General features: G+C 36.7%; 3 protein-coding genes and 2 long non-coding RNA genes across 7 annotated transcripts; 2 read left to right on the plus strand and 3 right to left on the minus strand.

The window, feature by feature from the left end:
* The first annotated feature begins 3518 nt into the window (after nucleotides 1–3518).
* Nucleotides 3519–9578, plus strand: LOC110793656 (uncharacterized). 3 transcript variants are annotated; one of them, XR_008919362.1, is made up of 9 exons: nucleotides 3519–4538; nucleotides 5121–5902; nucleotides 6005–6074; nucleotides 6152–6205; nucleotides 6557–6719; nucleotides 6839–6947; nucleotides 7243–7281; nucleotides 7380–7480; nucleotides 9168–9578. It is a non-coding gene; the product is annotated as an uncharacterized lncRNA (long non-coding RNA). The 3 variants fall into 3 exon arrangements; XR_008919363.1 differs by lacking the exon at nucleotides 6152–6205 and having other exon boundaries at nucleotides 3521–4534; XR_008919361.1 differs by lacking the exon at nucleotides 6152–6205 and having other exon boundaries at nucleotides 3523–4538.
* Nucleotides 9579–18508: 8930 nt separating this feature from the next.
* On the plus strand, nucleotides 18509–19176 carry LOC130460136 (uncharacterized). The gene is made up of 2 exons (XM_056827823.1): nucleotides 18509–18911; nucleotides 19001–19176. The coding sequence occupies exons 1-2, from the start codon at nucleotides 18530–18532 to the stop codon at nucleotides 19015–19017; spliced, it is 399 nt and encodes a 132-aa protein (XP_056683801.1). The 5' UTR covers nucleotides 18509–18529; the 3' UTR covers nucleotides 19018–19176.
* A 5079-nt stretch (nucleotides 19177–24255) lies between these two features.
* On the minus strand, nucleotides 24256–25025 carry LOC130460137 (protein DETOXIFICATION 45, chloroplastic-like). Its single transcript, XM_056827824.1, has 3 exons — nucleotides 24890–25025; nucleotides 24568–24703; nucleotides 24256–24406 (listed from the first exon to the last, which is right to left on the minus strand). The coding sequence occupies exons 1-3, from the start codon at nucleotides 24902–24904 to the stop codon at nucleotides 24291–24293; spliced, it is 267 nt and encodes an 88-aa protein (XP_056683802.1). The 5' UTR covers nucleotides 24905–25025; the 3' UTR covers nucleotides 24256–24290.
* A 123-nt stretch (nucleotides 25026–25148) lies between these two features.
* On the minus strand, nucleotides 25149–25943 carry LOC130460138 (uncharacterized). The gene is made up of 3 exons (XR_008920082.1): nucleotides 25811–25943; nucleotides 25351–25493; nucleotides 25149–25252 (listed from the first exon to the last, which is right to left on the minus strand). It is a non-coding gene; the product is annotated as an uncharacterized lncRNA (long non-coding RNA).
* Nucleotides 25944–33223: 7280 nt separating this feature from the next.
* On the minus strand, nucleotides 33224–45938 carry LOC110789747 (protein MALE DISCOVERER 2-like). Its single transcript, XM_056827666.1, has 13 exons — nucleotides 45183–45938; nucleotides 44968–45100; nucleotides 44774–44845; nucleotides 44371–44514; nucleotides 44016–44156; nucleotides 43723–43776; nucleotides 43561–43628; nucleotides 43076–43471; nucleotides 42332–42522; nucleotides 42045–42177; nucleotides 39932–40089; nucleotides 34422–34590; nucleotides 33224–33601 (listed from the first exon to the last, which is right to left on the minus strand). Exons 1-13 carry the CDS (start codon nucleotides 45280–45282, stop codon nucleotides 33345–33347), a joined length of 2016 nt encoding a protein of 671 aa, XP_056683644.1. The 5' UTR covers nucleotides 45283–45938; the 3' UTR covers nucleotides 33224–33344.
* Nucleotides 45939–72089: the final 26151 nt, after the last annotated feature.

Raw genomic sequence — 72089 nt, forward strand, 5'->3', positions numbered from 1 at the left:
GCTCCGTGGGCTTTGCGCGGGCATGGCCTGCGCATGCGGGTCATGCTCGTGTGAGTGTTTGTGCTTCCGTACGAAACCTAAATCGTGTAGGATTCGTTTAATGATTAAATTCCTATTCCTAATGGATAAATTAATTATTAGAGTTTTAATTAGATTCTAGTTAATTAATTCGTTTCCTAGTAGGATTCCAATAGCATTTCCATAGCCTATAAATATGTGATTAATGCTCACAATTTATAACGAGTTTTAAGTATTCAAAAAGAGATCATTTTGAGCAAAAATTCAGTCATCTATTTTTCCCCATATTGCCGAAAATTTGTAGTACCTTAAGGGCGATTCTAGTTAGTCAAGCTTAAGGCGGATCCGGACGTGCTGTGTACTTTCTACGGAGGGACGACACTTGGAGTCCTAAAGACTTGTTCTTGTTCGGTTCGGGCGCAGCAAGGGAGGGCACGCTACAAATAGTATGCATCCTAATTATGCTAATTGTTATGTGGCAATTAATTTGGATTCCTGGCTTTAATGGTTTTTCCGCATGATTTATATTCTGTTATATGTACCATAAACTAACACTTGTATCTTCTCCTTCTTTGTTTTCTGCCTTTTCATTGGAGACAATTTATCTTCCGAATCTTCAGAATTTGTTTGAATATATTCTTCATCTTCATCATTTCGTTTCTTTTTACCTGTACCAAATAAAGCCACGACATAATTAACTAAAGTAGATAATTAACTCTGAAAAGTTAATGCAACTATTTTAAAAGTAAGTGGATTTGATTTAAAGTAATTCACATAAACAAAATTTCAAGTTTCTTAAATGTAGATAAATAACTAAAAACAGTAAATGGAACTAATTTAAAAGTAAATCTAAAAAACAAAACCTCATTTTCATCTCATTTAAAAGTAATTTAAAAGTAAAGCTTATACACAAAATCTCAAGTTGCTTAAAAGTAGATAAAAGACTAAAAAATGTAAATGGAACTAATTTAAAATTAAAGCTTATAAACAAAAGCTACTGGATAGGGCGAGACACTCAACATGTGGGACTTTAAATCAAAATTCAAGGAAGCAAAATAGGAAAGTAAATTACTCGTCCCTATTAGGAAGATTATGTTAATTTATTTACTTTTACCTAGTTTTGATCTACTTTTAAAATAAGGGAAGGAATAGGCGGTATTGCATAACTGTGTTGTTGCCTTCCTATGGACTTCAAGCCATTACTAACATAAACACTATAGTACTATACAGCTGAGAACCAACGGACCAACACTGCCACTCAAAGCATACTGCTGTTGACTAAACTCCTAGGCCTGCAGTCATGCACCAGTCCTAACCCACAAACTTCAAGCCAAAAACGAAAATTCTAAGACTTACTACGCTATGCATCCACCCAACAAAAAAACCCATACCAAGAAGAACAAAACTGAACTGAAAAAAACAAGAGAAACTGCAAAACCAAAAAATATCCACTGCATACTAGTTGAACCCTCAGGCCTACATCCAAGGAAGTTACACAAACTCACTTAATTTATAACTGGTTAATCATCTTTATATATACTAGCTTTGAGAATTATTGAAGTGCGATCTATTCGTAACAGACTCTGAACTTTGAAGTTACTCTAACTGTAAACTCTCTGATAGCAGAGGAAGCAATAAAGGTAAAGGTAAAGGATTTCTTATCATTTTATAATAGTGTTGTTAAACCCTATAAATCACGCAAGTCAATGGTGTGTACACGTTTAATCATATTAATACGATCAAAGGAAATGAACCAGAGTAAGCAATATCTGTGCACACAAAAAAAAATGCAGTAATTATATACACAAACTAGATAGAACGTGGGTCAGTCATTCATCAAAATTAATCGATTCTCACATCCGATTGAGATACAATAGATACCAGATAATTTTGAAGTCACCAAGACAAGACAGCATTACACAAATGGGTAAACATGGATGATCAAACAATCACAAAACCACAACATCACTAAAATGTCTGGTTTCCATGCATCAGAAATTACTAAAGATACAAAAAGAAACTATAAGTCCCATAATAATTCACTAAGTCATTTTACAAATTTGACTTTTCCCTCCTTATCAGTCACCATCCTTACTTGGCCATCATCACTTTGACAAACTCCTTGTAATTGATTTGGCCATCACCATCGACATCAATTTGTGGTATAGGTAACAACTAATTTGATACCTTCCTATGGATTTGAAGCCATTATCATAAACACTATAGTACCACCACTCTAAGCATACTGCAGCTGACTCATCTCCTAGGCCTGCAGTCATGCACCAGTTCTAACCCATAAACTTCAAGCCAAAAACGAAAATTCTAAGACCTACTAAGCTATGCCTTCCACCCAACAAAAAAACCATACCAAGAAGAACAATACTGAACTGAACAAACAAGAGCAACTGCAAAACCAAAACTGAAGCTCAACTGCAACTTCCTGCGCAGGTTGCAGCAGCTAACAACCAAAACCGAAGCTCTAAACAACAGGCCATTCCTTCTAAACCAAACACAACTACTGCCAGATGCAAACCATCATACAAGATCTCCAATGCTTAGTAGAAAAATATTGCAAAGAAGTTAACATTTCCAGCAGGATTTTATCATTTCCAATTTACTTCTAAGTCTAATTAATTTACTTTAACCAAAAATCTATAAAATTTTTATAATTAGAGAAATAAATTACTAACACTAAATAAGCACCAAGGTTATGGCACTATCCAACTTACATGATTAGAGGAAGGAATTATGAATTACGGCTCTAAATCAAAGGGCACTTACAAAGTTAAAAGTAATTTAAAAGTAAAGTTTATAAGCAAAATCTCAAGTTGCTTAAAAGTAGATAAATAACTAAAAAAAGTATATGGAACTAATTTAAAAGTAAAGCTTATAAAAAAAAGTTGATGGACAGGGTGAGACATTAATAGAGAGAGAAGTTGCCGCGCACATTAATTCATCAAATGATCTCAGCCGTCTGTTTCATCATAATCCAACGGCTGCGAGAGGTTCTCACTATAACCTAGGTTCTCATCTTAAGCTAGGTTCTCACCATATATATATATATATATATATATATATATATATATATATATATATATATATATATATATATATATATATATATATATATATATATATAATTCCTCAATTCCGTAAATATCGCACCATTTAGTTTTTTACACTATTCACGAAAATTGTATTCATGTGTGGTCATTAAGATTTGTATCGATAAATATTTTCTAAATATCAATTTTTTATAAGTAAGAGTAAAACTAATGCATTATAGAAGTAAAAGTCAACCATAATGCGATATTTATGGAACGGATGAGGTATACATATGTATATATATTAGTCTTATATGCACGCGATGAGTGCGTAAGTATAAAACCAAAAGTTTTGTTATTACATCGGATAATAGGCAACAAAAAAATGTTTACAAAGTTTATCTAAACAAATACTTCGTATTATGCATCATCTATTCATCTATATTGAAAATATCTAAAGCGCAACTATGTAACCCACTCATGCCCTTACATGATAAAAAAAACATCTAAATTGTAAAGCAAAGTAAAGATATTGAACATAGTAGTGTTTTGATCACTTGTTTATTTCGCTTGCAATGTTGCGTAACCACGTGCATTCCTTCACCCTATCTCTTTGTAACAATTCACATTATAAGAATGTCCCGGATTAAAAGTTCAATTGTTGGAGCAACACCCACGAAAAAAATTGTGAAATTACTCTATCAAAAGGTTTTGCACGCATAAGATGTACAATAAATTTAGTCTACACTAAGATAACTTTTACCTACTTTTTTTTGTAAATTTTATGTAGTTTTTTGTACTTTTAATATGTTTTAAATAGCTTTTATATTAAGAATAAAAAAATGATAGATAAACATTTTAAAAGATAAAATGGTTAATTTTATTAGTAAGTTTAAGAAATAATTTTTATTAAAATGAAAAATCGATCACTAAAAAAGAGATAAGTTAAATTTGGTATATATATAAGAGTAACTTTTAAGAATTTCGAGTTAATCTTTATCCAGTGTACTTGTAAATAAGGATTTGCGTGTACTTAATATTTTTGACACGCAAATAAAACGTCATTAATTAATTACTCAGAAAATTCCAAATTTCTGGCAAATGTATTTACTTAGAACAATGACCCACTTCATTCCCACGTCAGAAAGCGCATGCGGCCACAAAGTAGTGAATCAAACCATTCTCTCTCTTTCTCTCCCCAACTCAGAACTCAGATGACTGGAGAAGAAGAAAACCCCTTCTTCTTCCTCCAGTTTTCTCAAAAAAAAATTAAAAATTAACAAATGGTAAACCACATAATAACAACAACAATTCAAGCCAAATCACAGCCAAAGTGACAGTCCCACCATAAATGAAAGCAATTCCAGGTTCAGTCAGAGGGATAGTAGAAGCCTCTTGTTTACAACCGATTGACGTCATCAAAACCCAATTACAACTTGATCTGGCGGAAAATTACAAAGGGATTCTTCATTGTGGGTAATTTCACGATTTTATAGATCCAAAAAGTGTTCGTACATACTGAAAGAGATAGATCCAAAAAGTGTTTGTACATAATTTCATGATATGATGTTCGAATTATGTTAACTATATATATTTTTTTGGACCTATTGAAAGAGATTGATTCCTTGCCATTATCATTGAATTCGGGGGATAATATACATCAATTTACATCATAACTTACGGCTATAATTTAGCAACTAATTACCAAATATTTTGCCTAATATTATGCATAACGTAAACTACCATAATTACAAAATATTCTATTTACTAAAATATTTTTGACTAAATATTTTACATATTCTATCACATACTTCTAGCGTAATTGGGGGTCTGTTTGCTGTGATTTTTGGCCTAAGCAGTAAATTATATTGTGATTAATGATTTTTTTTTAGGGAATATTGTGATTAATGATTTGATTGTACTTTTCCTTTTTTATCTTTTGGCATGCGGTTTAACTTTGGGTTGGATATCTACTTATTTCACTTTTATAATATTATAAACTAGTGTGTGGCCCGGGTGTTGCCCCGTGGTTTGACTTTTATTCGGATTTATTTGTAGTAAATATGTGCCCACATAAATGGTGTCGTCATAGAATTCTGGTGGTGACACAAGATTAGCGGTCGATTAGCAACATTCCCAAGCTGAAACCCCACATCCGAAATTCAAAACAAAGTCGGATCCTTTTCTTCATCATTCATCGTCTACCCAATTGTACTTTTATACCCATTGGTGGTCCCTATCACATTTTCTCCTCACATGTAAGGAGAAAATGTGAGAGAGTTCACGGTGCACCCGTGTGCATGTATATTGTTCTATAATTACTAACCGTCAATGTTTCTCCTCTTACCCCGAGCTTATTTTTTGTTTTTGAGGCTTAATCTAGGAAAATAATAATTGTATATTTATAAATGAAGTAATCATTCCCTTTTTTTGCATTCAATTTTATTCAATTTGTTATTTATTGTAAAATACACATATATGTTTATATAGAAAATATCTCTATTATATAAGCCAGCTCCTGAGGGCTTTTTAGTAAATTAACTTTTCGTGTCCCCCAATAAATTTACAATAACACCCTTCCCTGTTTAACGTGTATACCAGACCCTTCAAGTTTCTAACGCCCAAAACGTGATTAATGGCCCTAACCTTCCTTCCTTCCTTCCTCCCGTTTTCTCTCTCCTCCCTCGTGGATCTTCTTCCTCTAATCGTCTTCCACCAAACCCCATTTTCCATTCTAAACCCTAAATATTTCGTGTCTCTCTCACCGCAAACGAAGACTCTCTCTCATCCGCCTCTCGCCGTCGCCATCACCACCAGCATCTGATCTTCTGGAGATCCGGGTTAGATTTCAACAATTTGTTCAAATTTTCATTTTTTTCCAATTGATTCTGGATATTTTGTGGATTTGATGTTTTTTTTCCAATTGTTTTTTCAATTCTCAGTTCTTTCGATTTCAATTTTTTAAGATTTGGGGAAGAAATGGAGTTCCATATCACGCTCTTTCTCTCTCAGGTAAATCACTCGGTTCCTTTCATTTCTTAATTATTTCGATTTCAAATTTGTAATATTTGGGGTTTAATTTGTTCCAGCTCCATTGATTGAAGATCGATTTCAAATTTGTAAGATTTGGGGTTTAATCTTGCGTAAGTTGTTTTTAATGACTAATTACGGTTTTTGATGCCATTGTATCACATTATGTTTGTGGAAAGTCCATTTCTTTTGGGTTTGTGATATGGAATTTAATTGAATTGGTTTGTGAACGAAATTTCTGGAAACTGCTTGATTTGAGTTTCTCTTGAAATGGTTGCTTTTGATGTGCGGAAGTTTAATTGACCTAAAAATTCAAAAGGGTTTTAGTCTTCTGTTGTTGTTATTCATTGGATTGTTTAATAGAGTGAATAATTATATTATACAGATGTTGACTTTGGTGATTAATTTGTGAAACTTTGATGATTGGAAAGTTAAACTTTTGAGATTTTTTCCATATTTTGCAGAAAGAATTGTCCAGTCTCAAAGATTTGGAAAATGGTTGCTTGAATTGATTGGAAATAATGCCATAATTGTCATGGATGATGCTGACACTAAGCTGGTTCGTTCTGTTGTCTTTGCGGCTGTTGGTGTACAGCTGGTCAGCGCTGTACAACCTGTCGTAGGCTGGTAATTACATAGTACTCCGTATCTGTTTATTGAATGACAGGTTTCAGTTCACAAGAGTAGTATGTAAGAGACACTCACGCACGCTCCTCTGTTTTTCTTTTCCTTTTCTATTTTCTTAGCTGCTTCATGAAAGCGTATATGTGAAGGTGATTGAGCAATTGCTTGATGTCTACGAACAACTGAAGATAGGGGAAGAAGGGAATTGAGGCGATATGATCGTCAACTTCGGTACTATTTCTTCTGAATTTCGTTGAATTAACTGATAACTTAGTAGTAATTAACTCATGCTTAACTGATTTGTGCTTACTGGTTCGAGATTAACGCTGCATGTTGTTCGTGTTGAATTATTTTATTTTCTTGGAATTTTGTGTTTGTTTTTATCATAATCACAGTCTATTTAGATTTTTGGTGCTATAAATTGTTGAATTTCTTACATTTTTGGGTTTTTATGATAATCACACCAAGATGGAAGACTAATCCTGATTGATATCTTATTGACTATTGATTTTGACCATGGAATCAGTCAGGTCATGGGTCGTTCAACACAAGCTTCGTGTCGTCGGTAATTTTCATAATTCATCTAAATTTAAATTATACTCCGTAATTGATTTTGCCCTGATTTGGTTTTCTCTCAAAATTACTGGGTGCGAAATGATGCAGCGACCGAGCTCGAGTATTCCGGCAATAATTTGAAATGGCAAGCAGAAGGATCTCTTCTTTCTTATCTCGCTTACTTTCAACTTATCTCACCTCTCCTGTTGGTAATTTTCAATAATCTCCCATTTCTATTCCCCAATTTTGATTAACTTTTTTGTTAATAATATTTGTTTCTTTGATCTTCTATTTGTTTTTCGTGGGTTTGTTATTTTTTTCTTTCACAATTTTGTTTAGTTATTTATAGTAAATTCCCCAGTTTTTTTCCTCTTCAGAAGCTGGCAATATGGAAATTTTTTTCAATTTTGCTCCTTTTATGTTAATGATGTGTTTGTTAGTCAATCTGATTTGTTGGGTTTGTTGATCACTCTGCTGACTATTCTCATCTGTTCTTGGATTTTGAATTGGACCCATAATTCTGGGTTTTTAGGGAAATGATATACCCTTTGAGTATGGCCATTTTAAGACAGTTAACACCTGATTAATTTGCAGCACCATATTTTTTTGTGTGTAGTTTCAATTGGTTTTAAAGTATTGCATGAAGCTAGACTAGAAAACATATTTTTGCTGTCAATTAAACTGTGAAGCTATATTTGTTGGACAATATGATTTCCCTTTGTTAAATGAATGAGACTCCCAAGTTCCTAATCGCGATTATCACACTAGGCGTATATATGTAATTATGTACTCGATCCCTTCGTCTGATAATGTTCAATTTGTAATTTATTTACATTACCTTTTTCCTACAAAAGTTGCGAAATTTCCCTCAAAACCTCTGCCCCCATCTCAAGCTGGTGAAGTTTTGATTGATTTTATTGCTATTTTTTTTTTGTATGAGGGTTTCTGGTAAATTGGTGGTTTTAATTTAGGTTTGAGCATCTGGGTTGTTATTTGGATTGTCTATGTTGTTTCTGGTGTCTGATGACTGTTATGGTTTGATTTGAGCAAGTGGGTTGTTGTTAGTTTGGAGATTGAAGTGTTATTTTTGTGTGTTTGCTTTGAATTTATGTGTGGGTTAGATCCTACTTTGTATTACCTTGGGTTGTTTTGTATGCTTGATTTGTTCTCCTGCTTGCAATTGTAGTCAGAGCCTTAAAAGTGGCGTACTTGCTTGAGTTATAGACACCAAACATGTTTTTCAACGCTAAGAAACATTCATGTTCAATGAAAAGTTGGTTTACATGTCAGGTTGAATTGTTGTAAGCAATCTTGACCTTAAAAATCGTAACTTGGATATCTATTAGGATTTAATGTGGTACATTTTTAATTTAATGCATAATGAAAGGCATGGTAATTTGCTGACAATTGTTAAATGATGAGTTTCATTATTATTGATGTATTGTTGTTCTTCCATGGGTAGCTGATTCTAAGCTTGATGCCTTTCAGTTTTTTACACTTTGTTTGTCTTGATTGATATTTGTATAGTATGCTCTTTATGAGCCTATTTGATATTTGTATAGTATGCTCTTTATGAGCCTATTTGATCTATCAGCAAATTATAGAAATTGAGAATAGGTATTTTGATTTTTGACTCTCTCAAGTTTGTTCTGAAGTCTAATTATATACTTTTTGCCACGGTACAACAACAACAAAGCCTTAGTCCCAAAATTGTATACTTTTTGCCACGGTAATACCGCAATTTACTCTTCTCTCTGTCTGTCGTTGGGTACATAATTTGATTTTTTGGTGATTGAATTTGATTGGTGATTGAATTTTTTGGTGATTGAATATTGATTGGTGGTTTCCTCAGAATTTTCAACGATCTTTGTTTGAATTTGGTTGATTTTTTGGCAGGTCGAAGTTGAAGGATGATTCTATTATATTTTTTGAGAGAATATCATGTTAGGAATTGAAAAAAGTTGAGGCGATTAGCTTCGAGAAGAGCAGTGATACGACTCCCTGTCAACTCATCGCTTGATGTAATGGTTTTTGTTGTTGCTCAATACCGTGAGATGAATGCTAACAGCAGCAAGAACACTGCAAAGAAGATATATTCTTTTGCAGGAGACTGGGCTGGTCTAAATTTAGATACTTTACTTTTTGATATATGTTGTTGGACTGGCACAATATTACCATAATGTTGTTGGACTTCTTTTATATGTTGTTGGACTTCTTTTAAATTTTGGACTTCTATTATATGTTGTTGGACTTCTTTTATTTTTTGTTCCAATATCATAATGTTAGAATGAAAGAAATTGCTTGATAGCCAATGCTATTAGAATATGTATTTAGTTGTGTTTTAGTTAAGATTATGAGATACCATGGAAGCTATGAGCGAGAAAAGGAAGTTGAGTCATCTAAATGTTAACAGGTGATTGACTGACTACATGGCTCATTTTAGGCTTGCCATATAGTTTTGTAGCTTCTTTAGTTCCTATCAGTTTATGTTGATCTATTGATTTTGTATGATGTGGGCTGCATTTTAGCTATTTTGAATTTTGTCTCTGATTGGGTTCATGAACTTGCACAATGAGAAGCAGATGAGTAACATAAATGTTGCTTGGAACAATATTTAGTTTTTATACAACCTCGCACGCATCGCGTGCATATAAGATTAGTAACATAAGTTGTAGTTGGTTAAGATGGTAGGAAGTGCAACATTTAACAAAGAGATCAGGTGTTCGATCCTTGCTACATGTTTTTTGGTTGTCAATGACATGTCATGATGCTGATTAGTGGTGACGTGGCGTAATAAGGAGGGATATACGTGACACGTATACGTTCTCAAGAACGCCTTTTAATATCTTAGTATAATATAAGCTAGTAGGGTATTTTAGTAATTTAAGGTGGACACGAAAAGTGATTTTACTCAAATGCCCTCATCTATTGGCTTATGTAATAGAGATAATGTGGCGCTTTTGTTGAATATGTCACATTTGAACATTTTAAAGGTGACACTTTTTGGAAAAAAAGTGTCACCTTTTGTACAGTTAAATGCGGCACTTCTTTAAAAAAAGTGGCACCTTTGCTTGTGTCAAAGGTGACACTTTCTCAAAGTAGTGTCACGTTTGCTAATCAAAAATTGTCGAAGTGACACATTTGTAAATTTTCAAGTGTGTCACCCTAATACGTGACACCTTAAAAGTGTCACCTATAAGCCCATTTTAAGTGACACACTTGACCTTTTTTCTACTAGCGTCCAACTATAATTGTGGTGGACGATTCATGCACTAGTAGAAAAAACCCTTATTGCAGCGGGCTTTTAGACCCCTGTTGCAGCGTACATCGTATGCTGCAACTGGGGGGCCTGCAACAAGTCTGAACTTGTTGCAGCGTACAATGTTCGCTGCTAAAAGGGGTTTTTTGCAGCGTACATATGTATGTACGCTGCAACAAGTGCCAAAAAATTGGCAAAAATTTGGACTTGTTGCAGCGTACATATATATGTACGCTGCAAAAGACTCAACTTTTTGCAGCGTACATTTATTTGTACGCTGCAACAAGTCTGAAATTTTGCGAAATTTTTTTCCCTTGTTGCAGCGTACAATATATATGTACGCTGCAACAAAGCACTTTTGGCGGGAAAATTCTAATTTTGTTTAGGGATACCTAGAGTGCCTTGCACCAAATATAGAAACCTGTCAAAACAATAATAGAATAACGCAACCTGTATAACAAATATAAAAACAACAACTGGAGTTTTGTATACTATATATCCCAAAACCAAAGTGCACATATTACATTTAAATATATGTTCCAATTTCAACATAAACATACATTTTAAGATAAAATTTATTCTATAACAACTAAACCAACTCGATCAAGCGCGCTAAAGCCAATAATAAATACTTGCTGGTAAAAAACTTAGCCCATTGCTCACGAACCACATCAAATTCCTCGCATAAGGCGCAATCCTCGGAGTGTAGACCTTTACAAAAACAGAAATTTAAATTAAACATTAGATTAAATACAAATTAAATATCACATTTTAACATTCAAGAAACTAATGACAATGTCCTAATAGTCTAAAATGAGTCGTCCTTAGGTTCTTTAGTTCAAAGTTGGGAGCGAAAATGTCATTTTAGCCTAAATATGACATATAACGACCCAATGAGCCTATAGGTGCATAAATAGATTGGAACGAGTCTTAGATCGTTAAAATTATGCATATTAAACATGTAATAAGTTTTAAATGAGTCCTTAGGTTCTTTATTTTAAAGTTGGGAGCGAAAATGCCTTATTTTAGCCTAGATATGACCTATAACGATCAAACAAGCATTAAATGGGTATAAGTAGATTAGAATAAGTCCTAGAAACTCAAAACTAAGCTTATTAATCATATAATAATTTAAAAATGAGTCCTTAGGTTCTTAAGTTCAAAGTTGGGAGCGAAAATGTCATTTTAGCCTAAATATGAGCTAAAACGACACAATGAGCCTTAAATGTGCATAAATGGATTGGAATTAGTCCTAGAAAGTTAAAAATAAGCATATAAAACATTTAGTAAGTTTAAAATGAGTCCTTAGGTTCTTTGGTTCATAGTTGGGAGCGAAAATGTCATTTTAGCCTAAATATGTCCTATATCGACCAAACAAGCCTTAAATGTGTATAAGTAGTTAGAATAAGTCTTAGAAACTTAAAACTAAGCATATTAAACATGTAATAAGTTTAAAATAAGTCCTTAGGTTCTTTATTTTAAAGTTGGGATCGAAAATGCCTTATTTTATCCTAAATATGACCTATAACGATCAAACAAGCATTAAATGGGTATAAGTAGATTAGAATAAGTCTTAGAAACTTAAAACTAAGCATATTTATCATATAATAAGTTTAAAATGAGTCATTAGGTTCTTAAGTTCAAAGTTGGGAGCGAAAATGTCATTTTAGCCTAAATATGACCCATAACGACACAATGAGCCTTAAATGTGCATAAATGGATTGGAATGAGTCCTAGAAAGTTAAAAATAAGCATATAAAACATTTAGTAAGTTTAAAATGAGTCCTTAGGTTCTTTGGTTCATAGTTGGGAGCGAAAATGTCATTTTAGCCTAAATATGTCCTATAACGACCAAACAAGCCTTAAATGTGTATAAGTAGTTAGATTAAGTCTTAGAAACTTAAAACTAAGCATATTAATCATGTAATAAGTTTAAAATAAGTCCTTAGGTTCTTTATTTTAAAGTTGGGATCGAAAATGCCTTATTTTATCCTAAATATGACCTATAACGATAAAACAAGCATTAAATGTGCATAAATAGATTAGAATAAGTCTTAGAAACTTAAAACTAAGCATATTTATCATATAATAAGTTTAAAATGAGTCATTAGGTTCTTAAGTTCAAAGTTGGGAGCGAAAATGTCATTTTAGCCTAAATATGACCTATAACGACACAATGAGCCTTAAATGTGCATAAATGGATTGGAATGAGTCCTAGAAAGTTAAAAATAATCATATGAATCATGTAATAAGTTTGAAATTAGTTTTTAAGTTCGTTAGATCAAAGTTGGGAGCGAAAATGTCATTTTAGCCTAAATATGACCTATAACGGCCAAAGAAGTCATGAATGTGCATAAATAGATTGGATTAAGTCTTGTAAAGTTAAAACTAATCATATAAAACATTTAATATGTTTAAAATGAGTCCTAAGGTTCTTTATTTCATATTTGGGAGCAAAAAAGCCTCATTTTAGCCTAATATGACCTATAACGACCAAACAAGCCTTAAATTTGCATAAGTAGATTGGAATGAGTGTTAGAAAGTTACAACTATTCATATTAAACATGTAATAAGTGTAATACTCTGAGAAAATATGTAGCTTTTCCTATTTGGTTTATTGTTCACAAATCAGGATCTTTGGACAACAACAAATGCTTATTAATCCAAGAAGCTTTTCCTATTTGGTTAAAACCCACACATTATTCACAATCTTCAACTTTTGTGATAATCATAAATCATAATGGACAAGCACTGTAGAATAGAGGTAGTCTAGATGCCTGAAAAACCTATAGCCTGGATATCGAACCTCCTAGTTAGATGAAAGCTCATACCTGACCAGATGCGGCCAATCCATCAGTTAAAAGAGAGACAGCCAACCACACTTGCATACAGATTTGATGAGCAGCCATAGCTAGAGGACCTTGACGAGCAGCCATCGAGGTCCCAATCGTCATAGTTATCAAAACAGCCACAGTTCTTCCAATCAGAAATCCGCCTGGAAAAAAGGTAAACATAAGGAAACAGACGGCAATCCAAACATGTACGAGTAACACTTTAAGTAGGTACAAACAATGGCCACTTAAGCAGACTAATTTAAGAAGTTTGTAATGGTGATTATTAAGTAGAAGGTTATTAAAATCAATGTGTTGGATAAAGAATCAAAAACAGAAAATAACCATAAACATTTCTCTGACACTCACCAGATTTTAAATAGACCCCAAACTTCAGATCTCCAAATTTTGGAGGTAATAATATTACTCTCTTGCTAAGAAACCAAATCATCAAGAAGCTACCTATGTATCTGGAGCACAAACTGAAGGAAATAATGCCCTTGGTCCAAGTATGCATTCTATGTTAAGTCTAATAAATGCGGTTCAGTATTAATTAACAAGTTAATAATTCAGTGAGATCAAGTGAGCTGAATGCCTAGCTAGAGGCCGCTTCAGTTCAAGTGGAATTAATGATATTAATCCACAGCTTACTCTTGACTGAACCCGTAGGGTCACACAAATAGTACGTAAACGGATCAAGTATTTAATGGCATTAAATACTCCATCTATGAATATTCGGAAACGACGGATCTTGGTTTCAGTGGGAGCTAAGATCGTCACAGGCAAGAAATGAATACTCCGGAAACGATGATATTGCCGGAAACGGAAATATGGATCGTATCGGAAATATGAATATTATCCAAGTCGTAGATGTTGCCGGAAACGGAAACATGGTACGTATCGGAAAATATTATTGGAAATGGAAATATTACCAGAATTGGAAATATTGCCGGAAACGGAAATATTGTCAGAATCGGAAATATTACCGGAATCGGAAAATAATTCCGGAAACGGAAATATTAAATATTTGTTCGAAACGGAAATTAATTCCGGAATCGGAAATATTAAATATTGTTCGTATCGGAAATAGATTCCGGAAATGGAAATTTAATCGGAAGCGTATCGTACGAATTAGCATCGGACGAGGCCTGCCGGACGAAGGCCCAGCACGAAGCCAGGCCATCGCCCAGCAAGCACGCACGCCACAGCCCAGCGCGCACAAGGCCGCGCATGCGTGGGCCGTGCTGCGCGGGCTGCTCGCACGCGCATGGGCAGCCCTTGTGGCTGCCGTGTGTGTGTGAGTTTCAGCTCATGCGAGATTCCTGAATCTGCAAGAGTCAGTGTATGATTAAATGTCTATTCCTATTGGATAAATTGATTAAGTAGAATTCATGTAGAATTCTAATTCCAATTAATTCGCATCCTACTAGGATTACGATTCCTTTTCCATAACTCTATAAATAAAGGCCTAGGGCTCATAATTTATACACAAGTTTTCAAGTATTCAAAAGTGAGTTTTTTGAGAGAAAATCAAACACACATCTTGCTCAAAAGTGCCGAATTTTCTGAGTACCTTAAGGGCGATTCTAGTTGGTCAATCTTAAGGCGGATCCGGACGTGCTGTGGACTTTCTACGGAGGGACGACACTTGGAGTCCTAAAAGACTTGTTCTTGTTCGGTTCGGGCGCAGCTAGGGAAGGCACGCAACAAAGAGTATGCATCTAATTATGCTATATGATTATGTGTAAATAATATGTTTCCTGGGTTAATGGTTGTTTCCGCATGATCTATGTATTTGTCATATGTATCATAACCTAACAGTGGTATCACGAGCCCCTTATTATTTTCATAATCTAAATTGCATGAACATGGTTAAATATTACAAATTTGCAAGAATTAAAAGGGGTGATTAATTTTCGTAATTGTTAATTAATTGCAAATTGCGTTTATTTAATTATATGTACGCAGTTTTTCGGCAGTTTCTTCATTACTCATCCGAATTGAGTGATTTTTGTGTCAATTCCGCATGTAAAAGGCATTCTAAAATTTTGACAAAAATAGTATTTTTCTGCCGAACCCAGAATTCTCAAATTCGAAGCCTAACTATGACTTTTCGAAGGTTTTAGTTTTTCGGATGCAAAATTTCGTAAATTTAAGATGTTAAATTAAATATTTGCGATTCCTGTTGATAAATCTTGAATTTTTGATTGACCTACTGCATATGTTTAACAAGTTTGAATGCCTAGTCTTGTTAATTATGCAATCTAATTTGTAATTATGATTAATTTGTTGAAAATTAGAATAATTTAGAATTAATTTGATTTTCATAATTAATTGTAATTTAATTAGAAACCTATGATTAAAAACCACCATAAAAATTGTAAATTTACGATAAATTTTAAATTTTTATGACCTAGACTTGAACCCATATCAATCGGAAATCAATTGGATAATAAATTTTCGATTTTTTCGCCCTAAAATTATGAAATTAATAATATTTATTAATTTGTCATTAATTTTAAATATAAATTTTAAATTTTTATGCGATTCGTTCAAATAACTTGCACGCACGAAGCAATGGACGCTTCGTGTTACCCTTAAGGGGTGTTGTATAATGCGGGCATGCGACGACGAGCAAGGGAGCTCGTCGCCCGTGCGGCACGAATGCAATGAGCAAGGGCGTAGTGCACGAGCACAAGGCAGCAGCCCTGCCTTGTGTCGTGTGCCACGAGCAATGAACGGATGGGCATGGGCGAGGGGCGAGCCAAGGCAGTCGCGTGTGGGCAGCAAGCGAGCTGCGCCACAGCGCGCGCTGCCTCGCATAACAGCGCGCAGCCTCGTGCGCAGCGAGCGCAAGCTCGCGTGCCACGAGCGCTGCGCACAGCATCACTCGCGCGCCAGCGAGCGATTGCTCGCGCGCACCAGCGAGCGATCTCGCGCGCCAGCGAGCGATGGCTCGCGCGCACCAGCGCGCGATCTCGCGCGCCAGCGAGCGATGGCTCGCGCGCACCAGCGAGCGATGCAGCGCCCCAGCGAGCGATGGCTCGCGCGCACCAGCGAGCGATCTCGCGCACCAGCGAGCGCGGTAACGCGCGCGCGCTGCGAGCGATAGCTCGCGTGCGGTGGGCGCTGTGCGGAGGCTTGCGTATGGGACAGCAGCAGCTATGCAACGAGCGCATGGGCTGCGCGCACATGGCCAGCAATGGCTGTGTGCGTACAGCCCATGGGCGTGCAACGCGTAGGGTGTTTGCGTTTCGATTAGATCGTTTTGAATGTTTAATTTGAAAATTTCAGTTCACGTAATTTTAATTAATTTTAAAATTAATAATTTGAATTAATTTCTTGGATTTTAATTTTGAATATTATAATTATAATAAATGGAATTTATTCTAATTATTTTACTAAAATTAAAATCATGAATTAATTTAAATGCGACTGAAATTAAATTAAATTTTGGATTCAATTATAAATTTATATGAGCTTTAAATTTTAATTAAATTTGTATGTTTCCGGTTAGACTAGAAATACAATTTTATGTTTAAAATTAGTAAAGCATATGAATTTATTGGTTTGAGTGGGAGCACTTTTAGTCATAAACTCTTGATTAGGTCTACAAATCCTTAAGGTTAAAACAACTCGATTAGAATTAATAAGGACTGAATAATTGGTAGATTATTGGTGCCCTTGATTAATTGCTGCAAATGTTTACGTGATGCATAATGTGTTTGACTAACCAGCTATGTGGGCCATTCATGATAATGAATGGGTGAATGGTATATATTGTATATGTACTGTTTTGCAGGTTATGAAGTGACTAGTATGGCCCAAATAGGATAGAAAATATGGTCTGCGTACCATTAATTTGAATGTAATTGGTCTAAAGCACCAAAGTTATTTTTCAATTCAAATATGGTCTGCGTACCATCAAATAGTTGTAATTAGTTATAACTTATCCTATTTGAAGAAAATGGTGCCTCCCACGGAGATTTTCAAGACGGACTTTGAAGTCAAAGCTTCAAGATGAAGTCGGGCCATACTAGATCACAAATATCTTATGCATGTTTTAAGTTATTTATTGCTTTAAATATGTCTTAAAATGCATGAGATCAAAAGCTTGATTATGTTGCATGATTAAGGATTTTAGTTCACTTAAAATCTAACCAACATAGTAAGAGCCTTAAGTTCCAAACTTAAAAATTGAGTTAAAAGGTGCCATGCCAAAATATACACTTGCTTGGATATCCTTTACATCAATCTAGTAATAGTTTTCGCTCAGCGAGGTGTTACTTATTGGTCCTAAAGGGGCAAGGTACACAAATAATTGTGAGTACATGTTAGTTTTGGTGAAACTCAACGATATAAGTAAGGAGTCCTTTTATGTCGTGGCAAATTCGATAGGTTTACCTAATAAGTTCTTAGACGTACCTATCAACCAAGAATAGTTTCTAGACTATTAGCAAAAGGCTTTTGCTTACCTAAGATGTTCTAGGATTAAGTCGACAAACTGTGCTTAGTTCTTCAATGATTTTAGGATCTTGGAATCATTTTATTCACACCTGCCGGAACACATAACTTGAATAAAATGCTTAATAAACATTGAATTATGCATGAATGCTAGAATTTAAGTTTATTAAGAGAAACTGTGAATGGTTATTTATTTGTTTATTCTTTTCAATTGTAGTTTTAATATGGCAAACAACAATCAAAACATCATCATGGGTTCTGAGCTTATGGTCAAGCTGAACCTGACAAATTTTCTTGAATGGGAAGCTAAGCTAGTTGAAATAGTCAAACTCAATGGACTTGAGTATGTACTATCACATCCCATGCCAAGCTACTATGCCAGAGACATGACCCCTGAGAGATTTTACGCCTGGGATGCGGATCTCAAAAAGGTTATGAGTCTCATGCTGAACAATATCCCTGATGATTGGGCTAGAAGGTTTGTAGCCTATGAACCTTTTACGCTCATCAAGAATCTGAGGGATATCTGTCGTGGAAGTACGGAGGACAGGGACCTGAACGTCCATGAGTTGATTGAATCAATGTCTGGGCTAAAGGTTAGTTCTCCCAACAGGTGTTATAGGATGGAGGTCCAAGAAACACATGTTCAGCTCCTTCGCACTAAACAGAGGGTAGGCGTCCCACTGAGGTTCCATGTGGATCTTATGTGTTCATATTTTGATCGCCTAAGTCTACTAGGAACACCAATAAGCGAAAGGATGGCAGTCTCTGTCTTGCTCAATTCACTACACAGTGGGTTTGGTCGCTTCAAGCAACAATACCTAAGTGAACCAAGAGAAGAAACAGTTGCAGAATTTATTCACCTTGTCAGAAAGGCTGAAATAGTACTGGACTGTGAAGCCAAAGATTTACTCAAGGCTAGAAAGAGACCATTCAAGAAAGGTGGAAAGTCCAAGGGCAATGCTAAATCAAAGCAGGACAAGTCCACATCAAGCTGTCTTTATTGTGATGGAATAGGCCATTACAAAAGAGAATGTCCAAAGCTAAAGGAAGATCAGAAGAACGGAACAGTCGTTCCATCTTCAGGTATTTTCGTTATAGACTGTATACTTGCTAATTCAACTTCTTGGGTATTAGATACAGGTTGTGGCTCACACTTATGTTCCAATCCACAGGGACTAAGAAGAAGTAGAAAGTTAAGCAAGGGTGAAGTCGACCTACGAGTGGGAAATGGAGCACGGATTGCTGCATTAGCCGTAGGAACTTACTATTTGTCGTTGCCCTCCGGGCTAGTTTTGGAACTGGAAGAATGTTTCCATGTTCCAAGTCTTACTAAAAACATCATTTCAGTTTCTTGCTTAGATGCTAAGGGATTTTCCTTTATAATAAAAGACAATAGTTGTTCGTTTTATTTTAAAGAGATGTTTTATGGATCTGCTAGATTAGTCAATGGACTTTATTTATTAGATCACGACAAACAAGTATATAACATAAATACCAAAAAGGCCAAAAAGGATGATTCAGATCTCACCTATCTGTGGCATTGTCGATTAGGCCATATAAACTTGAAACGCTTAGAAAGACTTCAAAGGGAAGGAATTCTTGAACCATTTGACTTAGAGGATTATGGTAAATGCGAATCATGTTTACTTGGCAAAATGACAAAGCAACCTTTCTCTAAAGTTGGAGAAAGAGCAAATGAACTATTGGGTTTAATCCATACAGATGTATGTGGACCAATGAGTACAAATGCTAGAGGTGGTTTCAGCTACTTTATCACTTTCACTGATGACTTCAGTAGGTATGGTTATGTCTACCTAATGAAGCATAAGTCTGAATCCTTTGACAAATTCAAGGAATTTCAGAGTGAAGTAGAGAATCAATTAGGCAAGAAGATCAAGGCACTGCGGTCTGATAGAGGCGGTGAATATCTGAGCTATGAATTTGATGACCATCTGAAAGAATGTGGAATTCTATCAGAATTGACTCCTCCTGGAACACCACAATGGAACGGTGTGTCAGAACGGAGGAACAGAACCTTGCTAGACATGGTCAGGTCAATGATGGGTCAGGCCGAACTTCCATTAGAATTTTGGGGACATGCACTAAATACAGCTGCACTCACTATAAATAGAGCTCCGTCTAAAGCTGTCGAAAAGACTCCATACGAATTATGGTTTGGAAAGCCTCCAAATGTGTCTTTTCTTAAGATTTGGGGATGTGAAGTATACGTCAAACGATTAATTTCAGACAAACTTCATCCAAAATCTGACAAATGTATCCTTGTGGGCTATCCAAAGGAAACAAAGGGGTATTACTTCTACAATACATCTGAGAACAAAGTGTTTGTTGCTCGAGATGGTGTCTTTTTGGAGAAAGATCACATTTCCAAAATGACAAGTGGGAGAAAAGTAGACCTCGAAGAAATTCGAGTCGAACAACAAACTCTAGAGAATGCTCAAGATGACATTCAGGATGAAACTCAGAGATCTTTAGAAGAATCTGGTGAGAATCATGGTCAATCTAGAAATGTTACCCCGCGTAGATCGCAAAGATATAGATCTCAACCGGAAAGGTACTTAGGTATTTTGACGAACGAGAGCTATGACGTTCTATTACTTGAAAGTGATGAACCTGCGACTTACAAGCAAGCTATGACGAGCCCTAGCTCCAAGCAATGGCAAGAAGCCATGCAATCTGAATTAGACTCCATGTCTGAAAACCAAGTATGGGATTTGGTCGATTTGCCAGATGGCTACCAAGCCATTGGAAGCAAATGGGTTTTCAAACTGAAAAAGGACAAGGATGGGAAACTTGAAGTTTTCAAAGCTAGATTGGTTGCAAAAGGTTACAGGCAAGTCCACGGTGTGGATTACGATGAAACCTTTTCACCAGTTGCAATGCTAAAGTCTATTCGAATAATGTTAGCAATCGCTGCATATTACGATTACGAAATATGGCAGATGGATGTCAAAACTGCTTTCTTAAACGGCGTTTTAACAGAAACTGTGTTTATGACACAGCCTGAAGGTTTTGAGGATCCAAAGAATGCTAAAAAGGTATGCAAGCTAAAGAAGTCAATCTACGGATTGAAGCAGGCATCCAGGAGCTGGAATATACGTTTTGATGAAGCAGTCAGTGACTTTGGTTTCATCAAGAACGCGGACGAATCTTGTGTATACAAGAAGGTCAGTGGGAGCAAAATTGCTTTCCTAGTATTATATGTCGACGACATATTGCTTATCGGAAATGACATTCCTATGTTGAACTCTGTCAAGATTTGGCTTGGGAAATGTTTTTCGATGAAGGATCTAGGAGAAGCACAGTACATATTGGGCATCAAGATTTACAGAGATAGATCTAAAAAGATGATTGGACTTAGTCAAAGCACTTATATCAATAAGGTGCTTGATAGGTTCAAGATGGCGGACTCCAAGCGAGGCTACCTACCCATGTCTCATGGAATGACTCTAAGCAAGACTCAGTGCCCAAAAACACTTGATGAGCGTAGACGAATGAATGGGATTCCATATGCATCATTGATTGGTTCAATAATGTATGCTATGATATGTACACGCCCGGATGTTGCGTACGCACTCAGTGCTACGAGCAGATACCAGTCAGACCCAGGAGAGGCGCATTGGACTGCTGCCAAGAATATTCTGAAGTACCTGAAAAGGCACAAAGATGACTTCCTGGTCTATGGTGGAGATGATGAATTAATTGTTAAAGGCTATACGGACGCAAGTTTCCAAACCGACAAAGATGATTTCAGATCACAGTCTGGGTTTGTCTTCTGCCTCAACGGAGGAGCAGTAAGCTGGAAAAGTGCTAAGCAAAGCACCATTGCGGATTCTACAACTGAAGCGGAGTACATTGCTGCACATGAAGCAGCAAAGGAAGCTATATGGCTAAGGAAGTTCATAGGAGAACTTGGTGTAGTCCCCTCCATTAAAGGACCAATAGCCCTGTATTGTGATAATAACGGAGCTATTGCACAGGCAAAAGAGCCTAGACACCACCAGAGAGTCAAGCATGTACTTCGTAGATTTCACCTTCTACGAGAGTTCGTTGAAAGAAAAGAAGTCGAGATAAGCAAAATTGGAACTGATGACAACATATCAGATCCATTAACTAAACCTCTGCCGCAAGCGAAGCACAACTCGCACACTGCAGCTATGGGAATCAAGCATATTGGAGAATGGCTTTGATGTCTCTGTTTAATGTTTTAAAGTTTTAGAGTTTAAATCTTTGTAAAACATTATTGGTTAATCATTCACAATAAATGAAAGGAATTCATTTTTCCATTTAATTTGTGGTTTATTAAATGATGAGTCCCTTCAACTTGACGATATATTCAAGATAGACTGTCAGGACCAGTCCTGTGACTAAGAAATGTCTATCAAGTGAACTTGAATGTCAAAGGTTGAAAATGGTCCCTAATCGGAGTTTTCTATAAAATTGGACGCATAGAAAACGTTAGACGATTAGAGTGCAAGATGACTAGTAGTTCTGTTTCTTGAACTATGTGGACATGGCAATGTCATAATCATTTGCATAGATACTTACTTTGGGAAGACTAGTATCGGACAAGACCTATGAAACTTTACTGTAAGAGATGAAAATCTGTCATAAGTAAATTTCATTAAATTATTAGACACTAAATCCTCAATACCTGAGTGATTTGAGATTACTTGTTTGAGAACTGGTTACTTTGACGTTGACCAACCGTCGCACCGTAAAAGGAGGCTATAAAGGCAACGCTCAGGTAATCACCTATCAAACGAAGTCTAATCTCAAGATCGCAAGATTGGGATTGTCCTCCCATAAATCGGGATGAGATGCTTAAAAGTTGTACAAGGCCACTCGGAGAGCTAGAAACTGTGAAATGCATGGCCGTGCTCGGATGAATCATAGGCTATGATTATCTGTTTATTTGATCAGTTGAACTCTGAAACCGAGGAACACCTCTGGACATAATAAGGATGACAACTCTTACCTTATGTTCAAGAGCAAGCATCGAGCGACAAAGGAGTTAGGAAATGCACACTTGTCCCTAAGGACAAGTGGGAGACTGAAGGAAATAATGCCCTTGGTCCAAGTATGCATTCTATGTTAAGTCTAATAAATGCGGTTCAGTATTAATTAACAAGTTAATAATTCAGTGAGATCAAGTGAGCTGAATGCCTAGCTAGAGGCCGCTTCAGTTCAAGTGGAATTAATGATATTAATCCACAGCTTACTCTTGACTGAACCCGTAGGGTCACACAAATAGTACGTAAACGGATCAAGTATTTAATGGCATTAAATACTCCATCTATGAATATTCGGAAACGACGGATCTTGGTTTCAGTGGGAGCTAAGATCGTCACAGGCAAGAAATGAATACTCCGGAAACGATGATATTGCCGGAAACGGAAATATGGATCGTATCGGAAATATGAATATTATCCAAGTCGTAGATGTTGCCGGAAACGGAAACATGGTACGTATCGGAAAATATTATTGGAAATGGAAATATTACCAGAATTGGAAATATTGCCGGAAACGGAAATATTGTCAGAATCGGAAATATTACCGGAATCGGAAAATAATTCCGGAAACGGAAATATTAAATATTTGTTCGAAACGGAAATTAATTCCGGAATCGGAAATATTAAATATTGTTCGTATCGGAAATAGATTCCGGAAATGGAAATTTAATCGGAAGCGTATCGTACGAATTAGCATCGGACGAGGCCTGCCGGACGAAGGCCCAGCACGAAGCCAGGCCATCGCCCAGCAAGCACGCACGCCACAGCCCAGCGCGCACAAGGCCGCGCATGCGTGGGCCGTGCTGCGCGGGCTGCTCGCACGCGCATGGGCAGCCCTTGTGGCTGCCGTGTGTGTGTGAGTTTCAGCTCATGCGAGATTCCTGAATCTGCAAGAGTCAGTGTATGATTAAATGTCTATTCCTATTGGATAAATTGATTAAGTAGAATTCATGTAGAATTCTAATTCCAATTAATTCGCATCCTACTAGGATTACGATTCCTTTTCCATAACTCTATAAATAAAGGCCTAGGGCTCATAATTTATACACAAGTTTTCAAGTATTCAAAAGTGAGTTTTTTGAGAGAAAATCAAACACACATCTTGCTCAAAAGTGCCGAATTTTCTGAGTACCTTAAGGGCGATTCTAGTTGGTCAATCTTAAGGCGGATCCGGACGTGCTGTGGACTTTCTACGGAGGGACGACACTTGGAGTCCTAAAAGACTTGTTCTTGTTCGGTTCGGGCGCAGCTAGGGAAGGCACGCAACAAAGAGTATGCATCTAATTATGCTATATGATTATGTGTAAATAATATGTTTCCTGGGTTAATGGTTGTTTCCGCATGATCTATGTATTTGTCATATGTATCATAACCTAACACAAACAAGCAGCATGATTACCAATATAGTTAAAAGAAAGCCGACTAACAGACTTCAGGAAGAAAGTGCATACTGAGACACAACAGTGGCAGTGGCTGCTCCAGTGACACCCATCTGAAAATAATTTATGAAAAGCGGGAACAGAAAAACAGCTGCAAGATTGGCAACACCTGCATGCAGATCATCAATGTACAGATATAAAAAGTCAAAAAGAAGGAAATTAAGAAATAGAGACTAAAAATAAACAGAAATAAATTATAACAATTAAAATAGAGTAACCAGGGGATAAAAAAAAAAAGTACAAATGCAATGCTGAGGCTTGAAAACATGCCTAGACAGAATACAGGGGTTTTTGTGTCCTTAAATCCCCTCAGCACACCCTGAAGAGCCAGAGAAAGTACAACAGCGGGGGCACCAAGAGCTCTAAGCGACAGAAACTTCTCTGCTTGTACTCGCATAGGAGAATCCTGCAAGGCAATTGCAGTTGAACATTAAATAACTCCAGTATGCAATACGTAATCAATGTACTAAGAATAAATTTGATCATGACCAGCAGGGATAACAAAGGGCTCGTTGGTCAACTTCACGAGTTTCACTACTGAATTCGTCATGGAAACAAAATCTCAATAACCATTTAACTATTTAGAACTTACTGCTGAGACACCCATTAACCTGAGGAATGATCCAGCTCCCAAAAGTAAAGCTAGCGCCTCAATGATGCCAATGCCTAGAGCGAGAAATAACGCTGTCGAAACTGATGATAACTGTTTTCTTTCATTTTTTTCATCGCCATCTAGAAGGTGCAAACAAAATACATGATAATCAAGTAATACAATAGTTCAATGGCAAAGATTATGACCAGAATGACAACATTCAGAATATTTTACATGAAGAAGACTTTGCTAAATCTGCAGCTACGAAAGAAGTAGCAACACTAAGAAGTGGTATGTTGAATAGCTTTGAAATGATATTAAAGATAGACATAGAAACACCAGCGGATGCCAGCTGTACAGGACCTGCACACATAATGAAAACAAAGTGAGATCATTGACACACACAAAATAAGAGAAAACAAAGTGTTTTTTAAATTCAAAATAAAGAATAAGATTTCAACCTAAACTGCCAATATAAGCTGTCTCCATCAGCTGAGCCATAGGATCAATGGCCTGGCTAGCTATTGCCGGTAAAGAAAGCATTATAAGCTCCCGTTTGACATTTGGAGGAGGCAACTGGTTGAGGGGCTGAAGTACAGACTCACTGCGAAGTCATTAAAAATAAACTAACATAAAAGGGACATGCTTAAAACTTAAAGATTCAAATCAACAGTAGTTTCAACATAATCATTATCGCAGAGAAGTATTTTTACCAACGTATATTTTTGAGATTCGTGGCTCAAATAGTTGTAATGTGGTATCACCAAAAGATCAAGTAACACAAAAAATAAGAATAAGAATAATTTATATTATCAAACCCTAAAAATACGAAATTAGGGGAAAAATTAAGAATTGACTGAAAGCAAACCCTAAAAATACGAAATTAGGGAAAAACAAATACAAAAAGTTAGAAAACTATACCTCCTCAATTTCGAAGGCGGCTGAGTTCGAAGGCTGAGGTCGAAGGCCAGATGCTTGGAGAGAAAGAGTCGAGCAAATTTTCACAAAAACCAAGATGAATTGTCACCCAATTTCAACAATTACTTGCAAAAAACCCAAAAAAACCACGAATTAGAGAAAACTTAGAACAAAAAAGGGGGGATTCAGAAAAAAGCGTCGAAATGGGAGTTACCTGGGGAAGAAACCGCGGCGAGAAAACGGGAGAGAATTCACGAAAAGGACCTCAGAATTGGGGGAATATGGCGGAGAAAGAAGGGATTTAGGAGAGAGAAAGAGAGAAGATGAAGAAGAAGAAGAATGAGGAGGTGAGAGAGTACGCAGGGAAAGCTGAGGGAAGAAGAGGGAGTATGAGCGTCCTTAGGTTTGAGATCCGAAATGTTTTTCTTAATTAGCTTTGCAGCGAAATTTTTTTATTGCAGCGGGCTTTTATCTGTACGCTGCAAAATAAATGGGCTATTGCAGGGGGCTTTTACTTTGTACGCTGCAAAAAACTCTCTTGCTGCGGGCAATTAATTTGTACGCTGCAACAACCCTTTATAAAGTTTGACCCGCGTTGACCTACTGGTTGTTGAAGCGTATTATTACATGTACGCTGCAACAAGGGGGTTGCAACAGGGGTTTTTTCTACTAGTGATGGCATAAGACAACTGGAAATGCAGGAATGGGTTGGGTACTAGAAGATTAGCATAATGGAAGTATTAAGAGGGACATAGCCGGGAACTTCACATTGCGCTTTGCAAACATAGGCTAAAGCTTGCCTTGTAGGGTTATATTGGGTATCTCAATCTTCAATAGCAAGAGTTACAATTTTTATAAAATTCTCAACGATTAGTAGAAATTTTAAGTGGAGATGCCTTGATAGATGTGTGGGTCTTGTGGACGATTGCGAAAATTAAGAAAGTTGGGAAAACTTTTAATTAGTGAGCGTCAATAAGGTGGATCTTCAACAAGTTCAACAGACTCATGAACTTGCACCTGCAGCTTTTACTTCGCTTTTGTCTTTTAATAGTTTTGCTTAGTTTGTTTTACTTTGTTCTATAAGCATATGTCAAAAAAAATTAAAAACATTTTTTTTGGCTAATGCAATTACAAATGAGGAGGGAGGATTCTAACCTGAGAACTAACGTACAAAAACTCTCAGTATTAACCACTAGTCTAAGACTCCATTGGTCAATAGACCTAACGTATATGAATAGTGTCTTATACTCAATTGTGTCATGTAAATAAGAATGGAAGAAGAAGTTGTTACACATGGTTTCCTAGATGATCATATATTGTTACGGATAATAATTAAGTTAATAATTAGAATTGGACTACAATTTTAATACTATTACGTTAATCCTAGAATTTAGGTTAGCTTTGAACTCCTACGTATTAGTAGTAGCATTAGTTTATAACGTTAGGGCATCCTAAGTCTAGCAGAATTATTAACTAGTTTGTACCATATATATTTGGCTTATTCATCAATACAATCGGAAGCTTAAAAGCATTAATAATAATCTTGTCACGGTATCAAGCTAGAGAATACTTCACGCATAAATATAATTTTTTTTATTCCCAGTGGCGGAAGGTGATGAAGAAACTCCACCTACCCCGGAAAAACGTATAGCTTTCGACTATCCTTTTTTCCTAGGCAGTCAAGATCGTCCTGGTGATTTTATCACTCCTACTCGTCTTCGCAATAACAATTATGATGAATGGTCGGTGATATTCAAACCGCGTTGGAAGCACGACGAAAATTTGAGTTCCTAGACGGCACCCTCACGGCTTCAATTCCACCATGCACGCAATCGGATTGGAATACAATCAACGCCATGCTCGTCTCTTGGATTACCAACACGATTGACCCCCGAGGTAAAATCTCAATTAACAAAATATAGAGATCCTAAGCGCTTATGGGATCATCTTAAACATCGTTTTTCTGTTGTTAATGGTCCTAGAATTCAACAAATTAAGTCTGCTATCGCCCGTTGTGAACAATCAAAGTCTATGGCTGTTTCTCAATATTATGGTAAACTGAATGCCTTGTAGGAAGATTTAAGCAATCTTGGAGCTATTATTACTTGTACGTGTTGTTCGAATTGTTCTACTGCAGATAAACATGTCCAAAGGAGTGAAACGGCTAAGCTACATGAGTTTTTAATGGGTCTATATGCTCCATATTCTACCCAGCAACGTACGAGTATATTGTTACAAGATCCACTACCTTCTCTTGATCGTGCATATCAACTAGTCACACAAGATGAACGGGTCAGGCTTCGCTCTCCGAGCAACAATCGGGATTGACATGCCAAAGGGTTGTGACGGCCTGCCATACTGCTCTCATTGTCAAAAACAGGGTCATGACAATGCTTCTTGTTGGCCCTTGTATCCTTGCATTCATTGTAATAAGCCTGGTCATGCTGCTGAAAATTGTTATTTAATTGTGGGATATCCAGAAAACTTGCCAGACCAGCCCAAAACTGCAGGCCCAAAGGCTGGCCGTGGCAGGTACTCTTCACGTGGGCGCAAAGGAGCAGTAGCCCGTGGGCCTGCTAGTGCACATGCAACCCAAGAAATTTCTGACTCTTCTGGACAGCAACTTAATGATAACAACCAAGCAACTCCTAACATCAATACACAATTATTTACGGCCGATCAATGGCAGGCAACTGCTAGTCTTCTCGGGACCACTAAAATACCCAAAAATCGTTTAACCGGTAAGTTTACTATTGATTGGTGGATCATTGACACCGTAGCCTCTCATCATATCACTAGTGACAAGTCTTGGTTATTTGATATTTCGAATATTACTTATAAATGTCCCATTTTACTTCCCAATGGAAAAACGGAGAATGCTACCAAGCTGGCTCGGTTCGGCTATCAGAAAATATCACTCTAAAACATGTGTTATATGTTCCTTAATTAAACTGCAATTTACTTTCCGTTTCTCAATTAATCGATAATTTACTGAGTGTTGTCAAATTTAATTCTTCTATGTGTGCTATACAGGACCACACGGGGGGAGCTGATTGGAACGGGAGTTAGAAGAGATGGACTTTACTATTTTGGAGAAGCTGAGTCGGCGCATCATATTTCGGTGAATGGAGCAACATCGTCATTAGAATTATGGCACAAAAGGATGGGACACCCCTCATAAAAAGTAGTAAAGTTACTTCCTCCAGTTCTTAAACTTAAGGGTAGTTTAAATAAGGGAAATTCTCAATGGTAGCCTTATACAATTGCACTTTCTTAATGGTAGCCTAAAATATATCTCATTATCATCGGTAGCCTCATGTTTATATTTATTATCAACAATGACATTAATCTAACCATGGTAAACTAATGGGCAATTTTATTTATTTATTGTTGCCAATTTAAGCCATAAATGTACTTTATATTACGTGAAAAATTGGTTTCTCGATCTTATGGTTAACCAAGCACCCGGTACTATCTTTCACATTCATCTCCATTGTGGATGGTTCAACTCTGCCTTCCCCCATTAACCCAATGATCTTCCAGCTTACCCGTTTCAAAGACTGTGTCATCAATGTTGGTAAAACCCTCTGTAGTGGGCAGTCATTTACCTTTCAGTATTCTAATATCTTCCGTTATCGGCTTTCTATTTCATCCATGAGTTGATTATAAATAATTAGATATACCACTCTATAACTATTAGTCATTACTCGCCTTTCGGAGTAGTGTCTAATGCTTGAGTTTTGTTTAAAATTAGGCTTTTGACTTAGGTTAACCAAAAATACATAGCAAATTATGGAGCAATGAAGCCGCATTGTGACTCGCAGCTCGTGCTTTATATAATTTTTGGGTTTTAATTACCTTCTTTCTTAAGTGGGTAATTTTGAAGTAGTAGCTAGTATACATGAGGCTTGAGAGATGAGTAGTCTTGACTTTTCTAGGTAATTTAATTCTATAGTCTAAAAGGTTCAGGAAATATGGTGGATTAGAGAAGAAGAGGGATGAAGAAAAGGAGAAACTGGAAAAGGGACGTAGAAGGAGAGAAAATTTGGGATTTTTTGTTTTTCTTTTAATTTTTTGATGGGGTTGAAGTTAATTTATTGGTGTTATTGTAATTAAATCATCCTTTGTTTACCATGGTTAGTTTTATGGTCATTGTTGATAATAAATCCAAATATAAGGCTATTAATGATAATACACACAAATATAAGGCTATTAATGATATTAAGAGAAAAATTTGGCTACCATTGAGAAAGTGCAATTGTATAGGGTCACCATTGAGAATTTCCCTTTAAATAAAGCATGTGAAGTTTGTTTTCGTGCTAAGAATCTTCGAGATAACTTTCCCGTTAGTGACAATAAAGCTAGTGATATTTTTGAGAAAATTCATTGTGATTTGTGGGGTTCATATAGACATGTTTCTTCTTGTGGAGCTCGTTATGTTTTAAGTATAGTTGATGATTTTTCTAGAGTTGTATGGATTTATTTGTTGGATAACAAAACTGAGGTCTTTCGTATTTTCATGAATTTTATTGCAATGGTTGATCATCAATTTTCCCAAAAAATTAAAATTGTTTAAAGTGATAATGGAACATAATTTAATTGTTTGCGGGATTATTTTTCTGCCACTGGAATTTTATTTTTCTCTTCTTGTTTTGGCACCCCACAACAAAACGAGAGGGTTGAGAGAAAACATAAACACATTCTAAATGTCGCTCGGGCTTTGAGATTTCAAGCAAAGTTACCTATTTATTTTTGGGGAGAATGTGTTCTCGCTTCCGCTCATCTAATCAACCGTACCCCATCTCCTATTTTAAATAATAAAACCCCTTTTGAAATATTATTTAGTTTCCCGCCTTCACATGATGCCCTACGTACGTTTGGTTGCTTCTGCTTTGCTCATAATCCAAAAACAAAGGGGAATAAATTCGAGAGTAGAAGTCGTAAGTGTGTATTTTTGGGGTATCCATTTGGTAAAAATGAATGGACGGTCTTTGATTTAGATACAAAAGAATTTTTTGTTTCTTGAGATGTTAAATTCTTTGAGGACCTTTTTCCGTTTGTTGACCCAGAGGATGTAAACATTGAACCACAATCCATTGTTCCGATATTTGGTGAGGAAGAAATTGACTTAGACTTTTCTTTGGATAATTATTTTGATCCAATTAATGACATTGCTGCCGTTGAGCCCATAATTGCCACTTTCCTCACCCTTCTCCTAAGCCCAATAATACTCCTCTTCTCCTTGGTGAGACAGCAGCCCAACAACAACAAAACAATTCCCTAAGCCCAACAAATCTACTCCCTAACTCAGCCACAGTCCAGCATGCATCCAATTCCTCACCTACAGCCCAGCCAGACCATTTCCAAGAGGAGCAGTCAGCTTCCCTTTCAGCTGACTCGCGGCCCACTTCCACCCCAACCCAGATGGCGTCCCCACCTACTACAATTTCAGTTGAGGCCCAAAATACAGGATTGGGTGGGGGATTAAGGGATAAAAATCCTCCTTCATGGCTCCGCGATTATGTCACTCACACAGTTATTGCTGAAAGTCCATCTCTCTCTACTCCGTCTCCACATCACTCCTCATGTACTCCTTATCCTATAGCACATTATATTAATTGCAAAAAAAATTCTGTAAATTATCGTACGTTTTTTGCAGCTATTATTTCTAGTAAGGATCCAAAGTCTTTTAAGGAGGCTATGGGAGATGATGGATGGAAGAAATCCATGCAGGAAGAAATCCAAGCCTTGGAGGATAATGGGACATGGACTCTAGAAGAACTCCCTCCAGGAAAGCGTGCCTTTGGTAGTCAATGGGTCTACAAAACCAAATTTTACTCAAGCGGAGACATTGAGCGTCTCAAGTCTAGATTGGTTGATTTGGGAAATCATCAAAATGCAGGTATTGATTATAACGAAAAATTTGCTCCTGTTGCCAAAATAACCACTGTTCACACTTCTCTCGCTATAGTTGCTTCCAAAATTTGGGAAATTCATCAGGTGGATGTTCATAATGCCTTCCTTCATGGTGATCTTGAGGAAGAAGTTTACATGAAATTACCCCCCGGGTTTGAATGCTCTAACCCAAAGTTGGCTTGTCGCCTTCGCAAGTCATTGTACGGCCTGAAACAAGCTCCTAGTTGTTGGTTTGAAAAGTTTGTTCATGCCCTTAAAGAATTTGGCTTCTTTCAATATTATTCAGATTACTCTTTATTTACCTACACCAAAGGCTCCGTTTAAATAAATGTATTGGTTTATGTTGACGATCTCATTATTTCTGGAAATGATTCCACTGCGATTACTACTTTCAAGTCACATTTAAGTGATTGCTTCAAGATGAAATATTTGGGCTCGTTGAAATATTTTCTTGGCATTGAGGTTGCACGTAGTGCCACCGACTTATTTTATGCCAACGCAAGTATACTTTAGATATTATCACTGAAGCTGGATTATCTGGTGCTAAGCCTTGTGGATTCCCGATTGAGCAAAACCATCGTTTGAGTCTTACGGATGGCCCACATTTTGCGAATCCCGAGGCATATCGTCGCCTTGTAGGGCGGCTTGTTTACTTGGCGGTTACACGTCCTGATCTTGCTTACTCCGTACACGTATTGTCTCATTTTTTGCAGGAACCCCGAGTTGCACATTGGGATGATGCGCTACGTGTCGTTCGTTATCTCAAAGGCACTCCAGGTCAAGGTATTCTCCTACGCGCCGATAGTGACTCAACCCTTCAAGGTTGGTGTGATTCGAATTGGGCAGCTTGTTCGATTACTCGTTGTTCTCTGTCCGGCTGGCTAGTTTTTCTGGGTAAATCACCTATTTCATGGAAGACTAATAATAATCTTGTCATATATCATCCAAAAGATCAACTTGTAACAAAATAGAGGAGAAGAATAGTAAACCTTTTTTTTGGCAATAGAATAAGAAAAGTTACGGTTTGTTACATTGATCATTCCTTTATAAATCTTGCTCCAATTCATGCACAAGGAGACAATCTACTGATCTAGATTCACCTTATGCAACACAATCCTTGAACTAAGGACCGTGGTGCACATAGAACATGGTGCACCAAAAGAACATATGTGCATAAGCAAAAGAACATATGTGTATAAGCAAAAGAACATATGTGCATAAGCAAAAGAACATGACACTACGGTAAAAGAACATGCGATATAATATTTCACTTTTTTGTTATAAAAATAATATATTATTTTACTATTTATTAAAAACCTAAATAAAAAAAAATACTCATGTTCTTTTCTCGTAACCAGATGTTCTTTCAATTATATACTAGTGTTCTTAAGGTGCACCATGCTCTATATGCACCATGGTCCACCTTCTAAATTGTCTATGTAATACTTTAATAAGAAGATAAAAAGAAAAAAAAAATCTATGTGTTATAGAATAAAGATATGAGTAAACAAAAAGAAACTTTAACAAAATTTTGAATTTACCTAGTCAAACACACACACGACAAAAAATGTGATTCTTTCTATATACAGAGAGAATAATGTCCGTGTTTGTAGTTGGCTAACTAGTTTTCTATAGAGAGAATCTCAAGTTCCGCCCACCATAAGGGTGAATGTCTAGCACTAGCAGCCTCTTGCGAGATTTTAATTACCGCCGCAAGCTTCAAAGTTATATCTTTAAGTGTTGGTCTCTGCCTTGGATCCTTATTTAGACACTCATAGATTACCTCGCAGATAATTTCTAACTCATTATTCTTGAAGGACTTCAGAGTGGGATCAACCAACTTGGAATATTTCTCCTTATCACTTAAGCATTCCATAGCCTGAAATTGTGTAAATAAATAGAAATAAATATCATTGAGATGAAAGTTAACCTAGTAAAAAGTAAAATAACAAGACATTCCCATATTTTGAAAATAAATATATTGTTAGCGGTATATGTTATGTCAAGTTCAGAAAAAAAAATAATTAAAGGCTAGCAATGTAAAATTTATATTACTAAAATAACTTCTTGTAAATTTTAATAAGTTCAAATAAGTATAGGTAATTTCAAGTAAGAAAATTTCAGAAAAAATAAATGAGAAATCAGTTGAATAGAACATACCATTATCTTGAAAATAATTAACCACCATTGTAAAACATGTAGCATAGTCTAAAATCTACTAGTAGGATGGAGTATTAGAGTAGTTATTATGAGTTTATATATCACCAATTCAATATTATTATTCTTTAGAAATTATGAAAGCTATTTGTAAGGGATCTGAATCTTTGAGCATTTTATCAATACTACATCTGTTTCAAAATAATTTTTACGGTCAGTATTTATACACCTATTAAGACAAAATATGAAAAGTGTTTTAAGATGTGGGAAAATATAAAAAATATAAATAAGATAATAAAAATGTAAGTGGGTGAAAGAAAAAAGTAATCAATAAAGTGAAAACAAAAAAGTGATTGGAAAGTTTTAAATGATATAAATAATAGGGGTAAAATAGTAAATTTTTATGTCAAAATATAGAATAAAACACAATGTAAATAATATTATAAAACAGATTAAAACGAAAAGTGGAAATATGATGTTGAAACCGAAGTCAAATTACGATTTCTCGTATAAAATCTAAACACTCGATTTAGGGACCTTTCCTGCATATTAAGGGACTTGCTTGAAATTAATTCTAGCAACAATATCCCCAAATCGTACACATTGTCTTCACACGTGGGACCTGGATTTGAATGTAAAGGTTCTGATTCTTCGTCATCTGAAATCTTTGCTTTGGATACAATATCAGCCCAGAAAGCAACATCCGCTACCTAAAAATTATGAAAAAATGGAAATGTATATATTTATATAAGATTTGTGAAACATAATCCTAACCCTTATAAATATGTGAACTTCTATTACTATTCACCCAATAATACAATTATATACGTAATTTGGATAATACACTCAGGTGTACAATGTTTATTGTGCACCCTGTTGAACATGCATTGAAAATCTAATGAACATGAAAAATGATTTCAATGTACATGTATTAGTGAAATATTTAAACTATATATTCTATGAATTTAAACTATACGTTCATTGGCTATATATTTTTTGGGTATGAACAATATGTTCTTTGTGTTTGAACTATATGTCCATTCAAAAACAGGGTGCACAGTGAGCATTGTGCACCCGGGTGCATAAACCATATTTTGGACATACCCCCAATTTCATTCTTTGTTTTTTTTTTTTTTTTTGTCTTATTCTTATCAATAGTGTAATGTCTATTTCCACCCTTTATTTTGTCGTTGTTTTTCTCTAAGATGCTCCCCCTTCCATTTTCAGCTTAAGCAAATTGCTAATGTTCCATATGAAATGCTACAATAACAATTTAGGAGAGCTTAATATTGTATGTGAAATATTAAAATATTGATTGCACCTCTTGTAAACATATGCATGTATAATCACATATTATCAATTACGAGCAAAGCGAGCTTTAACTTTGTTTTCCTAGCGTTCGACATAAATTTGTAATGTCATTTTACGAAAAAATTCTACAAAATATTTTTTTTATACCTTGAGGATCATGCGCGCTAACGCATGGTCCAACAACTAGTATGAACAAAAGTGTAATGAACTTAGTTTGCATTTAACAACAACAACAACAACAACAACAACAACAAAGCCTTAGTCCCAAATTGATTTGGGGTCGGCTAACATGAATCGTCGTAGGAGATCGTCATTGTAACCAACCAAACCAGGAAGGAGCATGGAATAAAAAAAACAAGGAAGAGAAAGTGGAATTAATGAAAGTAAGATAAGAGAAGAATTATATATATATATATATATATATATATATATATATATATATATATATATATATATATATATATATATATATATATATTATAGAAGAAATATTGTAAGAGATAATAAAAAATAAGTAACGTTTATAATAAACGAATAAGTAAAATAAGTGTAGTACATTTCAAAATAGCATGTAAAATTAAAAAAAAAATTAAGAATTTTAAAAATAATAAAAATAATAAAATAAATAAATAAATAAATAAATAAATAAATAAATAAATAAATAGAAAGAAACATAAAAAATGGAAGCTGTATAAGTCAAATGAAGTCATCAATGTATATTCTCTCCCTCCACTCTGTCTTATCCAACGTCATATTTTCCTCAATCCCAAGAAAGCTTATATCATGCTCAATCACCTTCTTCCAACTTTTCTTAGGTTTTCCCCTACCCCTTGCAATTCTATCACTTTGCCACCTTTCTATCCTCCTAACCGGGACATCACTTAATCTTCTGTTTACATGTCCAAACCATCTTAAACGATTTTCCATCATCTTAAACTCAATCCACTACTTTCTTCCTAATAATCTCATTCCTCAAACGATCCTTTCTTGTATGCCCACGCATCCAACGTAACATGCGCATCTCCGCCACATTCATCTTGTGCACGTGACAATGTTTCACTGCCCAGCATTCTGTGATGTATAACAAAGCCGGTCGAATTGTCGTGCGGTAAAATTTTCCCTTCAATCTTTGGGGCATGCCTGAATCACATAGGAACCCCGTGGCGCCTTTCCACTTCAACCAATCTGCTTTGATTCTATGGGCCACATCGCTATCCAATTCTCCATCATTTTGGATAATAGATCCTAAATAACGGAACATTTCAGAGCCTTGGACAATTTTCCCATCTAAGGTAATCGTCCATGTCTCTCTATCTTGGACTACACTAAACTTACACTCCATATATTCCGTCTTGTTTCTACTCAGCCTAAAACCTCGAGATTTCAAAGTTTGTCTCCATAACTCCAACTTACTTTCCACTCCTTCTTTTGTTTCATCAATCAACACAATATCATCTGCAAACATCATGCACCAGGGTATACCATCTTGGATTGACCTTGTCAATTCGTCCATGACTATAGCAAAAAGAAACGGGCTCAGTGCGGAACCTTGATGCACTCCAATCGTAATGGGGAATTCTTCGGTCTTACCAACACTAGTTCTCACACTCGTGCTAACTCCCTCATACACGTCCTTGATGATATCAATATACTTCCTCGGAATTCCTTTCCTACATAATTCCCACCAAAGAATTTCCCTTGGTACCTTATCATACGCCTTCTTCAAATCAATGAAAACCATATGTAAATCCTTCTTCTTATCCCGATAATTTTCCATTAGTTGCCTTATAAGATGAATGGCCTGCATAATCGATCCCCCGGGCATAAATTCAAACTGCTTCTCCGAAATTTTCACAGTTCTCCTCAATCTTTGCTCAATAATCCGCTCTCAAAGTTTCATAGTATGACTCATTAGTTTGATTCCTCGATAGTTGGCTCAATCCTAGACATCACCCTTATTCTTGTACAAGGGGATGATAGTACTTTTCCTCCACTCTAATGGCATCCTATTACTTCCCCAAATCTTGTTGAAAAGTGTTGTTAACCATACAACCCCTCTCTCTCCCAAGCATCTCCAAACTTATATAGGTATACCATCGGGCCCCACTTCCCTCTTACGTCCCATCTTTTTCAGTGCCATTTCGACTTCTCTCTTTTGAATTCTTCACATAAATTTTAGGTTAACCTATCTCGACGGATATTTGTATCCCCAATATCGCGCCCTTGATCCCCGTTGAACAAGTTATCAAAGTAGAACCTTCATCTATCCTTGATTTACTTATCTCCCACCAAAACTTTTTGATCAACATCTTTCACACATTTAATCCTCCCGATGTCTCGCGTATTTCTATCTCTCATTCGAGCAAGTCTATAGATGTCTTTTTTCCCTTCTTTTGTATCCAATCTTGCGTAAAAATTCTGATCCAGCTTTGCTCTAGTCTCTCTTACGGCCTTCTTTGCTTCCCTTTTAGCATCCTTGTACTTCTCGTAGTTCTCATCACTTCTACATTTTTCCAACTCTTTATAACATTCTAGTTTGCTCTTTATAGCTTGTTGCACAAATTCGTTCCACCAAGGTGTGTCCTTACTTGGTGGCATGATTCCTTTAGATTCCCCTAGTACCTCTTTCGCCACTCCCTTTATGGTGTGCTCCATTCTTGTCCATAATGAGTCTATATCCAAATCCATATCCCCTGCCCAAATACCTTCACTTGCCACCTTTTCCACAAATTTTATTTGTTGCTCCCCTTAAAGTTTTCACCACTTAATTATTATCTAATATAGCATTACAAACCTAAATTTGACAAAATTACACGCTTGAAGTCCAACCATGGTTAGCCTTTTCCACCAGAACCTAAGTTAGCATTACCCCAAAAAAAACAAAGAAATTTCCCTCCAATTATCCGACAATTAGGTTATTAATAGCTACCAACCTTGCATTTTCCCTTTCTTTCCTCTTTAACTTTTCCTTTTCCTTTTTTCTCTTTCTCCGCTTGCTTTCTGCATTTTTTTGTTCACAGGTTGCCATGTAGGAGAAGTGGTTTAGGATAAGACTTTCCTTCTTGTTTTTTATGTAATTCCGAGCTGATGAAATAAAGAGCAAAATATGCTTCTACGGTAGTATATAAATGAGAAGTTGAATATGCTTATAATGTGAAGAATCAATGAAATCATGAATATAGTCTTATTATCTGAGAGTAATTTCTTGTTCTAATTTGTTTGATTCTTAGGATTTTCAGGGACTTGGACATGTATTCGTGTTTGATCCTCGGGTATGATTCGGGACTAAACATATTCTTGTGTTTGATCCTCTGAACTTGCATATGACTTGGGGACTTGGCCACATACTTATGTCCGACAAGTTTACGAAAAGACTCAATATAATACATTAAAAATATATATATATCACGATAACATAATATGTCCATATTCACGCAAAGACCATTTCATTCCAGTTCACGAAAGAAAGGCATATAGTCAAACATATGCATAATTCTGTAGTCCACGATGTAAAAGGTGAGTGTGATTAACCGTAGGTTAACCATGGTTAGGTTTTAAGTGTGTAATTAATTTTGTCAAATTTAGGTTAGTAATGCTATTAGATAGTAATTAAGAAAAGAGAGCTATCAAGAATAGTCAAAAATTCAACACCCCTTTTTGACTACCATTAATAAAGTACAAAAGTAGGAGGCCACCAATGAAGTTTCCAAAAAAAATTGAACTTAGTTTGTTTCATCAATGGTTCCTCTAATAAAATTTAAATTGCAACACAAGTGGAGACATGTTATTTGACGTCGATCATATCTATACTATTTCCTCCATCACATTTTACTTGATTTATATGATCAATTTTTATAAGAATTTTTTAATCAAAATGGGGTAAATAAAACGAGACCAAAAGAGTATTATTTTTAAACAGAAATATTTACATGCCATGAAGCCATGTACCTCCTCCCCGGCCTTGTATTTGGATTTCTTTTCTTATTCTTAAACCACCAATCCATCATACATTTCCCTCTCCACTTATTTCATTTTTCTCGAATCATTATGTCTTTTAATTATTTCTTTTATAGGTTTCACATTCAAATTTTAATTAAATAATTTGCATCAAATTCAATTATACACTTATCATACACCGTTGTTTCAATATTTTCAATTTTCATAAACTTGTACATCACACGTGCTAAAAAAAATATTACTACGTAGTAATTAAATAAGGCATTGTTGCAATTATTTTGAATGCAAAAAGTATTAGGGCGTGTTCGGCGGTAGCGTTTGAGGTAGCGGGTAGCGTTTTGACCTGGTCAAGACGCTACTTGTAAAATTTGGAAGTGTTTGGTAAAGTAGCGATTTAGGTAGCGGTTAGCGGTTGAGGTAGCGGTTGGGTAGCTTTTGTCAAACGTTAAAATTAGTAGCGTTTAAGGTAGCGGGTAGCGTTTGACAAATTTATAATAAAGTTTTAAATAATATTCTTGTTTTTATTTTTATTTTTATAATATTAACCGCTACTTTTACCGAACACTCATATTAGTTACCGCTACTTTGACAGCTAACCGTTACCCGCTACTATTCACCGCTACTCGCTACTTTAATCGCTACCCGCTACTCAACCGCTAACCGCTATCCGCTACCGCTAATTTTGCCGAACAGGGCCTTATACTTGTTGCATAATGGATGAATATTTAGCAAATTCTGAACAAAAGATTCAAATTATTACGTAGATAATAATATAAAACGTACCTTTGCGGCATAATCGTCTGTCAGAAGGATTGTATCTGATTGAAGATGTGGATGAACAACAGCAGGATTGAGCTCGTGATGCATGTACTCAAGACAATAACATGTTCCCATGATAATCCTCATTCTAGTGGTCCAATCCAGATGGTCCATATCCTTAACTGGGAAAAAAAACCACTTAAGGATAAAAAAATTGAATAATATAATGGGCGATAATAAAGGTACGTAAGTTGCGACAATATTTCGCAATTTTACGTGTCGGAGTTTGATACATATAGGCATCATGTATATTATGTGTCATCAGAATTTTTGTACTATCAATGCAATATTTTTACTATGAAAATATGTAAATAAGATATTCGATATAAAGAAAAACAAATAAGAATATTAAGATTTTGCTACCTTGTTTTTTTAAACAAATGTATAATAGATTATATAAGTTAAATATTTTAGTTACCCATTTAAATTATGACACATAAAAATATCATATTATCATTGCATGTGACACGGTTTAAAGATCGAATATTACGAAATTACGACCTTTATCATTTTCATAATATAATAGACCTGATTAAATGACAGGTTGACCCGAGATGGGTCAAACATATAATCTCAATAAATCTTTACACGGGCTAGACCGACAAATATCAGGCCATTTTGGTACACAAAATCAACTACTTTGAACCGTTTCAGGCAGCGCTAAGTTTATAAATAAAATTTTAGCTTTGAGTTTCCCAGAACCTGCACAGATTTTTTAAATTGGGCCGAGTCGGCCTAAAAAGTCCTTCCCAAATCCCGAACATTTTTTGGACTGGGTCGGGTTGGAACAGCAAGCCGAGCTGAATATGATCAGATAAAAGTATACGGAGTACTTGAAATGATTTTTCCTAATTTAATTAATAACTAGTGTGTGACCTGGGGTTGCTCCGGATTTAGTTTTAGTGGGGTTTACGTTTTGTAAAAATGTGCCAATTTTTAAAAGATTGTATTTTACATTTATATGGGAAAAAAATATAACATACCACTTCCGTTTCACAAAAATATTTACAGTTACTATTTGCATAAATATTAGGCAAATTTGCGAAATAGTCTAGATTTTGCGAGAAAAGATCTTATATAATTTTTTTTTTGAAAATCACACCTTAATATAAATTTTTTGCGAAAGACAACCAAAGGAAAATTTCCTATATTGGCTGAGCTTTTCCGGCCATTGACTTGCACATGAGCAGTACGTGTGGCTTCATTACATGTTAACTTGTGAAAACGAGCATGTTTAGTGGAAACAAAACAACTTCCCTTAAGCACGACACAATATATCAAAATCGAGCACTACACAATATATCAAAATCGAGCACTACACAATAAACATCACTTTGACAATGCATTTTGTTGAAAATGTAGCCAAATGAAGCCACACGTATTGCTCATGTACAAGTCAATGGCCGGAAAAACTCAGTCAATGCCGGAAACTATCATAGGTTGTCTTTCTCAAAAAAGGTTTATATTAAGGTGTGATTTTACAAAATAAAATTATACGTAGTATAGGTCATTTCTCGCAATATTTGGGTTATAAAATGTTTATTTTGGTAAATGTGCCTAAATGTTAAGACAAAAATGAAAAAGTTGGGTGAATATAATAAAATATGGATAAAGTAAGAGAAATGAATAAAACTGTGGGTGAATGTAAAAAATGAACGTAAGAGAGTAAATGTTGTGAGGTAAGAAGGGTGAGATAATAAATTTTCATGTCCATAAATAGAATAAAGTAAAGTGTAAAGAACACTATGAAACAGACTAACACGGAGATGGTAGGAAGTAAACTTTTAATCCATGAGTTTTGGAGTTCAATCCTTGCTTACATACTTTTTTTGTTGTTGTTGTAAAAGAGCCACGAGGGCAATATAAATACTAATGAGGGCGGGGGATTCGAATCTGAGACCTATTTACACAATCTCTCAGTCTTAACCATTGGGCCAAGACATCATTGATTGCTGACATGTTTTTTTGATTGTCAGTAACATAGCATGATGTTTGTTAGTGATGACGTGGCGTAATAAAGAGGAATATAGTATACGTTTTTTATTAATGCTTTTAATATATTAGTATAGATTATTACCATGTAAATGCTCATAAAGGTTTCCATTTGGAGCATATTCAAATACCATCATTCTTACAAATGGATTGTCCTCCTCACAGTGGCCAAGGAGATTTATGAAATTCTTATGGTTTATCTTTGAAAAGGTATCCACCTACATAACATTAAATAGAACATCTTAAAAGAGATTAGATTTCGTTAATCAAAATGATAAACCACGCAAGAAATAGCATATCGCGTGTATATAGATGTAATAGCATACGTATAACATGATGAACAAATATTAATTAAGGAGGAGTTTTATAAACCTTTCTTTTAAACTCCCTTTCTGCGTAATTTGACCATTGTTGTGATGACCTAATTGAAGTAGATAAAACAGCAATTTCCACTCCACTTGATAGTATTCCCTTATACATCAAACAGCCCGAAAATGTATCAATGATATTGCTAAATTCCTCACAAGCTGTTTCCAATTCTCCCGAATTTAATTGTGGAACTCCTACACTCCAAAATTCAAGTCAACTTATATACTAATCATAAAACACCATCGGAATCTCATATGAGACCGTCTAGCAAAATGTCGAACTTAATTTTAGACACTCACAAGCATGTTAGTATGTTAGATATAGGTAAAATGATATGTCGTCTGAAAGTCAACAAAATGTAAGGACATACATGAATTTCTATATAAAACAAAAGAAAATTTATTATAAACCACCTTATCAAAGCCCAAATTTGTCACAAACCTCCTCATATATATTTTTTTTGTGCAAAAATAAAGCTTAATGTAAATTATTTTTGCGAAAAGAAACGCTACGGCAGAATCCGATCTTTGAATTTCTTTCTGGAGTTGACTTGCCATCCACATGCAAGTCAGAGCCGGAAGTTGGAGTCAAAATTCCAATTCAAGCGTAATGTTCTTTTGGTTTCTTTTTGGCAATAAATTTATATAAGATGATTTGTGATCAATTTAAACTTTTTAAAGTGGTTTGTGACAAATTTTCCTAAAATAAAATGGACGTAATGCATGATATGACCAAACAAGTACAAACCTGTTACAAAGACCTTGCTCAAGCGATGAAGTAGAGATGCATTTTGAGCTTGTACAACCTTAGCACCACAATAACGTCGAACGGCTACTAACGCAATACGTATACTAACAAGTAAAACAAAGCTTACAACTGCGATAAGCAAAGCTATTATAAGAACACAAAAGTCTTTTTTAGGGCTAGGGCTAGGGCTAGGGCGCGGGCGCTCGGGTGACATTGTAGAGGTAGAAGGTTGTACAAATATAGTAGGTTTTTTTATATGAATAGAATAAGCTCCGCTACTAAACAGAATTGGGGATGGTCTCTTTTCTCGTACATTAGTAACATTTGTCGGTGGTACAGCCGGAAGGTTATTTGATTGTTCGAACAAAAGACGACGACCATAATCTTTCGTTGTACCTATTAGAATTTAGAAAGAGGAATGTGTCAATAAAAAATTAAAACTAAAATTCGCGTAAATTGGCTCATGGATTGGAACTCGTACGAACTTGGTACATTGTGGCAACAATTGTTTCCTCCGGCGTAAAAACAACACTCTGTATTCTTAGTCTCCCAACTGCAAAATCAATCATAAAGTAAGAAAACTTCACTAATATAATTATACAAACACATCCACGTATGTTTCAAACTACAAGTAATGTTCATCTTACATAAATCTAATGCCAAAATAGTTCTTCAATCCATTGAAAATGCGCCACCAGTTACTGTCAGAAGAATCCGTATACATTAGAATATAATTTCTCCTCGAAATTGTACCTTAAATTATACACGAAATAAAATAATTTACAAGTCTTTTGTTTTCTTTAAAGAGAGAAAATCTATATCGATATTGCTAGGCAATTAAATTTCATTAGAATTTCATATATATTTCGAGTAAGAACTAGTGATTAATAATTACTTACCAGTAATGCATATATAATACAATAATTTTAAAGAATCTCACCAACGTATAGTCTTTTTATAGTAATCTTTTGTTCCATACAGAATTGACTTGATTTGTTGATTACAGTCTGATTGATGAAGATAATCAAGCATTCCAATTACAGGTGGAATACCTCTAAGCAACTCATTACCACAAAGCGACCTACAATATATATTAATGACATTTTGTAGTTTTAGTAATAAGGGCATTACAAATTACAAATTACAAATAAGAAAATAGAGAGTCGAATTTTTGACCTATCGTACACAGATCAGTGACAAAGACCTCATTGGTGGGTTAATGACATTTATATATTAATCTATGCCTAGGTCATTTGATTGTATGAAACATTTTTCAAGTCTAAGAAGAAACTCACAAGCATTTTATTGATGTCATCACACCTATCTTTGAAGGAATTATTCCGCTCAAATTATTATGAGTCAAATCCAACACTTCTAGTAATTGAAGCTCTCCAATCTCTTTTGGAATAGAACCTGATAAATGGTTGTTGCTTATCAATCTGTTAATGGCAATAAACGAGAGATTTAGCCTCTGTATATAATAAATACAAAGCCAAACATACGAATTCTTGTAAATGACTGTTTGACAAACTATGGGACTACTACATGTCACTTAACTCACGTCACCAAACTTCAATTCCTACCTAGCTAGTAGAAAAACTAAAATAATTTGACAATTAAGTAAATATTAGTCGGCCTAGTAGAAGACGAGATGGTAAGTGTATGCAAATGTCAAAGAAAAATAAGCGTTAGGCTTACAATGATCGCATGTAGCTTAGGTTTTTTAATGTTGGTGACAATGTTCCTTGCAATGAAAGCCCATTAAAATCCCTTAACAAAAGTGCAAACAAACACATTAACGGGCAAGATAATATGGAGTATGAAAAAAATAGGCCGGTTTATGTAATGTGAGATTGGAAAATAATTTGAAAGTTGAATTTATGCAGACTTACAATTTTTGTACTTTTCCATTTAGACAATGAACACCTAGCCACATACATGGATCCAAATGATCTGGGTCCCAATTCGCAAAAACTCCATAAGGATCCTTATTTATTCTTTCTTTGAATTGGAGTAACGCTAATCCTACAAAGATATGTACAACATTTGTTACGGTTGCTGTACATATAATGAAACACATGAAAGGAGGAAAAGTTATCCATAATACCTTCGGGATTGAGGGATTCACACTCTCGAAATTCTAAAAGAATGGCTAGTACCATTAAGCAAGATATATGAATTTCATATGGATTCCACCTATCTACCATTTTCTAGACTATCCTACCACTAAAAGAAGTTAACTTGTTTTCATATACAAGGGTCATATCTACATTTTCATGCTTATAAAAAGGCTAACAATGATTTTAAAACACTATTTAATTTCTAAGTAAATTAAAACTTCGAAATAGTTTACAAGGCCTCATATTAATTAGATAATTTTGAAATCAAAAAATTCTTCTCAAAACTAGCAAGTTAAATAAACCAAATATATCCCAAACCATGTAAATATAAGGTATAGAATTTACAATATAAACAAACTTGATCATGTCACTCCAAGAGAAAGATTAATAATTAGCTTTGTATTAAAATTTAAATTCAAAAACGGGTTAATACGAAATGATTCGGGAAAATGAATAAGAAATTGATATAAAATTTGTTATAAGAAGAACAACTTGTCAAATGTATGACCAAAAGAAAAATAATATTCACTATATTTGATTGAAAAGGTTAGATTGTTTATTTATTTCTTTTTTCCTGTAAGGAAAGGTAAATAAAAATTAGGATACTCTTCTATCAAGATTGTATCCTAATTTATCTAAGGAAAAAAAAGTTAGAATTGTTGCAAGAATATGATAGTTTCTTTTAAGTTTTTGTTTCTCAATTTACAATCTCCCAATTTTTGCTATCTAATGTTGGATTTGTTTTTTTTTTTTTTTTGGGTGTTTGGGAGAGAGAGAAAATTGTCTATATTGGTAGCCACTTACTACATTCTAAATTTTTAAAGCCTCAGAGCAAGTTTAGCAACATACAAATATTTTGGATTTGAGAAGAGAAAATTGTAGAGACCCTTTAAATTATTGGTTGGAGAGAGAATTGAGGAGAGAGATAGTACTTCACTATGAACAATATAATAGCAATTGAATACTACGGAGTATTTATAATTTTACATTCTCTACCGTTAATATATTTAGTAACTAATCTTATATGCACGCGATGCGTGCGGGATTATATAAAAACTTAAAATTGTATTACTACTACTAAATATAAATATTAGATAAAAAAAATGTTCAAAAAGTTCATATTTTAAAAAAATTAATGTTATACTATATAATCATACATCTAAATAGTGAAACAGGGTAATCATGCCTTTACGTGACAAAGAATCTAAATGATACACATATGATAAAAAAAATACTGGATTTCCCTTTTTTGTACTTCTGGCTCTTTTCATGGACAATCTCCGAAAAGAATGACATCCCATAACAGTAACTAAATCGGCATACAATTTGCCCAACCGTATGTTACATGAGAAATGATAGAATTTCAGCCTGCATAATACAACTTACATATTTCCATCCCGCAATTGATCCACATCCCACACGAAATATATCAACCACAATATGCATCACGGTCATCATCACTCTATTATCTTTCTCTCCGAGGGTCACATTCATACTGTCAAACATATTTGGAAAATGTTTCTGAGCCAACTCAAGGGATTCTGAATTATGATTTTTTCTAGCAAACCATAACAACATACTCCCTCGGTCCCTTAATACTTGCACCGGTTTGACCGGTGCGTAATTTAAGACACTTGAATTGACTTAATAATTTAATGGGTGGTAATTGATAGTAGGATATATAATATTTTAATATAGTTAGTGGAAAATGTGTAAGGGGGTAGTGGGGGTGTGAATTTTTAAATGATTTTTTGTAGGAAATGGGTTAGTAGGTAAGTGTGAGAAATAATATAATATTGGTAAAAAAAATTCATTTATAGAAGCGGTGCAAGTGTTAAGGGACAGCCCGAAGAAAAAAGTGGTGCGAGTATTAAGGGACGGAGGGAGTACATATGACGCAGCGAATGATAAACTATTTGGAAAAAGTTTTTTTTTTATCACCACCTGTTCGACGATTTGCCTCAATGAACTTCTTCGACTGGTAATAGTAGTAGTACTATATACGTAAAATTTGTATAAAATAAAAACCCACCAAAATTTTGTCGGTGTGTTTGTTTATATCACCGCCTGTTTGTTTATATTAGTAATTTAGTAGTAGTACAATATACGTAAAATTAACTTATAATATACCAAAAGTGTGTTTACAAAGTTCAAATTTACGTTTTCTAATTCGGTTGTTACTAATGAGAGGGATTGCAGGCGTCATTTGCGGCAGCCATTAAGTATATTTTTTTAATTAACTTTCTGAATTCGTCATCTGCATGCCTTCTTGCTAAGTTGGGTAAATTTTTTGTTGACCTTTTTTCTGTTAAATTGCACAATTGCTTGATTTATGCCTTAGACTTTTATAATTGGCAATCAACATTGAATATTTCGTTTTTAAAATTGATTGAATTTGATAAACAAAAATCAGTTTTTTTAATATATTACATATGGAACACCAAAGGGTATTTCAGTCTTTTCTATAGGGGACACGAAAAGTGGACTTACTAAACTAACCCTCCCCTCTTAACTTATATAATAGAGATTTATAATTGAAAAAAACATAGTGGTAAAAAATCTTATTAAATATTTCTCCGTGTGTCTTTTTAATATATTTGGGGATGTTCGGTACAGTTACCGTTTCCCGTTTTTCTATTTTTTTAAACAAAAAATAAACAAATCAGTGTTCGGGTGTTCCGTTGAAAAAAACAATTTATTGATTCATATTACAAATCTGCAACGATAATTAGGAAACCACAAAAAGTGGTTTTAATGTTTTGGTTTTGGTTTTGGGAAAGGTTCTCCTCACACACGCTTCTCTATTCTTCTGTCATCTCTTTCCTCTAGGATATACCAGAGTCTTCTCCAAGCCCTCGGCAACAAGAATGGTGGTGGTTGGCCGGCAGGGTCGACTCAAGGTCTCTAGCTATGACCAACAAGGCAGAGAAGGTGAAGATTAAATCTGTTATCTACGGCGAGGCGGATCCGATCACGATCGTCGATCGGACATCTCTACAATTCATGTTGCAGACTATTGCCCCTGAGTCTTTCCCTGCTATTCAATTCTCCTATTCTCTTCCTTTTTGGCTCTAATATTTTTCATTTTCTTGAATTTGGATTTCATGTGTTGATTTGGGCAGATATAAAATTGATAATGATTGAGATGTTCAAGCTTTTAGATTGATTACATAAAATATGAAGGGAAAAAATAAAATTGATGGTGTTGGAATTCTTATCAATGGCAATAAGAGGCCATCAAAGAAATGAAATATTGGAAAATACAAGGACTGGTAGTTAATGGGTATATGTTGCAGGTAGACCTGTCAAACGGGTCGGGTCGGGTCGGGTCAGTGTCGGTCAACTTCGGGTTCGGGTTCTATCGGGTTCGGGTTGACAAATGCTTGTTCAAGACCCAGAGTTTTCGGGTTTGGGTTGACCCAACGGGTTGAGAGCATTTATTACGCCTTTTTTTATTCCGTATATTTTTTACTGTTATATGCCTTTTTTACGGGTTCAAATTGACCCAACGGGTTGAATGATTATTATTACTATTAGTTAATCGTATAATGATATTAGTTAATCATATAATGAATTAGATGTGCATGAAATTAAAAGCATTTTTAATTTCAACATTGAGAGATCAATTGGTAATAATATAGTATCGTCTGCTTATTAAATAGAAATGATATCATATTATCAGATGTATTTTATAGTTACACCAATTGGGCATTTTAACAATAGTAGTAAAATCAAGTGTAAAACATTTTAACAAAGAAAGATTCAATTGAAAGCATTTTAAAAATGTTTAAAATCAAGCAGACAAATATCAGCATCGACCTGGTATGTTATATGCGCAAATATGATGGTGCAGGGGTGTGCACGGTGCTCTTGGTGCACTCGTGTCCAAACGACAGACAATAAATATAAAACGCGGATACCTTGTTTAATCCGGAGAAGAAAAGAACAAACGTTTTTTTGATAAAAAAAGAACAAACGTTGTTCTTTTGTTAAAAAAAAGAACAATGACTGCTCTGTCCCTTTTTTTTCGTTCTTTTGTTTTTCACTCCATTTTTCTGGTATATATACCTTCTTTTTTATAATTTTCAAATCAGAATTTGTGAAGAGTAGAGAGAAAAACTATGGAAAGGAGAGAGAAACTGTGAAGAGGAGAGAGAAAGTAATGGAAAATTCTCAGATATTGGTTGATTTTTCTACTTCAATATCAAATTCTTTAGATTCTTCTTCTTCAAATTTGAATTACTCTGCTGATAATCCGATTTGTGAAGGTAATTTTTCAATTTTTTAAAAACGAATTACTTATTTATGATAGATTTTGATTTCGATGTTTATTATTTTGATCATTTCAATATATTTTGATTTTTTTGATCATTTCGATTTCTGCATTTCTCAATAACTTTGATTAATGTATTTTGATTCTATATTTTGATGATTTTGATGATTAATGTATCTTGATTATATATTTCTGATGATTTTGATTTCTGTTCTTTTTTCGATTTTATATGTTCTTTTAGTCTTATCTTTTGTTCTTTTATATATTGGTTCTCATATATGTATTAAGAGATTGTAATAATACAGAAAATAATTATTGAACATGTTGTTCTGTTTTGCTTTAGCTTGTTGTTCTTTTATGCTTTAGCTTGTTGTTCTTTTATGCTTTAGCTTGTTGTTCTTTTTTGCTTTAGCTTGTTGTTCTTTTGATATTACACACTTCAGATCAAATTGTCCTTTTACCATTTTTGTTGTTCTTTTATCTTTTTTCTTATTCTTTTTTCACATGGTTAAAATAAGTGTTCTACATGATATGTTCTTTTCTGTTATTTATAATGTTCTTTTTCTTTACTTTATTATGTTCTTTTATGCTCTATTGTTGTTCATTTTTTTTATTGGTAATGTTGTTTTACATGGTTAAAATAAGTGTTCTACGTGATATGTTCTTTTCTGTATTTATAATGTTCTTTTTCTTTATTTATAATGTTCTTTTATTTATAATGTTCTTTGAGGTTCATCCTCTTTTTGTTCTTTTGAGGAATTGCTCTGTTTATTCAGCCTCTCTTCTTGTTCTTTCAGCTGTTTTTGAAGATTTAACATCATTTGTTGTTTGTCAAGTAAAAGCTTCCTTTGCTCTTCAATAATGTACTTTTTGAAAAAAAGAACAAACATAAAAGAACATTAAGATTTATATCTAATAAACATAAAAGAACTGAACAACAAAACACACAAAAAAAAAAACAAGTGCACCGTTCTTATCATGAACATGGCTTGTATTTCTTCTCCTTCCCCCTTTTTTTATTTTTTTTATTTTTCATTTTCTATATATATAATATTTCTCCTATTGGATTCATAACTTCTCATTTTAGAAACACATTTTTGAGAGAGAAAGAGGAGAGCTTTTAGTTTCTCCTAACAAAAGAGAGATTTTATGAGAGAGAAAGTTCAAAACCAAATTTCCCCTCCTTCTTTCTCTGAAATGTGATTTTAATTGAATTACGTTTACAAAAAAACTAGTTTATTAAGCGAAATACTATTTCAATTTCGCTATTTTTTGAATTTTTTTTATTCATTCAAAGAGGTTTATGCTGTTGATGAAGGTGCATCGGGTGATTAAGGTAAATTTCCTCGTTCTTAATTCTATGTTCTTTTTAAATTTTAATGTTCTTTTCTTATTACTTTCTATTTCTGTGGCATCAAAATAGTGTGTTCTTTTTTAGAATCAGCAATTGTTCTTTTTACATATTTATAGTGTTGTTTTCAAATATTTTTTGATAAATAAAATAACGGAATTAAAACATATTTTTAATCTTAAATAATAATATATATCAGAAGTGCACTAACGACTTTTAAAATTCTACGTCGTGTTATTTTTTTAATTAGAACATCCATTGGTTGAAAAAGAACATTTCCAAAACTTAAAAGAACAAGAAAAAATATAGATCTGGTTTTAAAGTTCATCAAAGGTTTGTCGTTTTAATTTTTAATTAGAACATAAATTGGATTTCCAGAACTTAAAAGAACAAGAAAAAATATAAATCTGGTTTTAAAGTTCATCAAAGGTTCGTCGTTTTATTTTTTAATTAGAACATACTATAAATTGGTTGGAAAAGAACATTTCCAGAACTTAAAAGAACAAGAAAAAATATAACTGCTATTATATTTGTACCTTTTGTCTGATTTGTCAATATTAGTGTTCTTTTTGGTTTTTTGCTAATGTTCTTTTACTTTACTTGTTAATGTTCTTTTCTGATTTATTTTCTCTGTTCTTTTTTTTTTGCAATTTTTATGTTTGTTGCGTTTTATTGTTATTTTTGTGCGTTTTTGGGCAGGTGCACGAAGAGCACAGTGCACACCCCTGTATAATCCGAGCGTTGTGTTATATGTGCTTAATTACAACTGCAACACAAGGACTCAACTCGCCTGAGTGACACAACAACAGCTGCTAAAGAAACCCAAGAAACAAAATTAAAGTTAGGGAGTTGAGAAAGGAAGAAATGAAGTGAGCCAACAATCATAACCACTGTACATGGTCCCTTGTAACATCAATTACAATTTTACAACTGATATTCACTTCTTGTATTAGCATATACTTCCCAAGTTCCAAATTCAAGGATATGGAGTACATGGCTTTTCAAAATGTTAAACTTTAAAACACACAGACCCACATAGTAATATAGTTAAACTAGGGGTACTTGTTAACCGATCTAATGGTTGGAGGTTAAACAATTTAGAACTGCTACCTCCCAATTTCTAGAGAAATACAGCAGCAAGCATGAAGAAGCAGCAGCAAGCAACAAGCATGAAAGCAGAAGCACCCTTGGCCGATTAACCAGAGAGGATGAGAGCTGGAGATATGCGGCCAGTAAACCAAAGAGGATTGAGAGCTTGAGAGGAAAGAGATGTTTGGGTGTTTGTCGACTCCTGAGTCCTGACTATACTTTAGTTTTAGGGTTTATTGCGATTTTTGGTTGTTTTTTCAAATTTTTTTTAAAAAATAAAAAAATTCATTTAACCACTAAACCCGGCGGGTCATACCGAATCCGACCCGTTTTGGACCCGAAAATTCCGGGTTGTTCGGGTTCGGATAAAAACGGGTTACGGGTTGAAAAATCTTGTTCAAGACCCGCTTTTTTCGGGTCGGGTTCGGGTCGGTTTTCGGGTCGGGTCGATTTTTGACAGGTCTAGTTGTAGGGGTTTTTTTTTTTGGTATTTTCCCGTTTCCTACAAGGGGGGTTGGCACGCGGTAGTTCGTTTAGAGAACCGTTTGAACTTTGTTTTTGCACCTCGAAGGAGTCGCCACCAAACTTTATTTTAGGTCCCGTTTGGGAAGATCGCAAAATGACTCTATTTTTGGATAAGGCCTTGAATCCTTGAAACGGATGGGTGAGATCCGGGCTCGGGAACGAAAATGCTTATTCGGCGAGCTTTATAAATATTCAAGTACGTTGGCACAACATTGTTTCGAAAATAAACCCTAAGATTAGACTATGTGGGTTTGAAAATTAGAGCAAAATAGAATTTCTAATTGTACGGCGGTAACTTTGCTTTAAAGATTGATTTAAGGAACCTAAGGCCGGTTTGTCCAAAAATATCTTCGTTAAGCGTGATGTAACCTTTGTATTTTGTTGTATTTAGCATGTTGGTGATGGAAGCGATAAAGCACATAAAGCAACACCACAATACTAAATAAAGTGCGGAATTAGTAAATATAAGACCCCCTAGAAAAGGACTAGGGAGTAGGTCCACATTGCCTAGAAATGGACTAGGCAAGTAAAGGTGCGGAATTGAAAGTGCGAAATTGAAATTGCGGTATTGAAATTGCGGTATTGAAATTGCGATATTGAAAGTGCGATATTGAAAGGTGCGATATTGAAATTGCGATATTTAAAGGTGCATAATTGAAATTTGTACTTGGGCACATGAGATTTGAATGCCAAGCGGCTCCTTAAAAAATAAGTGCGCCCGACACGAATTCAAAGCCAAAAATCTCAACTTGGGAGAGGTTGCTCAACCCAAATGTCCTAGATTTTGCATATTGAACTTGAAATTGAAAGCTTAAATATTGAAAGGTTTGAACTTGAAAAGATTGAAACTTGAACTTGAAATGATTGAAATTTGAAAACTTGAACTTGTATATTGAAATTTGAAGACTTGAACTTGTATATTGAAAAATGGAGTCTTGAATCTCAAAATATTAAACCTTTAAATGCTAAAAAGGTGTCATCTTTGATTACTCCATGCTTGAAGGTGATTCTAGTTCAAAGAGATTAATGCAAGCAACTTTGAACATCCTTGAATCTTGAAAGTTTGTATTTTGTATTTTGAAAAAGTTCGTATTTTTGAAAAAGCATGTATGATTGTTGCAAGTGGTGTTTTTTATGGCAAAAAACACCAACTTGCTAATCATTTGAAATCAAAATAGCATGATTGATTGAAATGGGATTCGGATTTACCTAGTTAGGCTTAGGCACGAGCTCCCAATTGCTTTTGAATTTTGGAAATTTGTATGTGTTTTTGAGGAGTTTTGAAGTTTGTATTGTGAGGAGTAATGTCAAAATTACGATGTTGTATGTGTTGTGCTCCCCCTTTTTTCGATTGAAATGAGGGGTATTTATAGGAGGGAATGGTGCAAAACGCCAGCACACGCCAGCGCCTGGCGCAAGGCCAGCGCTGTGCGCTGCTGAGGTGGCTTGAATGCCGCCAAAAAGGACGGAAAGATGCCGTCCTTGATTTGTCTTGTATGGGTGTACCTTCGTACGAATAGTACGATGTTTGGCGTGTAGTGTTTGCTTGGAGGTTAAGACTTGAATTTGCGTCTAAAAACAAGCCTTTCTCGGGTTTTTGAATTCCAGTTTTACGGGACGGAGCCTGGCATGCTCGGTTTTGTGGGTCGGCGCCCGAATTTGACTTGCCTTGTATGATTTTGAGTGGAAAAGGCCTAGTAAGACCAATGGGATGGTCCACTAATTGAGATTGAACTTGGATTTTAAAATTGGATTTTGGAAGTTGTATTTTGTACTAAGTTCCGGGAGGGGAACGGTCTCGGGGATTGGATTTTGGACTTTGGATTTTGGAGGTATTCTTAGCAATTGGGATTTTCGCCTGGAGTTACTCCAATCGCCTAACAAGGATAATGGTATCGTCATCATCCCAAAGGGGAGACACATATTAGGTGTCTACAGAAGCCCCCACTTTGACTGAGCGTTCGGTTAGGAAAGCGCAAGTCAAAGTAGAAAGGGACGGAGAATGGTCAAGATGTTCTGCAATCGAGACCACTCTTTGTACGCCGGTACCTGCATAAAACAGGCGTTAGAAAAAAGGATAGAGTCTACCTCGGTGCGGTTGGTGATGACTCCAATTTGTACTTGTATTTTTCCGCCTTTAGTTCAGGACGGAGCTTGGCATCGAAAATTTAAATTTTTGAATCTTGAATTTTTAAATTTTGACACCCGGAGTTAATCCGTTGGGATGTGCTTTGCTAGGGATAAGAGCTTTTTACTGGCCCTTAAAATTTTTGAACTTCGACTGACTTTCCCGGAGCTTGGGTCCGTTGGGAGTTGGGCGCCTGAGTCGTTGTATTTTTTGGACTTTGTATTCTTGAAATATTCATCTGTTTGTATTTGGAGATACAAGTGTATACCCGTATTTTCGATGGATGGTTCGATGCGACGTTTGATGCTTGGTGCGGAAGACCGTAGCAGCAAAGGACGTGCTGTAATACCCCGAAATTTTAAATTCGATTTATTAAAATTGAAAATATTTATGAACTTAATTTCGTTTTAATTAAATTACGAATAATCGAATTTCGTTATTTTAATCGTTTTTACGAATTATTTTAAACGATAAATTTATAAACCGAATTATTTATTTTCGTTAACGATAAATTATTTATTTTTAAGGAATTATTTTAATTAAACATTTTATTACAAATTCTGAATTTTTTTTTCCAAATATTGTGAATTTATTATTAAAAAAAAAAAAAAATGAAGATGTCAGCTTTATTTTCTTGCTCCCCACGCTCAAACCAGGAAGTTTTGACTTCCTCTCCTTCCCTCAAATCAGTCCATGTTCAATTCCTTGAGCCCCAAGGTCTTCCCCTTCTAGAATCCTTTCAAAAAATTACAAAAATCCCTTCAATTTCTGATAAATTTCAATACCAAAATCAATCCACAAAATTGAAAACAATCCTTCCTTATTCTCCCTAAAATCGAACCACCACCGCCTCCGGCAGCCACCACCACCACCGTCTACCGTCACCCACCTTCACCACCTATCAGTCGCAAACGCCCCCAGCCACCGAACACCACCACTCCACCACAACTCCCTCCTCTGCTCTCTTCGCACTCCCCTGTTCCCCTCCCCTGTTTTCTTCTTTCTCCGCCGCCCCACACCACCTCTATCACACCCCACCAACGACCAACATCACCATCCCACACACCAACCTCTGCCGCCCTATTTCACCAACGAGCTACCCCCCAACTCCTCCCAGAACCGCCGCAAACCACCACACAAAATCTCCCCTGCCTTTCCCTCCTTCGCGCAACCCACCACCCATTCCCTCGCTGCTCCGCCGCCGACAACCACCCACCATCGCCGTCGCATCAATCGGCGTCACCCACCTCAGCCAGCCGCCCTTCCTCCCTCCTCTTTCTCCTCCTCCTCGTTCGCCCCTTTCCCTTCCCCTACTCGTGCCCTTTTTCAGAAACCAAAGAACCAGAAACTTTGGTTTCTAATTTTTGGTCTTAATTCTCCTTAAAATCCCACATTAAAAAAAATTTGGGCCATAATCCCTTTGGGCTTTTGGGTGAGTTGCCAACTGAATTGCGTGTTCAGAAATTCTAATTATTAATTTGCTTGCTTTAATAAATTTTGATAATTTAGTTATTTTCCCAATCAAATTGTTTATTATTTTTCAAGTAGAAATATGTATTTAATTTTCAGGATTTACCAAAATCAATTCACTAGCTTGAATTAATAAAAATGAAATAATATTTTCATGAAAATCGATCCATAAAGCATATATATCTATTTTGATCGAAAATTCGGTTAATAATAATAATATTTCGTTAAATTCGAAATTATGTTTTATTAAAATTCGTTATTTTCAAATTCGTTACTTATAAAATTTATGATTTACAAGATATTGATTTTTATCAATCTAATACTAATTCATTTATTTACTACTTTTTAAAGAAACTGGACTCGGAGCTCAGGACGAACGAACCAACGAAAATCCCTTAGCAAAGTCGCGGAATTAAGGTAACGGCTATTGCTAGTACCCGCAATTCCCTTATAAATGTAATTATGAAATTACAACATATGATTGATTTATTAAATGAATGTTTTGACATGTTTTATGAATTGCGGGAAATGAAATATGATTTTATTGAATAATTTATTATAATATGATTTGATGGAATTATTCCTTATTTTATGATTGATTATAAAATGCTATGATGATTGATTGAATTTCTTATAAAATGTTGTTTATAAGAAACCAGGAAAGAAAGGATGTTTGATCTTATGATCCAAAGGAATTATGTTACTTCAACTGAAGTAAAAAGACTAAAATGTAAAATTAAACGAAACATGATAAATGAAAGTGAAATTCCTAGTCCGTTTGGCAGTATATGTTCACAGGTTACGATTCTCGGTCATGCATGTACCCATGGGGCATCCGCCCATTGAGCCAAGGCTCTCATGTTTTCGGGCCAAGGCCCCATGTTTATGGACAGCGGTCCATCGTGGAAGACGTTCCACCATGTCATACTTGCCACGACTAGCATGTGCACCCTAAAGTTGAAAATGAATTAAATAAAGGACTTTATAAATTGTTTTACATTATTCTATTCACCCTGTGTTATTAAATAAAATGAATTGAAATGAATTTACTTTGCTAGAATAGTTCGTTACTGAGTCTTCGGCTCACCGTTATTTTGTTTTCTGTTTTAGGTACCGCTGGGATCGATGGGAACGAGTAGTGGCGAGGATTTCACTTTAATAATTCCCACCTAGTTTATGCCTTAAGTTTTAATAGTTTAATTAAAGACTTTTTATGTACCTTTATTTTGGTAATATAAAAGATTATTATATTTCTTTTTGGGATTTAATATCTTATGATTGAAGGTTGCCTTGTAATTCCCAAGAGGGAGTTACGGCAGGTAATGCCCCGACCAATTAGGTTAATTCCGCTGCTAATTATGCTTTAATAATGTAATTAGAGGTCGGGGTGTTACAGTTTGGTATCAAGAGCAAAGGTTCTGGACCATAAGTGCTAAACCTTACGGGTTTTTGCACGAATAGAATTCATTAGGCTTTAAGTAAAGAATTTTAAGGAATGAGTTAAAAAGAATGTTTTAAAATCTTGCTAAATTAAAATGAATGTGAGTGTGAGTGTAGGAACGGGATCAAAGGGTTTATTTTATATTATTATTTCGCTTCAACCTGATAAGATATGTTATGCAGAATGTCGACCATCGATGCTATCAACGATGTTACCAACGGAGCTCGCAACGAGCATCATGTTCACGATGATAACGACATCACTCATGAAGAGTATGTCCATGTTAATGGCCACGAGGAAAGGATGGAACGATTGGAAAATGTGAGTTCAATGTTGGCCGAATTAGTCCATGATTCTCGGAAAAAGAAAGATGTTATTGGAAACGAGAGCGCAACGATGTTCAAGAACTTTTCGTCACTCAACCCACCATCCTATGATGGCAAGCCTGATCCAGTTGAGTTCGAGGATTGGATAAGTCGCATTGATCAGTTGTTTGAAACCCTGCAGTGCCCTGAGAAATGGAGAGTTGATTTCGCAGTGTTCTACTTGTCAGGCCAAGCAGGATTATGGTGGAAATTAACAAGGAACGAAAGAATGGGCCTGGATTTGGTTGGAACGAACTACAGAAGTTAATGAGAGACAAGTTTTATCCACCATCCTTGAGGAAACAAAAAGAAGATGAGTTTCTACACTTGCAACAAGGAACAATGAGCGTGTTGGAATACGCAAATAAGTTTATGGAGTTGTCAAGGTTTGCACCAGACTTGGTGTCGACAGAACAGTCCAGGATGAACCGTTTCGAACGAGGTCTGCACCTTAAGTACCAGGATAGGTTGTCCACTCAGAGGTTTACTTCATACCAGGATATGGTTGATATTGCAGCTAATGTGGAGCGAGTGGTACTACTTCGAGAAGCGAAGAATGTTGGGTATAAAAGGAGAAATGATAACCAAAGCCAAGGAGGAGCAAAGAAGCCTAACCAAAGTTACCAGGGAAATCAAAGGAGGAATGATGGTAATCAAGGAAATAATAGGGGACAAGGATTTCAAGGAAGGAACAATCGGTTGCAAGGATGTGCCAAATGTGGGAAAAGGAGTCATGTTGAGAGTGAATGTCGTGTTGGCACGAATGCTTGCTATCGTTGTGGAAGCCATGATCATTACGTCAGAGATTGCCCAAATCAAGTGACGCCAACCATGAGAGGACCAGTTTCAACTAACAACGATCGTGGTCGGAACAACAATGTAGGAGGTTCAAACCGCAACCCACCTCGACCACCGCCAACTGGAAGAGTTTTTGTGATGAGACAAGATGAAGCAGATGAGGATGATAATGTTATCACCGGTACCTTTTCTATCCATTCGTTACCTGCCCATGTTCTTTTTGATTCTGGAGCTTCACATTCCTTTATTTCACCATCGTTTGTTAAATGTTTAAGTTTGAAACCATGTTGTGACTTTCATGCTATGAGTGTTTCCCTTCCTAGTGGAGAAATGGTGAAATGTAGAACCATGTATAGAGATTGTCCCATTGTAATAGAAAAAGTAGAGTTTCTAGCAGACTTAGTAGCCTTCGACCTATCTGAATTTGATGTAATCTTGGGAATGAATTGGTTGACTAAGTATGAAGCTAACCTTAATTGTCCGAGGCAAAGTGTGACCCTTAGAACACCAAATGGAGAGAGAGTTTCATTCCGTAAGTTAGTAAGAAAACCAACGATTCAAATTGTCCATGCTTTGAGAGCACGTAAAATGATTGAGAGTGGTTTATCTGGTTACCTATGTAGTGTGGTTGACCTAAATACCCATGTACCTTCCATTACTGACATACCTGTTGTTTGTGAATACCCACATGTTTTCCAGAAGAAATACCTAGTATGCCCCCACCAAGAGAATTAGATTTCAGCATTGAATTAATTCCAGGATCTACCCCTATTTCTAAGGCACCATATAGAATGGCACCAGCTGAGTTACAAGAATTAAAGAAACAATTAGATGAGTTACTTGAAAAGGGATATGTTCGACCTAGTGTTTCACCTTGGGGAGCTCCTGTCTTGTTTGTGAAGAAAAAGGACGGAACTATGAGGTTATGCATAGATTATCGAGAGTTAAACAAGATTACCATTAAGAATAAGTATCCTTTACCCCGTATTGATGATTTGTTTGACCAACTTCGAGGTGCAAAGGTGTTTTCTAAGATTGATTTGAGGTCAGGTTACCATCAACTTCGAATTAAACCTGAGGATATTCCAAAGACAGCCTTTAGAACTAGATATGGTCACTATGAGTTTGTTGTGATGCCTTTTGGGTTAACCAATGCGCCAGCTGTATTTATGGATTTGATGAACCGTATTTTTAAACCATACCTTGATAAGTTTGTAGTTGTTTTCATTGATGATATTTTGGTATATTCTAAGAGTAATGAGGAACACGAGGAGCATCTGAGAAAAGTGTTAGATATGTTGATTGAAAACCAGTTATATGCTAAGATGTCGAAATGTGAATTCTGGCTTAAGGAAATATCATTTTTGGGACATATTATCTCTGAGAAAGGTGTATCTGTTGACCCTGAGAAAATAAAAGCAATTGTGGAATGGTCTAGACCAACTAATGTACCTGAAGTACGGAGTTTTATGGGTTTAGCTGGATACTATCGAAGATTTGTTCAAGATTTCTCTAAGGTTGCCTTACCCATAACCCGATTAGTTAGAAAGAATACTAAATTTGTGTGGAATAATGATTGTGAATGTGCATTTCAAGAACTTAAGAAACGTCTCACCTCCGCCCCTATTCTTACCCTTCCATCTGGAACTGACGGATTTGTAATCAATAGTGATGCTTCTAAAAATGGGTTAGTATGTGTCTTAATGCAAAACGGAAAAGTTATAGCGTATGCTTCACGCCAACTCAAAGTTCATGAACAAAACTACCCTACCCATGACCTCGAACTTGCAGCTGTTGTTTTCGCCCTCAAAATTTGGAGACATTATTTGTATGGAGTTTCGTGTCAAATTTTCACTGACCATAAAAGCCTTAAGTACATTTTCACCCAAAAAGAACTCAACATGAGACAACGTAGGTGGTTAGAACTTCTTAAAGATTACGATCTTGATATTCAATATCATCCCGGAAAGGCTAACGTTGTTGCAGATGCATTAAGTCGGAAGTCTCACCTAAATTCTATCCTAACTTTTTCCCGAGCCAACCAATATGATCTACAAGAGATGGAAATTGAGTTTACCATGAAAAGAAACCCTTGTTTGAATGTGTTGGTAATGAAGCCAACTTTGATTGATGAAATTAAGGAAGCGCAATGTAAGGACTCACAATTAGAAAGAATAAGGAGTGAAGTGGAAAACGAGAAGTCACCTGGTTTTGTCATTCAAGAAGATGGCACGTTAAGGTTTCAGGGAAGATTATGTGTGCCTAATGATGAGAAGTTGAAAAAGAGAATTTTAGAAGAAGCTCATAATTCACCATACTCGATTCACCCTGGAGGAAATAAGATGTATAAGGATTTAAGGCAAGTGTATTGGTGGAGCAACATGAAGCAAGAAGTGGCAGAATATGTGGCTAAATGTTTGACGTGTCAGAGAATCAAGATCGAGCATCAAAGACCAGCAGGTTTGTTGCAACCTCTGGATGTGCCAGAATGGAAATGGGATTCAGTTTCAATGGATTTTATCATAGGTTTACCAAGATCAACCAAGGGAATGAATGCTATTTGGGTTATTGTTGATCGATTAACGAAGTCAGCACATTTCTTAGCAATGAAGAGCAATTCGAGTTTAGATCAACTGGCCGAGCTATATGTGAACACTATTGTGCGATTGCATGGAGTGCCTAGTTCGATTGTTTCTGATCGTGATACGAGGTATCAATCAACCTACTGGAAAGAATTGCAGAAAGCCCTTGGGACGAAACTTAACTTCAGTACCGCATTTCACCCAACGACTGATGGACAAACAGAACGCACTAACCAAATTGTTGAGGATATGTTGAGAGCTTGTGTTTTAGATTTTCAAGGAACTTGGGAAAAGTTTCTACCTATGGTTGAATTTTCGTACAACAACAGTTATCAGGCCACCATTGGTATGGCACCTTACGAAGCACTTTATGGAAGGAAATGTCGAACACCATTATGTTGGAGTGATATCGATGAGGCGCGTGTTATAGGACCAAAATTGATTCAAGAAATTACTGACAAGATTCGTTTAATCCAATCAAGAATGATGGCAGCGCAAAGTAGGCAAAAGAGTTATGCAGACCAACGAAGAAGACCACTAGAGTTTGAGGTCGGAGATCACGTGTTCTTGAAAATTTCGCCAACGAAAGGAATAATGAGATTTGGTCAAACGGGAAAGTTGAGCCCAAGATACATCGGGCCATATGAGATACTAGAAAGAGTAGGTGCAGTAGCATATCGACTAGCTTTACCAACCGACTTGGAAAAGGTGCATAATGTATTCCACGTGTCGATGTTAAGAAAATATGTTCCTGATCCTAGCCACGTGATTACGCACGAACCCTTGCTATTGCGAAACGATTTGACTTACGAGGAGAAGCCAATTGAAATTCTAGAACGAAGAGAGAAACGACTTAGAAGCAAAGTAATTCCAATGGTTAAAGTCTTGTGGGCCAATCACTTGACATCTGAAGCCACATGGGAAGTCGAAGCGCAAATGAGAGCGAAATATCCCCAGTTATTCGTTTAGAAACGATAAGATGTATGAATTCTAATATGCTTTTTGAATGATTATGTTATAATGTTATTCCGCCATGTTTGTATAGCGAATAGAACGATTAAGTATGAATTATATGATTCTATGAATGGCTAGTTCGACTGAGCTCCAGTTTCGAGGACGAAACTTTTTCTAAGGGGGTAAGAATGTAATACCCCGAAATTTTAAATTCGATTTATTAAAATTGAAAATATTTATTAACTTAATTTCGTTTTAATTAAATTACGAATAATCGAATTTCGTTATTTTAATCGTTTTTACGAATTATTTTAAACGATAAATTTATAAACCGAATTATTTATTTTCGTTAACGATAAATTATTTATTTTTAAGGAATTATTTTAATTAAACATTTTATTACAAATTCTGAATTTTTTTTTCCAAATATTGTGAATTTATTATTAAAAAAAAAAAATAAAAAAAAAAAATGAAGATGTCAGCTTTATTTTCTTGCTCCCCACGCTCAAACCAGGAAGTTTTGACTTCCTCTCCTTCCCTCAAATCAGTCCATGTTCAATTCCTTGAGCCCCAAGGTCTTCCCCTTCTAGAATCCTTTCAAAAAATTACAAAAATCCCTTCAATTTCTGATAAATTTCAATACCAAAATCAATCCACAAAATTGAAAACAATCCTTCCTTATTCTCCCTAAAATCGAACCACCACCGCCTCCGGCAGCCACCACCACCACCGTCTACCGTCACCCACCTTCACCACCTATCAGTCGCAAACGCCCCCAGCCACCGAACACCACCACTCCACCACAACTCCCTCCTCTGCTCTCTTCGCACTCCCATGTTCCCCTCCCCTGTTTTCTTCTTTCTCCGCCGCCCCACACCACCTCTATCACACCCCACCAACGACCAACATCACCATCCCACACACCAACCTCCGCCGCCCTATTTCACCAACGAGCTACCCCCCAACTCCTCCCAGAACCGCCGCAAACCACCACACAAAATCTCCCCTGCCTTTCCCTCCTTCGCGCAACCCACCACCCATTCCCTCGCTGCTCCGCCGCCGAGAACCACCCACCATCGCCGTCGCATCAATCGGCGTCACCCACCTCAGCCAGCGGCCCTTCCTCCCTCTTCTTTCTCCTCCTCCTCGTTCGCCCCTTTCCCTTCCCCTACTCGTGCCCTCTTTCAGAAACCAAAGAACCAGAAACTTTGGTTTCTAATTTTTGGTCTTAATTCTCCTTAAAATCCCACATTAAAAAAAATTTGGGCCATAATCCCTTTGGGCTTTTGGGTGAGTTGCCAACTGAATTTCATGTTCAGAAATTCTAATTATTAATTTGCTTACTTTAATAAATTTTGATAATTTAGTTATTTTCCCAATCAAATTGTTTATTATTTTTCAAGTAGAAATATGTATTTAATTTTCAGGATTTACCAAAATCAATTCACTAGCTTGAATTAATAAAAATGAAATAATATTTTCATGAAAATCGATCCATAAAGCATATATATCTATTTTGATCGAAAATTCGGTTAATAATAATAATATTTCGTTAAATTCGAAATTATGTTTTATTAAAATTCGTTATTTTCAAATTCGTTACTTATAAAATTTATGATTTACAAGATATTGATTTTTATCAATCTAATACTAATTCATTTATTTACTACTTTTTAAAGAAACTGGACTCGGAGCTCAGGACGAACGAACCAACGAAAATCCCTTAGCAAAGTCGCGGAATTAAGGTAACGGCTATTGCTAGTACCCGCAATTCCCTTATAAATGTAATTATGAAATTACAACATATGATTGATTTATTAAATGAATGTTTTGACATGTTTTATGAATTGCGGGAAATGAAATATGATTTTATTGAATAATTTATTATAATATGATTTGATGGAATTATTCCTTATTTTATGATTGATTATAAAATGCTATGATGATTGATTGAATTTCTTATAAAATGTTTTTTATAAGAAACCAGGAAAGAAAGGATGTTTGATCTTATGATCCAAAGGAATTATGTTACTTCAACTGAAGTAAAAAGACTAAAATGTAAAATTAAACGAAACATGATAAATGAAAGTGAAATTCCTAGTCCGTTTGGCAGTATATGTTCACAGGTTACGATTCTAGGTCATGCATGTACCCATGGGGCATCCGCCCATTGAGCCAAGGCTCTCATGTTTTCGGGCCAAGGCCCCATGTTTATGGACAGCGGTCCATCGTGGAAGACGTTCCACCATGTCATACTTTCCACGACTAGCATGTGCACCCTAAAGTTGAAAATGAATTAAATAAAGGACTTTATAAATTGTTTTACATTATTCTATTCTCCCTGTGTTATTAAATAAAATGAATTGAAATGAATTTACGTTGCTAGAATAGTTCGTTACTGAGTCTTCGGCTCACCGTTATTTTGTTTTCTGTTTTAGGTACCGCTGGGATCGATGGGAACGAGTAGTGGCGAGGATTTCACTTTAATAATTCCCACCTAGTTTATGCCTTAAGTTTTAATAGTTTAATCAAAGACTTTTTATGTACCTTTATTTTGGTAATATAAAAGATTATTATATTTCTTATTGGGATTTAATATCTTATGATTGAAGGTTGCCTTGTAATTCCCAAGAGGGAGTTACGGCAGGTAATGCCCCGACCAATTAGGTTAATTCCGCTGCTAATTATGCTTTAATAATGTAATTAGAGGTCGGGGTGCTACACGTGCAATCAGCACGGGAGACCGCGCGCGCTGCAGACTTGCGCATGCAGTAGGTCAGCGCACGACGCTAGGGCGGTGCCTGGCGCGGGGCTGCACTATATAAGTGCCCCTTGCCGTGCCATTTTGAGGCACATTCACTTGAAATTCTTTTGCTCTTTCTCTCAAAGGTTGATTAAGCTCATCCCTTGGTCTTGTTCTTGCCTCGTCCATGTAAGTTTTTCATGTTTTTGCTTATGAAATAACTCTAGGATTGCATGTAGTTTTGATTTTCTCGTACTTTGAAATGATGCTTGTATGCTTAAGCTTCTTGAATCTTGTAGAAAACTGTTTGATAGCCACTTGAACTTGAACTGTTGGAACTTGTACTTTTGAATTTTTGAACTTGTATCTGCTTCGGCATGGATAGCCTAGGCATTGATGTAGAACTTGAATACCTGCTTCGGCATGAATAGCCTAGGCGTTGGTGTAGGAATTGTATACCTGCTTCGGCGTTGGTGTAGAAATTTGAATACCTGCTTCGGTGTGGATAGCCTAGGCGTTGGTGTAGAACTTGTGCCTTGAAATAGAGGTCCACTGGGGATTTTGTGTTGAAAATTTTTGACTTTTTTTAGGCTAGTATAGGATAGCCCCCAGTTTAGAATTTTGACTCTTTGTATGCTACTTGATTTAGTATGCCTCGTCACACTCGGAGAAAGCTCGCTGAATCATCTGTGGTTCGAGCTGCTGAGGAAGACGCTTCGGATGATGAAGCGGCTGCAATAAATGCACCAGGTGGGGGTATGGTTCCCCGAGATGCGCCTGCTTTCCCTGGTGCTGGTTGGACCCCTTCCGACCTGGTGTTTCGGCCGGATTGACACTTGTCTCAGCGGCCTCGCGCTGGCATGGTGAGTCTTGTACTGTGTTTTGAATTTGTACTTTGTACTTGTATAGGTCTTGAGCTAACTCGTTCACCTGTAGGCCGACGGAAAGCCGTTCCGTACTTACTGGTCCTTGGTGGAGGTTCAGAGGGCCTTTAAAGCTCTCCGTGCTGATGCAGAGGCTATGGAGATTTGGTCGCAGATGGGCCTGGCCGATTTCTGGCGCACCATGGGAGGTTCCCCGAGGAGAACGGGGATTAAAAATCGTTTGTGGGCTTTGTTAGAGCGGTGGTGGGATACCACCAACACTTTCCACATGGCATGGGGAGAGATCACTGTTACCCCTCTTGAGTTTGCTATGATTACAGGTCTTCCTTTTTCTGAGAGGAATGTGACCTTTGATTCTGAGCTGACGTGGCGCTCAGCCGCTGCCAGGGACTTCCTCGGCCCTGTTGTTGTTTTGTCAGAGGACGACTCTCACGCTTCTGTGACGATGCTTGTGGATGCTATCTGTGGTGAGGGTGTATGGAGCAGAGGGTTAGGCTCTTCCTCATTGTCTTGATTAGCAGAGTGATTGCCCCGAGTAGGAACAGTCGGGTGCATATTAGCTTCTTGTCCGCTCTGAGGGACTTGAGAGTTGTCTCGAGTTATAACTAGGGTGGTTTGGCATATAGCCACCTCTTGTATGAAATGGGGCGGGCCTCCCGGACTTCACTGGGGAGTGACCCGAGCATGGCTGCTCTGTGGAGCGTGCTGGAGGTATTCGAGACACCTTGTACTTGTATATTATATTTGTATGCTTGTATCTTGAACTTGACTGATGTTTTCTTGTTCCTTGAAAGATTTGGATCTATGAGCACTTTCCGACTTTGGCGCCGGAGCGTACTAGAGATGCGGCTTACCCGTATGCTGCCTCTTGGATAGGAGCGGTGCGCGTTGGTGCGTCTTTGGCGGCTTCTCGCAGGGCTTGGAGAGTTTTACCTGCTGATAGGGTAATATTCTTGTACTGTTTTGCTCTCTTGTATTTGTATTTGTACTGTTGCCTGAGTTGTCTGCTTTGTAGGTGGTATGGCGTCCTTTTGCCAACGCGGTTGTACCTGCCTCAGCTGCTCGTGCCCATTTCCTGTCTGGGCGGCGGGTTTTTCTTCCAGGGGTGTACCGCCATATGTGGTATCTGCGGGAGCGGGTGTCCCCTCAGCACAATTCGGGGGAGAGACTCATCCCCAAGGACCCACCAGGGTCCATGCTGGCGTTGGATGAAGAGTTGGCCTGGCTCTATGTGGAGGCTAGGGGCGATGCTGTTTGCCGCTCTTGGAGGGAGCTTGTGCACACGAAGGGTAGCTATGATGACTTCCTGAGGAGGCTGGCTCCACCAGTACGCTTTGTACTGCCGGTGAGCTTTGAACCTTGTATTCTTGTATTCTTATATTCTTGTATTGATGTATTCTTGTATTGATTGGATGATTGTATGATTGTATGATTGTATGTAGGAGGAGGAGGTTGATCCTGAGGACATTCCTCATGCTGATAGGATCCTCCGCTATGAGAATTCGAACGGGGAAGAGGTGGTGGAGACCATTCCTTGGGCTTCTCCTCCGCACCGAAAATCATATGATGCTGTACCCGAGCATTACGCCCCTGTAAGTACTGTTGCATTTTTGAAACTATTTGTAACTTTGCATGGGAAAATTGATCTTGAATTTTGTATGCAAGCGCCTCGGGTGAGAGTGCGTCGCTGGATGCTCTTGCTTGATTCTTGGAAGAGGCAGTGCGCCAAGCTGACCCGGAAGCTTTCTGGCCGGAACAGAGAGGTTCCTCACTTGATCTTGAAACTTGTATACTGGAAATTCCAACTGGGAAATTGATTCTTGAAATTGTATCTTGTATAGGAGCGCCGTCGAGACCGTAGAGACTCTGTTGACAGGGAGCCTCAGGCGGAGACGTCCTCGAGACAGGAGGGACCGAGCTTGGAGCTGGGATAGGGCCACAGGGGTCCGGTGCTGGTGCTCATCAGAGGCATTCTGATGCTGAGTGGGGAGCTTCCCTTTTTGTACATGTTGACCCCACCAGGCATTCATTTGGAGGTGCTAGCGGTTCACGGCCCTTTGTTCCTCCTTCCGGCTACTACTTCGGAGGAAGTGGTCCTCAGCCTTGGGGTGCAGGTTCATGGGCTTGGTACGCGGAGATGGAGAGGATGCGCCAGACATAGATGTTTGGGTTATACCCGTATATGCCGATGCCGCCGCCTTATCAGTATTCCTCTCCTCAGCAGGGAGTTCATCCCTCCACTGGCACACTTCGTATCTCGGAGCAGGATCCTAGTACCCCTGGGACGGAGCTGGATCAGGAGCTGGAGCGCCTCAGGAGGCGGAACAAGGACAAGGCACCTGTGGTTGATATCACTGCTGATGATGACTCAGACTGACCCTGCATGGTAGCGAGTTCCAGCTTGCCCGGGTTGATTTTGTATAGGCTAGATTGTATTGTGTTTGTATGGCTTGAAACTTGAATTTGTATGGTTTGTATGGTTTGTAAAATTTGAAGATTGGCTTTTGTATGTTTGAATGCTTGAAATTGTATGCGTTGTGTGTGCCTTGAAATTTTGTAGCTATATGCATGCATGACAATTTTGCGAAAAAATTTGAAAAAATTTGCCCATTTTTTCGGGTGTATGTACCTACTATAAGCCCCCACTTTGACTGAGCTTTTTTGGTTAGGAAAAGCGCAAGTCAAAGTATATTCAACTCTTGCTTATGCACATGCAGACTCGACTTAGGACGCCGATCTAGGACTAGAATTCTTGAATTTTGAAAGAAAAAATTGATCCAAAATCTGCCCGAAGCATTGATCCGGATTGCTTGAAATTGCGCGGCTTGCGGCTTTGGAATCTTGAATAATGGAGGTTGTACTCTGCTGTCCGAAACACTAAAGAGTGTGTACTCGGAGTCATAAGAGAGGACGGTGGCCTCGTCCTTTGGTGCGGGCTCCCTGTGTCTGGTGCGGGCTTGGCGCCTGACGCCTGTGGGCTGTTGTACAAGCCGACTCTTGTATAAATAGGGAGCTTGTTGGATTATTTCTTGCATCAATCCTTCCCTACTATCATTGCATACTGCTTCCTCACGAAGAGAAAATATGGTTGTGTCCTTTGAAAGTGCCTTGAACTCGTGGCTTGGTTCGCTAGGAAAGTTGGAGAAAAGGGAGCTTGATGGCATGCATCTTAGGGTGCTCGTCTTTTTCCGGTTTGTAAAATTGGACTTGCACTTCATTCTTGCTGCTCTGGAGGCTTGGGACCCGGAATCATCATGTCTTTCGCTTTGGAAATAATGAGGTATGTTCCCTCCCTGAGGAACTTAGTGCCATATTGGGGTGGCCCTTGATGCTGGAGCCATGCATGCCTAGTGTTGAAGAACACTTTTTCTTGAGTTTTGAAAGGTATTTGGGCTTGAAGCCCCCACTTTTGAGTGCTGTTGTATATGGCAGAGGGGTGGATTTGTCCCTCTTTGTCACCTACTTTGCTGGGCTTGATGTTCCCAAAGTTTTTCGCCTGAGAGCCTTGAGTTTTTGTATATTTGCTCGCTTCCTCTTTTCGAAGCAGGGGTTTTGCAAGGGCGATGCCTCCCTAATTGAGATTGTAGAGCAGTTTGCTAATGGTCGGGACCCAATGCCGCTTGTGATTGGCGAAACATTGATGGGCCTTGACATGCTGAAGTCGGACCCCTCTTCATTGCCGTCGGGAAGTCCGGTATTACTCCAAGTAAGGATCTGGAGCTTTCTTTGTATTGTTGAGCTTGTACTTGTATTTGAATTTTGAATGTTGAATTTTGAAATGTGCTTCTTGTATACTCCCCAAGGTTTGGCTTATGGAGAGGCTCATGTTGGTGACACCACCGGAGAACATGGCGAGCTATAATAGAAAGGGATTCACTGTGCGGCCCATGGTGTATGGCCGGCTTTCGTTGGATGAGTGGCGGTGTGCACTCTCTGGGATTGAATCTTGTATAAGGTGGGTAGTTCCTTGGTGGGGAATTGCTGCTATGAGACATGCCCCTGGTTCCACTGCTTTGAGGGTGCCAAGCCTCACAATGCTGGTCTTCTACTCGCCTGCTCGAGTAATGAGACAATATGGCTTGAAACAGGAGATCCCGGACTGAAAGGAAGAGAACCCGAGACCTGTTGCGCTGAATGCAAATCGACTTGAAGTTTGGAGGCGGTATTGGGTCGCCAAACCATTCTTGAGTATCCAGTTCCCACCCGAGTCACTTACTCTGTCTGCGGGGTATATTGTATGGATGAGAGGCCTAAGCCAGAAGGACATTTCTTTCTCAGGACCAGCTAGAGTCCGAGGTTCTAGAGCTAGACGTCCTGCATCAACTGACTATGAGGAAGGTGACGGGAGTGTGGCCCATCCGGTGCTTGACCGTTCGGAATCCAAAGGAGGTTCGTCGTCCTCCCGTCTTGGAAGGCTTGCAAGTTCCTTCTCCCGCCGCTTGGGCAAGAGGAAGATTGATGATTGATTGCGGGAGGAGACAGGGGATAGTAGTCAAGGTGCCAAGACTCGAGAGCATAGTCGCCCGACCCTAGATCTTTGTAGGCTAAATGTGTTTGAAATTGTATTGGAAGGAATTGTGTTTAGAATGTGTTTAGAAGATGTGTTTAGAAAGATGTGTTTGGAAAATGTGTTTAGGAAGTGAAAAGGATTTTGAACTTTGCTTCACTTGATTCTGACTTTGTATTTGAATTAGCTTTGAAGGCCTTAGGGTCAAATAAGGAGTTGTTGTGTTAAATTCCGTTTGAACATGCTTTGCTTTGAATTGGCACATTTGGGATAACAACAATTGAACCTTGAAATTTAATTTGATTTTTAGGATGCCCTTAATTGAGGAAACTTTGAATTTTTTTTGTATTAAAGTGGCCGGGCCTCGAAATGAGGTTGCCTACGTGTCCCGTTAAGGAATCAGGCCGGACGTAGTTCTGCCTGCCTTACAGGACTTGAATTTGAATTCTTGAACTTGAACCTGGAACTTAGACATAGTGAAGGAAATAATGCCCTTGGTCCAAGTATGCATTCAATGTTAAGTCTAATAAATGCGGTTCAGTATTAATTAACAAGTTAATAATTCAGTGAGATCAAGTGAGCTGAATGCCTAGCTAGAGGCCGCTTCAGTTCAAGTGGAATTAATGATATTAATCCACAGCTTACTCTTGACTGAACCCGTAGGGTCACACAAATAGTACGTAAACGGATCAAGTATTTAATGGCATTAAATACTCCATCTATGGATATTCGGAATCGACGGATCTTGGTTTCAGTGGGAGCTGAGATCGTCACAGGCAAGAAATGAATACTCCGGAAACGATGATATTGCCGGAAACGGAAATATGGATCGTATCGGAAATATAAATATTATCCAAGTCGTAGATGTTGCCGGAAACGGAAACATGGTACGTATCGGAAAATATTATCGGAAATGGAAATATTATCGGAAATGGAAATATTGCCGGAAACGGAAATATTGTCAGAATCGGAAATATTATCGGAATCGGAAAATAATTCCGGAAACGGAAATATTAAATATTTGTTCGAAACGGAAATTGATTCCGGAATCGGAAATGTTGAATATTGTTCGTATCGGAAATGAATTCCGGAATCGGGAAATTAATCGGAAGCGCATCGTACGAATTAGCATCGGACGAGGCCTGCCAGACGAAGGCCCAGCACGAAGCCGGGCTATCGCCCAGCAAGCCAGCGCGCCACAAACGCACCAGCCAAGGCTGCGCCAGGCCCACCGCAAGGCAGGCCCAGCGCGCGCCAAGGCTACGGCAGCGTGTGGGCTTGCGGCAGTGGGCTGCGAGCACGCGGGCTGCGCTCGCGCGCATGGCGCCCCTCGTGGGCTGCTGTGCGTGCGTGTGTGTTTGTGTGCTACTCGAATCCTAAAGCTACCGGGATTTGTCATATGATTAAATCTAATCCTAAAAGATTTAGTTTATTTAATTGGAGTCCTAGTAGGATTATAATTAAATAAATTAGTCTCCTAATAGGATTCCAAATCCTTTTCCATAACTCTATAAATAGGTGCCTAGGGTCACATATTTATATCGAGTATTTCAAGTATTCAAAGTGAGTTTTTGAGAGCAAAATTCAGTCATACAATTGCCTATAAAGTGCCGAAAATTCAGAGTACCTTAAGGGCAATTCTAGTTGGTCAATATTAAGGCGGATCCGGACGTGCTGTGGACTATCTACGGAGGGACGACACTTGGAGTCCTAAAGACTTGTTCTTGTTCGGTTCGGGCGCAGCTAGGGAAGGCACGCAACAAAGAGTATGCATCTAAACTATG

This window comes from Spinacia oleracea, chromosome 4 (assembly GCF_020520425.1).
Source record: "Spinacia oleracea cultivar Varoflay chromosome 4, BTI_SOV_V1, whole genome shotgun sequence".
NCBI classification, from domain to species: domain Eukaryota; kingdom Viridiplantae; phylum Streptophyta; class Magnoliopsida; order Caryophyllales; family Amaranthaceae; genus Spinacia; species Spinacia oleracea.

What these genes read in the sequence shown, in the direction of transcription:
- LOC130460136 (XM_056827823.1), top strand. Translation starts at nt 18,530, where the DNA reads ATGTGTTCATATTTTGATCGCCTAAGTCTACTAGGAACACCAATAAGC.
- LOC130460137 (XM_056827824.1), bottom strand. An exon ending in AACCCCTGTATTCTGTCTAG is followed by an intron (nt 24,407 to 24,567) that starts GCATGTTTTCAA and finishes ATCTGCATGCAG; the next exon opens with GTGTTGCCAATCTTGCAGCT.
- LOC110789747 (XM_056827666.1), bottom strand. Translation starts at nt 45,282, where the DNA reads ATGGTAGATAGGTGGAATCCATATGAAATTCATATATCTTGCTTAATG. An exon ending in TATTTTGGCATTAGATTTAT is followed by an intron (nt 43,629 to 43,722) that starts GTAAGATGAACA and finishes TTGATTTTGCAG; the next exon opens with TTGGGAGACTAAGAATACAG. An exon ending in CAGACGATTATGCCGCAAAG is followed by an intron (nt 34,591 to 39,931) that starts GTACGTTTTATA and finishes CATAATTTTTAG; the next exon opens with GTAGCGGATGTTGCTTTCTG.